We start from the raw sequence: 69943 nt of genomic DNA on the forward strand, positions 1-69943 counted from the left end.
CATTTATCTTTCTTTCACTTGTGATCAAAGTAGCACTTATTGAAAGATTAGTTTCTTTTTTTTTTTTTTTTCTCTCATCAGTTACAATGCTGTATTCATTTGAAGGGTATATAAAGGGTAGATGTTGTAAAGAATGAATATATAACGACTGATTGGGTACCACTACTTTTATAATCATATTTATATGGTTTCAACTTGGAATAGATGATGAATGTTTTTAATTTCTTGAGTAGGAATCTATATTGATAAACCTGTCACTTTTAACTTAATCATAAGTATTATCACTGTACATAAATCCTAACTCGAGCTACATAAACGCCGTTGTGAAAACATACATCAAGACGCTTAAACAGACATGTGAACGTGAATGTATGTTGAAGATAAATGAGTTTGTGTTCTTTTTCACCACTATAAAAAACAGTTTCATAATTGCAGAAATAAATTTCATTAACAGGTTGAAAAGAAGTGATATTTTGATCAGCTGAGAAAGTTTTATTTTTTTTAGTAAAGTAACTGGTTTATTAAATTTACCTTCAATAAAATCTCTATTAAAGATCAAGTGCAGAACTGTACAATAGAACTGCAGCAGCAACTAATTTGTGCAGTACATATAAAGACATTTGCTATTAAAAATATTAGCAACAGTTTTTTTTTTTTTTCTGCTTTAGCGTGTTATAAAGGTTAGTAATCTATATAACATGATATTATAAAGACAAATCTTGGACATCCACGAAGTGATGTATTTAAAATACACCCATGAGCAAGTTGATGAATTCTAATATTTTAAATCCGGGGTTTGTCCCCGTTAACGGGGGTGGCCAGTTCTACCTCACTCTTACACAATCTTGCCATCTCGGGCGTCCTCCCTCCTCAAGCCAACCCTCCCAATCTCCTCCTCCACCTGTCCACTCCACATTCTCCTTGTTCATGTTCGTTGTTAATTTCTATAGAGACCCAATTAATTGATTTGGACAACCCAAGAGCTGTCAAATGTTACGTTAAACTTACACCTTCCCTACATTTCAGTATTCCTGGAAGTTGCTTCACCCAACTGATCCTCATCAAAGTCCAAGCTGTCCACCTGAGGCTGAAGAATATGAAAGAGTAAGTCACTTCTTCCAGCCTCATCTTTTCAGTTTCATTTTGTGTATGTGTAAGGAATCGCAATCCATCCGTATCTGCATGAGGTACATTTGCATATTATCTGGCTATCAATTTTTATGTATGCAGATGTTTTATTTTTAAGGAGAAAGCTATACATGCAAGTTGAAATTCCTGTTCAAGCATATTAATCACAGAGTATGTATTGAAACGAAGATTGAGGTTTATATTATTTCTAATACTATAGTTAAAATTATTTCATTGCAAGACGTTTTTTTTTTTCCAAATATAGAAGCTATGGTTTAAATACACATTTTCCTTTTTTTCATTTAATTATTGACCTATCATCCACTAATACCTTCCAGTTACTGAAAGGTCCTTTCGATCTGGAATTGCATCTCACCAAAGCTCTCTCTACTTGTCCATGTCATCTTCTCTCAAACTACTTGAAATTTGAAAATTACTATTTGTAAATCTCACAACAAGAGATATTCAGCAACAGTACTTTGTAGTAAAGATTGTTTTCCAACATAACATGGCAGTCCTGGTTTAGGACTAATGTTGCTGTAATTTAGCCCCAGGAGACATCGTCTCCAGCTGGCTATACAACACGGTCTGTGTCCTTATATTTTCGAACAAGGGAATCTAGCACCCCCACTCAGCTAGATTCCCTTGTTCGAAAATATAAGGACACAGATCGTGTCGTATAGCCAGCTGGAGACAATGTCTCCTGGGGCTAAATTACAGCAACATTCGTCCCAAACCAGGACTGCCATATTATGTTGGCAAATAATTTTTACTACTTGAAATTCATTAATGGAAATTAATCCTTTCACAAACCACAATTGTCCACTTTGTCAGTGATTTAACTTAAGTTTCAGGTCACATTAAGTAACATCACTTTCTGCTGTGGCTGAAATTAAGCATCTTCCTTATAAATGCTACTTGATGTCTGTGATAGATTTTGCATGAGCTGGTACCCAGTTACTTTAACTAATTAAGCCTCTCTATATCTCAAATTTCAACCTCTAATAATTTAAATTGATCATCAATTACATTAAATTCAGCCAATCATTTGTTTATGGTACTAAGTTAAAATTTATGAAACAACCTACAAAAGTCCACAGCAATCCTGCCTTGTTCTGATTTTCAACCAGCATTATGCAAAATCACCTTTTCTTAAAGCAGGTATCTTTTCCAAAATTCGTCTCTCAGGGCAGACAAACATTTTTTACTCAAATTTTAGTATTTTGGTAGCACCAATCACCTCTAGAAACTGAGCTTCCTCCCTACTTACAATAGTTCAAGTTGACTAAACAAACCACCTTCGCCCCAAACACTAATACATTTTTCCTGCTTTTTTAAAATTTTGTACCATACTAATATTTCCAATATCATTTCTTCTGCTTCATCTCAACTCATCTTGCTGTGTTCCAGTCAACTCGGTATAACTACAGTAGCAATGAGAAGTTTGCCCTCATTGAAGTGATCGCTATGATAAAAGGTCTCCAGTTACTTATGTCTCGTATGGAGTCTGTCTTTATGGATGCCATCCGCAGACACATATTTGCCGAACTTCAAGATTTTGTGCAGCTTCGGCTGCGAGACATTCTCCGCAAGGCTGTTAAGAAAAAAAGTGATGTCATTAAGATGTGAGTATTTCAAACCCTCCTTCATTTATACAGTTAGTTGCAAGTCTGTTAATCCATTGGTGTATGTGCATGTACACAGGTGGTTGTAAGATATATATATATTTATATATATAGATATATGTATGTGTGTATGTCTGCATTTGCATGTGAAAAAAATGTGTGCATGTTTGTACATTTGAGAACTGAAAATGCCTGTGATCCTTATTTTGGTTCTTAGTCCATGACTGATGATTTCTCCCCCCCCCCCCCCTACTGTGTCTCAGTCAAATCGTAATAAAAGCTGGAATAAGACATAACCAAGATCAAATGCCAGAAATAGAAATTCTAACTAGATTGCTGGCCAAAGTATATGAAGCACTTTGCTCCATACCTCAATGCTCTTAAATGTGTATGTGAAAGAGAGTGTCTTGTTCTATATAAGACAGTATCTGTGATAAGTATTTGAACTTTGACCTATAAATTTCCAGTTTTTGTAAGCCGAAGTACTGCTGCTCTCTTTCTAGGATCATCATGTCTGTGAGAGACACATGTGCAGATTGGTTAAAGGGCAAGGAACCTCAGGATGACCCAGCGCTTCGGGGCAAAAAAGACCCTGAGAGTGGATTTGAAATAAAAATACCTCGTCGGAACGTGGCCCCATCAAGTACCCAGGTTTGTCAGGATGTTTCATTTTTCTCAATAGTATCTCAGGAATTACTTTTCCCACTTTACTAGAATGTTCACACCAAAACCGTTATCTTGAATTGTATCACTTCAGCAACCATTACAAATGTAAAATTATATGTCAGTGTTCCACTGTACATAACCAATGAGACCCAGCTGATGTGATTTTTACTTATTCTTCTTGGCTCCATGTCAGTCAACATTGATATTTATTGTTCAGAATTTCTGTGAGGATCTAACCAAAGGCCTTACTTGATGTCATGTGAAGATACAGAATGTAAACATTCACACACACATAAAAGTGTGTGTGTGAGAGAAGGGCTTTCATACAGTCTCTGTCTATCAATTTCTCTCGCAAGACATTATGTTGCTTGGCCCAAGGCTATAATATAAGACACTTGCTTAAGGTCCCAGGCAGTAAGATAGAGCCTCAGACTATTCAGTTATGAAACAATCTCCATCTGCAAAGCCATGCTTTGCTTGTTTCTGGCAAAAAAAGAAAGAGAAAATGGCCATAGTTTAGATATTGATCAGGGGCTTAATAATAACAGCACCAACTCTTTTTACATATATAAAAAATATCAGAATCTCTTGTATGCATATTCTGCATTACCATATCTTCACTGTATTTTACTCTGAAACAAACATGAAGCTAAAATCTTTGACATATCCTCTCATGTAGCATTTGTTTTTCCTCTTATTTCAGCTGTACATGGTACGCACCATGTTGGAGTCGTTGATTGCAGAAAAAAGTGGTGGTAAAAGAACATTGCGAAAAGATATAGATTACCACCATTTAATGAACATCGATAACTTCCACAAGGCCTCCTTCTTCTGGACTTACCAAATTAATTTCAATGGTAACCACTTACGTTTCTTGTCTTCCAACATTTGAAATCAACAAACATTGCACACCTCCTCTGTCTCTGCATACATGTATATGAACACACCTATATACACATGCACACACCACACACAGAGTTACCTGGTACCTTGAGGTTCCACCTGGACACATCATCCCTACAATTTATCTGTTTGGAGATGCTTCTGATTCGTTCTCTCTGCTAAATCTGAGTAGCCATGTTGCTCCTTTACAACAAGAACCTGCTTTGTGCAACCCCTTCAGTCTTGTACCTTAATCCTAACTCCCATTTACCATGAAGATGCCCCCACCTCACCCCCTCCTTAGGCCTCGTAGACTTGCGAGTTTCACAGTGACCTCAGTAGTGCCAGTAGCACAAAAAAAAGCACCCAGTGTACCCTGTAAAGTGGTTGGCATTAGGAAGGGTATCCAGCCATTGAAACCATGCCAAAGCTGATAGTGGGGCATAATGCAGTCCTTGCACTCATCAGATCCCGTCAAACCATCCGACACATGTTAGCATGGAACGACGATATCGTTGTTGTTGTTGTTTATCAGTGTACCCTGCCCTTCTGTTTGTAGAACTTTTACAGGTTTATTGCACTTCAAGTGTAAAGTGAACATTTAAAATCATCAATTGTAATTACAATAAATTCAGTGACAACGTTAATAAGAATAACACGGGAGAGAACTCCCAAAATTTATATATCGCATTCACACATTTGCTTGAATCTTCAGGCAGAGGCATACAACATATAAGCATATATGTACATGCATATGTTTGCACCATACACACACACACACACACTTATACCATGCATACACCTTTATATAGATTATTGATGGTAATGGTAGACACTAATTATTGAAATTTGTTTTCAATTTTTCAACAGAATCTTTGCAAAATTGCTGTGATTTGTCACAGATGTGGTATCGAGAATTCTTCCTTGAAATGACGATGGGAAAACGTATTCAGGTAAATAGAACCCTGTGCTGTTGCTGTTCTTTAACCCCAGATCAACTCTGATTGATCTGTAAAGATAATTGTTTTTGCTGCATTTCATGTGGAATTTTTGGTCTTCCTTTATAAGTCAACCGACCTTTTGGGGCTGAAAAATTCAACTCAAATGCCAGAAAATACCATAGATAAGTTTTTGATCAGCTTTAATGATATTTAGACGTTTGACATTATGACATTCTGTGAATTATACATATTTTATATTCAGTGAAGCAATCAAGTACATTTAATATATCCTCCACTAAGTTACATCTTTGATCTTATAGTTATCTTGTAATGAGAGTTCTTTAATATAAGCATTATAGTATTTAATTCTTCAAACCTTTCTGTAATGCAAACTTTGTTCTGTGAAGTCTCTTCTTCAATCAATTTATTGTTTTTTTGGGGTTTTTTTTCCAGTTTCCCATTGAGATGTCCATGCCATGGGTGCTTACAGATCATATTTTAGAGACAAAGGAAGCGTCCATGATGGAGTGAGTCATTCATTTTTGTCTGTAAAATACTTGTTTAAATTACTGTCCAACTCTGACAACCTGGTTATCAATATTTGTTTCTGGAAATTGTTGACAACAGCATTTTCTGTTGTCATATTTACTTAGTATCTTCAACAGCCACTACGCAGTACTGACTAAAGCTGTAAATCTAAATTATCCAAGCGGATAAAGTCTGTTGTTGCTGCTGTGACGGAGAAGATATACGACCGGGGTTTGCCAGTTCTAGTCATCCATGTTTTGAATGGCATCGAAGACTACATTATCCAGCCCAATCCTTTTTATATCGTTCATTGTATGAACTTTTCGTAACGTAGTACACCCTAATCAATATGGTATGCTTTAGGGTAAAAAAGTAAATGTTTTAGTTGCTAGTTTTTCTGAAAACTACTCCAAACTAATGGAAACGCACTAAAACAACGGCACATTTTAATAAAGTTACAAAAAAATATTAAAGAGATTTTTTTCAAAGACATTACAAAGCATTTGTGGAAAATATAAGTTTTCCAAGATTGCAAAATTTGTCAATGTTGCATCGCCAGCCCACTCAAAAGTACCTTGGATCTCATCTGTTGACTGTATATGTCATCATCATCATCATCATATATATTCCAATTCATCTCCTGAAATGTCTTTGTGTAATAGACACAGTAATCTATGCATTCAAGCGTTCAAATAATGCATTCTAATATAATACAAAATACAAACATTGATATTAAAATAAATATCAATTTTCTCTGTTTTATGTATTAAGATCGGTTATTTCACTTTTTATAGAATTTGTTTCGAATGTTTCTCTGCTAGCTTCCGTCCCATTTTGTATTCATTCCATCGCATTCATGTTTTCACAAGTTTTCCAACTCTCTTTACCATTACATTATTCTCTCTCTCTCTCTCTCTCAGATATGTTCTCTACCCTCTTGATCTCTACAATGATTGTGCACATTATGCACTCACCAAGTTCAGGAAGCAATTTCTCTATGATGAAATCGAAGCTGAGGTTAGTTCACTCCTGGTTTACTCTTATATGTATAAAACAGCTTCTTAGGTATTTTAGTTATCGTTAATCATATCAGCCTTTTTAGAAGTTGTTGCTGCTATTTCTAGCAGTTCAAATGACTATGTCATGGTTCCCTTGTTGTTTTGTTATTGATGATGTAGGTGTTGTTGTTCATTCAACAAACCTGTCTCAGACCGTTTCATATTTAAATTAAAACATTCCAGGTTAACGAGCTCAACATGCTAATTATTTTACTGAACACCTCTAACTTGTTGATTATTTTCATAATTAACTGAAAAGCATGGTGTTTTACATTAGAAATATTCCCACAGAAGGGTTAAAGAAAAATGTTTTGGGGTTTTAGGGATTAATCAGAGGTGAAGAGTAGGAAAGACAGCTCCCGTGACCTTCATAGGTCACTGCAGATAGTTGATGATTGATACAGTTAATGTTCAGTATGGCAGTTTCAGAGGGTGCTGTTGTTGAGGAAGAAGGATTGGTTAGTTTTAAGAGTAGGATTCGGGAATTGAGCTGCAGGAAGGATGAGAGGAGGACGTATTATGTAAGCAGTTTGTTGAGAGTAAGAGAGACCATTGCAGTAGATGAGGCAAAAAGGGAAACCGTACCTAATAGTTGTGACGTGGTGATTAGTGAAATAAAACTTGAAAGACTAAGCTAACTGCTAAACTAATTTTGTGTCTCGTTTCTTCCCCTTTCAGGTGAATTTATGTTTTGATCAATTTGTATACAAACTTACTGATCAAATATTCGCTTACTATAAGCATCTAGCTGGAAGGTGAGTTACTACTCTTTTACTGTCTTGCATTTTTAATTCTTTCTCCTCTTATTCAAATATACATCATATCATACACACCTTCTCGTTTGCATGTATTAACATATACGTGTATGCATGTATGTATGTGTGTGTGTCATCATCATCGTTTAATGTCTGTTTTCCATGCTAGCATGGGCTGGATGGTTCGACTGGGGTCTGGGAAGCCAGGAGGCTGGATGCCCTTCCTAACGCCAACCACTCCAAGAGTGTAGTGGGTGCTTTTTACGTGCCACCGGCACAGGGGCCGGCCAGTCAAGGCGACACTGGCATTGGCCACGTTCAGGTGGTGCTTCTTACGTGCCACCGGCACGGGAATCACAACTACAATTTCCATTGGAATGTGATTTAATTTGATTTTGATGTACTTGACTCAATAGGTCTCCTCAAGCACGGCATGTTGCCCTACAATCCATGGAACTTATATAATATGTGTGTGTGTGTGTGTGTGTATATATATAATGTATGTATATGTGTGTATGTATATATAGATATGCATTAAGAGACAGGGAAGAGCGAATGAAAATCATCCCTAAATCTCCTTGGAAGTGTGTAAGGGAAAACAAAGATGATAATGGTGATGAGTATTCTTGTCTTCATAATATTCTAGTCTCTTTGCATTTATCATTTTATTTCCAGTATTATGTTGGACAAACGTTTCCGAACAGAATGCGCTAGTGTGGGGGCAAAAATTTCTTTCCCTGTAGCCAATCGCTATACGACTCTACTAAAACAAAGACATGTACAGGTAAGTGGAGTTGGTTTCTTTTATCTACAAACAAGATTTTCACTTGAAAATCTGAAGGTGAAACCCTTTAGCATTCAGCTCACTCTCTCAAATGTAATGCTTATTTATTCATGTTGTTTTGAATTAATCCTGAAATATCTTGTAGCTTCTGGTAATGATGATGTTGTGATGTGGATTGTTTCTCATAAGTGTTAAGATTTGGTGTTTCTAAGGAGGAAAAGGAAAATGGGAATTGTCCATTTCACATGCGTTAATTAATTTTATGATCAATCAGACTAATCAATAGAGGCTGGTGATTTTATATCCTTAGACCACATGCAAAGCTGATTATATTTGTTGAGGCAGGCCACATGTTTGAAATATTTACAGACTAAGAGAAAGTTAGTTGGACTATTATAGTATAAGAAGGAATATCCTTATATCACCTTCAGAGACCACACTGCCATCTTCTTCTCCTAGTCCACCAAAGCAAATTAGGAACAGTCAGGAAGTACATTCTTAACATCATTACTTTTAAAATTCTAAGTATTCTGACATTTGAACAATAGAACTACAGTGCCATCCTTATCAAATGATTCCAAATTGAAATGTTTTTATTTCTTGTTCTTGAACAGATTCTTGGCAGATCAATAGATTTGAATCATCTTATTGGACAGAGGATCAATGCATCACTACAAAAGTCCCTTGATATAGCTATTTCTAGGTTTGAAGCTGGTGATCTTACTGGCTGTGTGGTAAGTTTTATTACTCCAACTTTGTTTATTACACTTGTCATTATCTATCTTTTATCATCTGTTCTCCTCCTCCTCCTCTCTCTTTCTTTCTCTTCTCTCCCTCTCCACTTAGATATATTTTTATGATGAACTGGAGAGAAAGATCTCAATACATGAAATAGAGTATAGTTATAAAATCTACTCAACTGAAACCTTTTGCATTGCTGCTTAATGTTTCCAAATTCTCTTCAAGTAACAAATTTTGTTTTCCATGGAAAAACAAAATATAATCCAAGGTAGCACCAGGAAGTATTCATTCCATTTCATCATCATCATCATCGTTTAATGTTCGTTGGCATGGGTTGGACGGCTTGACCGGCTTAGCACACTGGAAGGTTGCACCAGACTCCAGTCTGATTTGGCATGGTTTTCTATGGCTGGATGCCCTTCCTAATGCCAACCACTCTGAGGGTGTGATGGATGCTTTTATGTGCCACCAGCACGGGTGCCAATTGTGTGACATTGGAAGTCTGGTGCAGGCTTTTGCCTGGCCAGCTCTTGTGAAACCATCCCACCCATGCTAGCATGGAAGGTGGAGGTTAAACGATGATGAAGACGATTTTCTTGAGTTTCTCCATTTTCCATGAATTACACTTACCACCAACGACCATTGTAGAGTGTTGCCTTTGCTGTGATGACACATTTTATTGTGATGTTTCTTTCTCTGCTCTTTTATATTGATGTGTGTTATATTTTGATTGTGAACTGGAATTGCTCTTCTGAAACAAATGAGTATGATCCATATATCTCATATATACCTTTCTTGGCCTGTCTACTAAATTTTAAATCAACCCTATATACAAACTCTTTCAATGAGATTGTCTGATAAGAAAGCACTTTACAGTGACATTCAGGTTGGGTTGATGTGCTAGTATGAGAGGGTCTTCTCGTGACTGCTAAATCTTATTGATTTCAAACAACTTCGCAGTTTTCTTTTTGTCCATATCAATTCAGTGCAATGGCTTACTTCTTGCTTCTACCAGATAAATCTAATGAACCCGGTATTGCCCCAATATCAAATGGTTTTAATGCTTCTGTTGTTGAAATGTTAAATCCAGTCTAATTAATTTCCTTATTTCTCATCTTTTTTTTGCAGGAACTGGAAGGGTTGATTGAATGCAACAAGCTGGTTCATAAGCTTCTACGACAATATCTAACAATGAACGATTTTGATGCAATGTTCCGTGAGGCTAATCACAATGTTTCTGCACCTTACGGTCGTATCACGCTACATGTCTTTTGGGAACTCTACTATGATTTCTTGCCAAATTACTGCTATAACGCAGCCACCAACAGGTAATCACACACACACTCTCTCTCTCTCATCTATAATGTCACCTTTTTGCTCTCAGAAACTAATGTTACTTACTGCCTGTCTTTAACACACACATATTTTAGAGCAGGTACTCTTATTTAACCCTTTGAATTGTAACCCACCTGAGACTGATTCTGGTTCTCTTGTGCAAAGTTTCTTTTTTAAAGAATGCATCTTTATATTAAAACTGCCTGTCATAATTTTGTATTTTTGCTTTTTTTAATGTTCCAAACACCAGCTTCATCACCACCACCACATCACTCCTCATGATCATTTAACATCCATTTTCTATGCTGGCATAGGTTGGGCAGTTTCACATGAACTGGCAAGCTAGAGAGTTGCACCAGGCTCCATTATCTGTTTTGGCCTGGTTTCTACAGCCAGATGCCCTTTACAGAGTGTGCTGGGTGCTTTTTACATGACACCTGCATGGATGCTTTGAAAAAAATCAGTTAGCCAAATTCTTGATTATTTTCAAAATGAATTGAAACCCATAGGCAGTATATTTCATTTGAAATATGGTTGTGAAAGGGTTGAAATTTTTTTAATACAACTGTTCAACATATGGTACACCATAATACCTGCTGGTGGTCATCATATTGGTCTTGCATAAAATCTCTCACGGACAATTGCATGCCAGGACTTATCAATAGCTCTATGTCAGTGAGTTGAGCACACCGATGTGGTTATGTAACATGAGCCCATGTTGTCATGTGAGAGAGTAACATGGGATGAGACAGAAGGTGCTGGGCCAGAAGAAGTGAACTTGAAAGGACATGGTTGCGGCAGACATGAAAAATATGGACTTTACAACTAAGCTGATGCATTGCTGGATTATCCGATCCATGGCATCATAGACAAGCAGACATTAAGGATCACACAAACACATATACACTGTATCTCATGTAAGGTACCATCATTATCATCTTCATCTCTTAATGTCCACTTTTCCATGGATCAAACAAAGTTTATTGAAGCATATTTTCTACAGCCAGATGCTCTTCCTGTCACCAACCCTCACCTGTTTCCAAGCAAGGTAATATTTCCCTATGGCCAGATGTGTTTTTGCAGAATATTGCAAATGAATGACTAGTGTCAAGACAACGAGACACACACATACATACATCTATGTATATGTATATAAATGTACAAAACGGGCTTCTTTCAGTTTCCGCCCACCAAATCCACTCCCAAGGCTATGTAGTTTGTCATGTCTTAGCAATACTTTTTTTTCCCTTTTTTCCGCTAGATTTGTGAAAACCAGGTTACCATTTGTGAATCAGAACCCCAGAGATAAGAATCCAAACCCTTCTTACCATTATGTCTGGGGTACCAAGGTAAGTCGACGTCCAGTCTTCCATTCCTTTACTGCTTCCAGTCATTCCACTGCTCCTCTGCTCAGCTTCTGCCATCAAACGTTTATAGCAGTTGTATTGAGATCATATTTAGTGGTTAAATGTATCTCATCGGCGTCATCGTCATCATATCTAAACATTTGTCATTCACCCAGCTTTTCTGTCTTTCTGCAGGTTTCTTTTGTGTGGTTCCATCAATTTATACAACCTTTGTTTTTGTTCCTCAGGCTCTGAACACTTCGTACAGTGCCATATTCAATCTGTACAATGGTTTCATTGGTGCTGCTCACTTCCGTTCCATCTGCCGTCTACTTGGTTATCAAGGCATTGCTGTTGTAATAGAGGAGCTGTTGAAGATTGTTCGTAACTTGGTAAGTTGTTGTTCCAGTCTTCGTCTGTTTATCTACAGTGAGCCTAACTCTCATCCTGGCATTGTAAGACCTGTTGGGGCAAGCAAAAGCGAAATCGTGATGGCACGTGTAAAGACATTCGAGCGAGATCGTTGCCAGTGCCCCAGGACTGGCTCCCATGCAGGTGGCACGTAAAAGACACCATTTTGGGCGTGGCCGTCGCCAGTACCGCCTTAGTGGCCCTCGTGCCGGTGGCACGTAAAAGCACCCACTACACTCTCAGAGTGGTTGGCGTTAGGAAGGGCATCCAGCTGTAGAAACTCTGCCAGATCAGATTGAAGCTTGGTGTAACCTTCTGTCTCGCCAGTCCTCAGTCAAACCGTCCAACCCATGCCAGCAATGAAAGCAGACGTTAAACGACGATGATGATGATGCTCTCCCCATCTTAAATTGTTCAAAGAATTGGAAAAAACTCTAAATATAAGTAATTATAACTTGGCTCTTGAAATGACACACTGTCTCCACAACAGTTGTGGGTGTGCTGGATCTAGTCAAAACCATTAGAAACATGTAAACTGACATATTTCTCAAATTGCAAAATTATTTGACAGCATATATTTTCTCTCCAGCTGAAAGGTACTACGATGGATTACATCAAGACACTGATGAAAGTGATGCCAAACGTTTGCAAGCTCCTTCGGTACGACTATGGCTCTCCTGGTAAGTATCTTACTTTTGTCCATTGTATGTCTGTGTGTGATTATGCACTTGCTGATTGCAAAGCCGGGCCAAATGGTTTTAGAACCCCAAGAATCTTTACTTTAGGTTTCTATCTCCTTAACCTTCTCTGCAACTCATCTGCCATATATATATATATATATATATATATATATATATATATAATTGGTCTGACTTGTGTGTGTGTGTGTAGGTTGTTTAAAGTGGATGGAAATTGTGGAAGAGGGAGGCCCAGGAAGTCATGAGACAAAGCAGTGGAGGGGGGGGCTGAGCTTAATGGAGGAGGTATCAAAGAACTGAGATAACAGGTGACTCACTGTGCTCAAGATGACCCAGCCACTACTGCAGAAAGTAGACATTCTGCCCTGTCAGTCATTCCCTACATCTCATTCCCCTTAGCCCTCCACTCACTCCTCTATCTATAGCATTACTTGGCGGGGGGGGGGGTCTGTAATCCTTTAATCACTTGGTACTTATTCCTCCACCCTATTACCCTTCCTTCCCCACCCACACTATTTCACCAATCACCTCTTCTTTTTATGCCTATTTATCTCTCTCTCTCTTCGCCCATATTCCATTTTTAACACCTCACACATCTGCTTTTACTTTCCAACACCTTATGTATGCCATCTTGCTCCACTCGCTATAGCCACCCTTATGTGGCCCTACATCTCCCTCCTCCTCCTCACCACTCCTACACCTTTCACATCACCCCACCCCCACCCTCTGATCTATCCTTTCTGCACTACTTCTCTCTCTCTCTCATCTTCTCTCCATACTGATGCTCCCCATGAACCATACCTCTTCTACCCCCATCTCTGACCAAGGAGTTACTCTATAAAGTGGTTGGCATTAGAAAGAGCATCCAGCCATAGAAACCATGCTGAAACTTACAGTGGGGCTTGGCGCAGCCCCGTGGCTCACCAGATCCTGTGAAACCATCCAGCATGGAAGACAGGTGATGGGATGGCTATGTGGTTAAGAAGCTTCCTTTGTGACCGCATGATTCTGGGTTCGGTCCTACCTTACAGCATCTTTGAATAAGTGTCTTCTATAGCCCTGAGCCAACCAATGCTTTGGGAGTGAATTTGGTAGGTGGAGACTGTGTGGAAGCCCATTGCATAAACAATGGGGGGTACCTATGTACAAATAGTTGGTATCATTGAAGAACTGGGCCAATGTAAATGATTCTACTCTGCCAAGATTTGAAACCTTGTGCCTCTCTTAGAAATTGTTATTATTTTTGTTGTTGTTGTTCCTATTTTCATTAGGTGTCATGGCTTACTACCAAGCACAGCTAAACGACATGATTCAATACCCTGATCTGAAAACTGAAGTTTTCCAGAGCTTTCGTGAAGTGGGGAATGCAATTCTGTTCTGCATGTTGGTGGAGCAATCATTAGTAAGCGGCATATTTATTTATTTATTATTGTTATTATCAAGATGGCTTTTCTCAGAATTAGAATTCATCATTATAATTTAAAGGCAGGCAGAAGAAAGTTGGCAGAATCATTACTGCAAGACAAATGTGGGACTTTGGTTATTAGGCCCATAGCTTTCACATAGACCTATTTCAAGTAAAAAAAAAAAAAAAAGAGGATTGGAGGGAGAAAAGTATTTACAAACTTTATAAAGTTTTGCTGAAATTGTTAAGCTGATTAACTGCACTTCAACTGTCAATACTGACCACTAACATCTGTCCATGTTTTCTGTTTTATTTAGACCCAGGAAGAAGTGTGTGACTTAAAGCATGCAGCACCATTCCAGAATGTTATTCCAAAGCCATATATACCAATCAAAGGTAAAGAAACTGTGAAGTCTTTTAAGCCATCTTTATCATAAATTGCTTGATTTACAACTAAGGCGTTTTGTCTAATTTATATCTTGTTGGAATTTGTTTTCTGATTAATCTTCTCCAACGCATGTGCCTTACCGCCTTCCTTCTTAACCAGTTGTTCTTGTTTTTTTCTGCTTCTCTTGTAGAGGGAGACAGCCGCAAAGAAAAGGAACAGGAGCTGAAGCTTCTAATGAAACGTCTTGAAGCTAAATATTCCTCCCTGCAAGTGGTTAATGTTGTGATGAAACTTGGCAATCAAAAGGTTTTCTATGTTTACTCATTTTTATCAGGGCCATCTTTTTTCCAGCCATTGCAACATGTTACTAGGCAAAGTAATTAAAAAAACTTTAAAGATTTTAGCATCATCATTTAACGCCCATTTTCCATGCTGGCATGGGTTGGACAGTTTAACAGGAGCTGCACCATATTCCAATGTCTGTTTTGGCTCGGTTTCTACAGCTTGGAGGCCCTTCCTTTATGCCAAACACTTTACAGAGTGTTCTGGGTACTTTTTATGTGGCACTGGCATCAGTGCTCCTTACATGGCACCAGTGCCGGTGCATTTTTCGTGTATAGCTAATGGAAAGTAAATCTCTTCTGCTATACGTTACTTGTCTACAAGGAGTAATTTCCCTCAGACTGTCTAAGTATATATTACTCTGGCTGGAATAGAGCAAGCATTAATGGAGTTTAAAATAAAAGACTTGTCTTGTAGCATGAACTTAGAAACCTATGGCTGGTAGTTTCATACATCGTCCGTTAGTCAGTCATATTGACTCCAGTCTTTAGTAAATGGATGTAATGTTAACATCCGTGTTTTATTATTTGATCATCTGACTTGTCAAGTGGATCTTGTTTGTTTGGGGAATCTATCCATCTGTCTGACTATCCATCCATTTTTAGCTAATATTTGTCTATCAACAGACAGATAGGTAGATCGCTAGTGTGTGTATGTACAGGCATAGATACATTTGGTTGATTGATTTGTTTATTATAAATAATCTCTATGAGTGTAATGCTTATGAAACGTTCATGTATATATTTATTTGTTTGTTTGCAGCAAGTAGAAATTGCCACAGAAGGAGACCTGCTGACCAGGGAACGTCTCTGCTGTGGCTTGTCTATGTTTGAAATTGTCTTGTCTCGTATAAAGTCGTTTCTCGATGATGAGATCTGGCATGGGGCACCACCCTCCAATGGTGTCATGAATATTGATGAATGTACAGAGTTTCACCGACTTTGGAGCGCCATACAGTTTGTCTTCTGCATTCCTGTTGGCGAGAATGAATTTACTGTTGAGTAAGTAGCTGCTATTTCTCTTACCTTCAATAATAGGGACAATATGTTGTTGTCGTCAATATGATCCCTTGCAGAATCTTAGCAGAATCTTCTTTCCTTTCACTTGTCCTGCAAAGAAACTCCCACACTGACTGCACACTTTGCATCCAACTGCACACGCTATATAAATCTCTTTGAAAACTACCTCTTTCCACTTTATCAAGCTCAGCACATTGCACATAAACATAGTTGAAGGTATTCCAGCTGCAACCATCCAGCTTTTAATTTAAGATGAATTTAGGACTACATTATCCAGTGTGTATGATCTGAGGGAGATTTGGCTACTATTTCTAGCAAATTGCATGATCAATTAGCGGCTTTCATAATATCTCCCCCACCCCTTTTTTTTTTGTCCCCCACTCCCCTCATTCCTACCATTAACTTTCTTGAATATCCCTGTCTGCATTTTTAGAGCATTATTGTTAATGTCATTAAGAGTACACACACACATGCTCTCTCTCTCTCTCTCTCTCCTCTCTCTCTCTCTCTCTCTCTCTCCCCTCTCTCTCTCTCTCTCTCTCTCTCTCTCTCTCTGTTATTTCTACAGTCATTAAATTGTGTCTCTCTTTCGTTGACAGAGAGTTATATGGTGAAGGTCTGAACTGGGCCGGTTGTGCATTGATAGTTTTACTGGGACAGCAACGGCGTTTTGAAGCTCTTGACTTCTGCTACCATATACTCAAGGTGAATAGGGTCGATATGAAGGACGACAACGTTAAAGGAATCGTAAGTTGTTTGGTTTTTTTGTTTTGTTTTAATTTTTACTGAGGAGGGGCTGGGCAGAGGCAATCTCTATGAAACACATGTATCATATTTCCTATTAGTTCATCCATCCCTGTCAGTGATGACCAAGGGCTTCACATGGGAGAAGACAATGGGGCACAGTGTGTCTGGCTGTGGCCAATCAGTCCAAAATGTGTGCTTGGAAGGCTCTGCCACAGGTCAAACACTGGTGGTTTGCTGGGAACGAATGCAAGGAATTGGCTCTGGACTTGTGTAGTTTCTGTTTTCTTTGTGACCCTGTCTGTGTGATGGTGCGCAGCAATGAAACATTGGCATTGAGTGTGAAAGAACCAAAGAGACTGGAGACAACTGCCATTAGCCTTATCTCTGTTGGATACACCAACTTTGATGATGACAATGACAATGATAATGATAATGGCAGTTAATAATAATAATAATATTGATTTCAAAATCTGGTGTCGGCCAGTAATTTTGAGGAGAGGGACAAGTCACTCACTCAGATACCCCAGTATTTGCGTGGTATTTTGTTTTATCTACGAATGGCCTTGGTGGATGATAACTGTTCTAGTTTAGACAGTGGAACAGCAATTGCGAGGGGAGGGGCTAAGTCAGTCTCATTAATCTCTGAACTTGGTGCTTTATTTTCTCGATTCTGAAAAGATGAAAGACAAAGTTGATCTCAGCAAGATTCTAACGTAATGCTTGGCGGTGGGGGTTCTTCTATAATGCAGTAACAATTCTACCAGGAGCTGAAGATATATCTTTCATCTTTTACTTGTTTCAGTCATTGAACCGTGGCCATGTTAGGTGAGGTCAGTTTTGGCATTATTCCTTTACAGCTGGATGCCCTTCCAAATGCCAACCAGTTTACACAAAGTTCACTGGATGCTTTTCGATTTAAATTTTGTTTTTACAGATTTAGCTTCTCTTTGTTTTGTTTGTTTTTACCCCTAACATTTTGACTGTGTCTCTGTCTGCTCTTTTTGTAGATGTTAAAGAAAATGGTAGACCGTATCCGGAAGTTTCAGATCTTAAACAATCAGATATTCGCCGTGTTGAACAAATACCTGAAGTCAAGCGATGCTGACAACACACCCGTTGAACATGTCCGATGCTACCAACCTCCAATTCACCAATCATTAGCCACCACTATTTAAAGCGGCTTTCAGTGGTGGACCAATGCAGGCGAGTTTAGACATGGCCATCGCCTTCAGCAATCTCTTCAAACCTCTTAACACTTACAGCCAGTTTTCTTTTACTTTTTATTTCCCCTCTAAACTCTCTTCTTTCTTCTCTCTCTCTTTCCTCCTCATTTACCTTATTTCTATTGCTATAGCTGTTGCAGGAAGCTTCAGCGCCCTCCTCATGCGCATGTTTGCCATAGCCTGCAGCTTCCACCTCCACCTGGCGATGAGGTCCACTGCTTTACATTTGATGGTATCCAGTCGGGCGTCTGTCTGCATCTGTATGTTGTCTCTTGATGTCTCTGCTGTAAATGTTACATGTGTCTATATGCATGTGTCTATATGCATGTGTCTATATGCATGTGTCTATATGCATGTGTCAGTCCAGGGCACTCCAGCAGGATCTCGTGCACCAGCAGCTGGAGGTTACAAGGAGACAGCTAGAAATTTCATAATTTGCCACTGATTAAATGGTGGGAACGATTGTGATGATGATGGTGGTGGTGGCTATGGTGATAGAGGATCACCTTGATCGCTCGAAAGACAGCAGTCGTTTTCAATGACTTCTTCCATCAAGCCATCTTCCAATTGAGTCTTTAATTCTCTTTCTTCTAAATTATCTCTCTCTCTCTCTCTCTCTTCCTCTCTCTCTCTTCCTCTCTCTCTCTTCCTCTATCTCTATTTCTATTTATCTCTCCCCCACCCCTCTCGTGTTCTCACTGATGAAATCTGGCTCGTTAATAAGAGAAAAGTGAAAAGAAGTTAAACAAAGAAACCAAACTAACATTGGAGGAAATAAATGTTAGTAAAAGTATTTAAAAAAAGAAGCAAAACATTAAATGAAACAAGAGTAAAAAAAAAATGTAATGACAAGGGAATGTCTGCTCCTAGTCTTGTAGACAAGGATTCTGATAATTATTCTTTAATATTACCTGCCCTCTGCCACAGTCTCTCGATGTACACACACATATATACACTTAACTTCACCTTCTAATGCTAATTATTCTTCTAACTCTCAGAATAAACCACGAGTCTAGCAGTATTCCCCACTGAACATTGTCTGCTGAAATCTGGATATTAGACGAAAGAAAATGATCTCTCTTCTTATACCACCTGTGTGTGTGTGTGTGATCGTGTATGTTGGAGTGTGTGTGTTTTGGTGTGTGACGGTGTGTGTTCGTGCATGACTATCTTCAATTCATGAGCAGCATATATAGCCGTAGCTGCACATGATTTGTGTGTGTGTGTGTGTGTGTGTGTGTGTGTGTGTCTGTGCAGCTGTGCTCACTTATCTGTTTGGATGGACAAAGCTTCACTACTTCCCCACACACACAATGTGTGTTTATAGCTTCCCCACATTTACCCAACCCTATGTGCAGATGGGTAAATGCATGTGTGTGTGTGTGTGTGTGTGTATGCATCTGCTGCACATAAATCTCTGCATTTATATGTCCACACTTACATAGCTGTTTTGTGCGCCTGCTTGCACAGAGCCATGTTTGCTGCTGGGGCAATGACCCACACTCGTTAACCTGTAAATTAAAGCTGCTCTTAGATCTCCGTGGTTTCAGCTTACACTTTCCTGTATTTGTGGACTCAGCTACTCACACTTACCTGCCTGAGTTCTGTTGTCCACATTTTACCCGTGCAGGAACAGTAAACGATATGCCATTAATGGTGTGTAGTGCTCCCCTCTCCCAGTGGTGGTAGTGGTGGTCGTGGTTGGAAGTCAGGGTATTCTCGATCAATTAGTCTACCTTCGCAATACTACAATACCCTATATTATTATTATTATTCATTTACCCGTATTATACAATTAGTGTGCAGTTTTGTTTTGGGTTTGAAAACTAAATCTTTTTTTTTTCTTCGCCTCCTACACAACCTTCAACACTTGCTGAAACCTGGATTATGATTTTAACCAGTTCCTTCCTTGCAAACACAAAAAAACCTACCCTGTCTTACTGAATACCTTCATGCTTAGCAATTCTTTTGTCTGTGTCTGCAGATGTTGCTAGAGCAGTTGGAAGCCGGGTTAAGATTTATCCATCACTCCACTATTCTACTCTTCCTCCTCCGTCTCAGCTTGGCTCGCAAACCAAGTTATTTGCCCCCCCCCCCTCTTTTCGCCCATACTTGCACACACTGTAGTTGTTTGTGTTGTCGTAATACAGTGGTTGTATCCCTCTACATTTATAGACTTGTGCTATAGAAAATTGCACGAGAAAATATTTACAGGCTTCTAGGGAAAATAAAACAGATCGTGGTGTGCTGTCAAAGTAATAAGAGGGAGTGATAGACCACCAGGCATGTAATTCACAATCGAAAGCTAATGATTTAGTAAAAAGGAATGAATTTCTTTAAAAGACAATAGTTAAGTAGAAGTACCAAACATGACTTGGGAATGGTGTCATTGGGAAAAAATATGGAAAACCATTTGATAAAGTGATTGACGTAACATGAAAGATCTGACTTTTTTGCTTTGTTTCATGTGTATAAATATTTGACACTGGAATACTAAAGTCATTTCAGTTGACTAATTCAACCGTCAAAATATCTGGCCTTGAGTCCAGTGCTAGAAATCAGAGTTTAGCAGTGAAACTATGCAGAAATCTGTGTACATCATCTTCAAGAAAGAGAAGTTATTGTGATGGCGATTACTGGAGCATCTTGAGACGAAGGTTAATGATCACAATCATCACCATCATCATCATCATCTCTGTCTTCAGATTTTGCTACAGATCTTTCTGATGTTCTCACAGATGGAACATAGCTAAACTAACTGGTTCAAACATTGGATCGTGATTAGAATTAACCCTTTAGCATTCAGATGCCTATTCACATTGCTTTGAATTAATCTTGCATTATCTTGTAGCTTCAAGGTTTTCAATGATATGATTGTTTATGTCTAGAATGACATTGCTGGGTAGGTGTGAAAGGCCAGTTCTGGCCATTCTGAACTTCAAACAGGTGAAATATTCGGCCCAGTTTAAATGCTAAAGGGTTAAAAGGTTTGACTGCTGCTGCTTTGATTTTCATTTTGCAGCAGAAATTTTAAACAAACAAAAAAGAAAATCAATCAGAATTTATAGAGTACCTCTCCGAAAGCACTTCACAACAAAGTACATGGATCAAGTCCATGTGCATGCAGGAGGAGTCCTGCTGATGTAGTCATTATATTTTTGTCTTCACTATTTAAAGTGCTGTAAATGAATAACAATAACCAACACACAGCTAACCCTTTAATCTGTTGGTTGATTCCCATTCTGTGTGTCCGTGTGTCCCTCTTTCTCCTGTGCCATATTCTTGTTATAACCACACACAACCCTCAGCCATTCAATTCCTCTGTTTTTCACACTCAGAGACGATTCTTTGAATTTTCTTCCTATGGGTTCTTCAGGGTCGTGAAAAATGTAAGGTGGTCATTGTCGTTAAAACTGAGGAAACACCTTTGATAAGGTTTTTTTTTTATTTTTTCAACTTTTTGTCAAATTTTGTCTTTATTGTCTGTTCATGTATGTTCTGATAATAATAATAATAGGCACAAGACCGGAAATTTGGTGGTAGGGGGTTAGTTGATTGCATCAACCCCAGTGCTCAACCAGTACTTATTTCATCAACTCTGAAAGGTTGAAAGGCGAAGTTGACCTTGGTGGAATTTACTCAGAACATAAAAACGAACAAAATACCGCTGACCATTTTGCCCGGCATGCTAACGGTTCTGCCAGCTCACTGCCTTAAAATTATAACAACTATAATAGTGGTGTCCCTCCAATGTTCAATATCCCACCAGTGGAGCCGACACCCACACTATGAACTAATGATACATGTGTCGCCGTATGCAGTGCCCTTCTTTGCTGGCTGCAAGAATTTGCCATACCTATCCCCCTCCTCTCAAACCACTGATTTCTAAATAGTGAAATGTGTGTGGGGGTGGGAGTGGGAGTGGGAGTAAGGCCATTTGTGTATTGCAAACTGTGTCTTGTCTGTTGGAGACACCGTGGAGTCTTCTAGTTATGGGAGGAAACGGATCAACAGCTCTTCAGTTGGTAGTTGGTTGTCACCCTACGTTAAGGGTACATGTGTCTGTGGAGTGCTCAGCCACTTGCACGTTAATTTCACGAGCAGACTGTTCCGTTGAGTAGATCAACTGGGACCCTCGTCGTCGTAGCCGACGGAGTGCCACGATTATTATTAATAATAATTATTTAAGGGGATAAGTGTGGTAGAATCATAAGCCTGTCCTTAGCAATATTTCTGTCATCTCTACATTCTGAGTTCAAATCCCACCATGGTCCACGTTGCCTTTCATCTTTGCGGGGCTGATGAACACAGTGTTCGAGGCAATCGACTCCCTCCCTTCCCTGGATCTGCTGGCCTTGTGCCAAAATTTAGAATCATTATTATTATTATTATTATTATTACTTTTATTTTGTGACCTATTATATTTTCAATTTTTTTATTTTGCTGTTTTTTGTTTTGTTTTTTTCCTTTGCAGTTTTTTTTCTATAATTATTTATATATTCATTTACTATGAAAATGACAATTATGAACATTTCTTCAGCATTTATATTTGCGGTTTAGTCAGTATGTGACTGTTACCAAAACACAGTAAGCATAGCTAGCCTTTGACTGGATCACAGCTTTAGTTCACATGTCATATAGCCAGATATTGACTTGCCATAGATCTCCTTGATAGTGGCTGCCCAAGGGTTACACAACTATGTGTGCATGCACACACACACACACACACTCTCTCTCTCTCATGTAATATCTATTTTTAGACACATACATACATACACACACACACATTATATATAAAATATATGCTTAATATTATTTGCTTGAGGCCTTGTGTTTATCATATATAATCAGATATAAACTGGTGCAAATGGTCTTTTTTTTTTGTGTGTGTGTATGCTTCTTCTTCTTCCCTTCATGAAAAAGAGCCACATTGTATTCATGTCTTTACAAAGCCTCTTCTGTCAGCGTTGCATTTGACACCTGAAAAGAGCAGGTTTCAAAAATGATTACAGTGGTATAAAACCCATAGGATTTCATTCAGTATGCCAACCAGAGGCCTCTCTTTAGATCTTCCTCCAGGCATTTATGCAATTATTGCTGCAACTCAATACTCTTAAGCTGTGCTCTTTTTACATTAAAATATCATTTTCTTAGATTAATTGTCAGAGTGTAAATTATCCTTCAGCAGGATTTCACACATGAGGGTCCTGACCTCATGCCTAGGTATTTCATTAGAACCAAGAGTAGCTTGATGGCATCCAAAAGCTTTCTGCCACATGAATTGCATAGCTAATGAGAAACTAGCAGCTTTTACCAGCATATTACCATCACTTCAAGGATTTATAAGAGCAGTGATCTGAAAGTATTCATGCAGAACTTTCTTTGGCAGCAGAACATTTACTTTGTGTGTATGTGTGTGTGTGTGTGTAAGCTGAAAATGCACTTGGAGTTTTTAAGAAAATTTATTCAGTTTAACCAGTTTGACGATTTCATTATTTTCCAAAAATAGTAGAGAAGAGGGACATGGAGTTTTGCCAAATTTGTCTTGACTCTTGAGACTCTGAGAGTCAAGACTAATATAACAGAGCTCCAAGACCCTTATCTCTACCACTTTTGGAAAATAATGAAATTGTGAAACCAGTTAAGTAACTCTAAATAAATTTTCTTAAATACTCCAAGTGCATTTTCAACTTCTTTATATTTCTACTCACGTGAGAGAAAACAACTTATTTTCTTGTGTATGTGTGTGTATACACACCTGTATATGTGTGTGTGTATATATATATATATATATATATATATATATATATATATATATATATATGTAGATGTATGTGTACATGCACTCATATATACACACATACATACTATCTGTAATCTCTTGAATTTCTAGGAATCATTCTCGGTCATTATTATTATTATTTAGATTGACTGAGTCAGAGCATCAGATAATATCTTATGGTATTCGTTTCAGCTTTTTTTATGTTCTGAATTCAAATCCTGACACGATCAGCCTTTTTACCTTGTGGGGTTTGCTAAATCAACTAACTCCCACCCACCTCTGCCAAATTCCTGACCTTGTACCTATGCTGGACATAACTATTATTATTATTATTATTGTTATATTTTTAAATTATAAATTACTGCGTGGCTAAAATTCAACTTCCCTTATGTAAAAAAATCTGTATTGCCTCTCCCTTCACCCTCTTCCCCCCAGGGCCCTTATAACCAAATTTATAAGCTTCTGGGATTTTTATAAACTCTGGGTTTCAAGTTTTGTCTCCTAAAGCAGTTATTGCATTGAGCCCTTAAGCAAGACCCTTAACTCTAATCGCCCCTAAAAACTTTTATGCCTTTGTGAGAAATCCTTATATCCAGTTTCCTGGTATTTATTCCACTTTACAATATTTTCTGTATTTATTTGTTTTTTTTTTTCTTTATTGTAGACATTTTTTATACTTTTTTTATTTCTTAATTTTTATTTTCTCTCCTCCTCTACTCCACTTTGGAATGAATATTTTTACTTTTCCATATTTTTTTTTTGTTTCAAGCCAGAATGTCACTAAATCCTGTAAATATGAAAAAAAGATATGTATCTTTTTGTTGTTGTTGTTGTTGTTCTTGTTTTACTTATTTATTTATTATTATTTTATTGTTGCTGTTATTTATTTCCTCCAAAAGTTTTCGTGATGAGGACAACAGTAGAAATTTCTAAATATTCACCTGTGCACCCTCTAACCCAAACACATTTTTTAAAAATACCCATTTCTCCCATCCCCAGGAACCAAAGTTTGTATGTCCCTTTTTCTAGAAGGACCAAGCTGTGCGCCTACCTTTGGACCAATCTCTGTGTCCAAACTGAGCCTGCTGCTGATGTTTTCAGAATTAATTTCCATTAGGAAAAAGAAACGTCAACATCCGCATGCGTTCATCTATTTTTATCTTAACCCCCCCTTCTCTCCTAAACGCCTTCCCCTACTCCCCCCTATCATATTGTAATATTGACTGGCTGGTGTTTTTATTTCCTTATTCCTTACATAGAAAAATAGCAGTATTTTATCATTTTGTTTGGAACCATGCATGTATGCTTTTGAATTTAAGTTCTGTTCTTTCTTATTTTCTTTACCATAGGATTAATTGGAGAACCAAACCTTCATCCACTTTTCTTATCTCCCCCCCCCCTCTCTCTCTCTTCTTTGTCACCAAAGAATTTCTTTTAAAAGCAATGTCTAAAGTGTTCCGTTGTCCATTCCAAGACCACATAACGAATGCCTGCTGCTAACCAAACTGATCTCTTGAATCAGTTGTTGTTCTTCTCCAATTGCTTTCATTGGAAATGAAGAATGGAAAAAAAAAGAAAGCAAGTAGAAGGAATGACCTTGGGCCATTCTTCCGAGGAATAATGCAGAAGAAGGCTATGATATTTCTTTATTCTTCTTTGAACAACAAACACACAAGTTTGTTTGGTTCCGTATTTCTGCCATGCTTTAGCTGAGGGTCCTTATCTAAGATTTGCATTTTACAAACAAATAATTTACCTTTCTAGAATCCTAGAGAGGACAGTAACTAGAACGGTTCGGAATAGTGTGGTTTGCCAAGTTGTAGCAGGAATGGTTTTGTACAAAGAGAGAGCCCTGATTTGGGATGTTGGCTCTTGAAGTTTAAAAGAGAAGGAGAATAATGTGGAATGGTCTTTGGAATAACAGCAGAGTTGACCTTAAGAAATTGTTGATTAGGTGCAGACGTGATTGTGTAGTCAAGGAGCTTGCTTCCCAACCATGTGGTCTTGCATTCAGTCCCACTGCATGACACCTTGAACAAGTGTCTTCTGCTATAGCCCTGGGCCAACCAATGCCATATGAGTGCCTTTGGTTGACAGAAACTGAAAGAAGCCCTTTTGTGTGTCTACATTTGTCGAACCCATGCCAGCATTGAAAACGACCCTTAAACGATGATGATGATGATGTCTTTGTGTTTGTCCCCCACTTCCACCACCTCTTGACAACCAGTGTTCATTTTGTTTTTACATCCCCCTCACCTAGCAGTTCAACAAAAGAGACCAATAGAATAAGTACCAGGCTTAACATTTGTACTGGGGTCGATTTGTTCCATTAATACTTTTCAAGGTGGTGCCCCAGCATGGCAGCCTTCTCCTCACGGCTCCCCACCAACGCCTCACTGCTTTCTCTTTTATCATTGTCGACATAAGACTGCTTCTATGACCGTCTCAACTTCACTGATAACCTCTGTCAGAAGGAGATTCTTGTGTGTGTGTGTGTGCTAGTTGTAATAAGATAGGGATCAATAATCATCAAGACCCTCTCTCTTTCTCTCAGTGTGTGTGTGTGTGTATGTATCTATCAATTCACTATTGCACCGTTTACTGTATCCTTGGTCAAGGAACATAACTCTGACCTGCCTCAGCCCACCCTTTCTCCTTACATCACATCAGTGTTATCTCAGTTGTGTATTAAACAGTACTAAACGAGATACCTTTATACATATAAACAGACCAACTAACATACACACCACTCCAGCATTGTATGTAAATTTGTACACAAAATATTGTATTCATGGTGGCGGGGGTGGGGCGGGTCTGTAACCACACCCTCGCATCTTGGTTGAACTGATATCAGCAGTATTTGTTTCTCTGCTGTCTTTGTTTTATTGGTTGTTGTATTTGATGATTTGAAACACACAGGAGGAGAACCAATGTCTTTTAAAGACAACAAAGGAGGTTTTTTTTTTTTTTTTGTGGTTTGTGTTGTTATCTGGTTGTTTCATTCACCCCTACTCTGGAGGTGGTTTAATGCAGCACTGACGTGTGTGTGTGTGCAATTAATGTAGGCCCCTTATCCACTACTTTGAGAATGTTCAGCATACCAGATTCAGTGGGATGTCAGCATCTGACCTCTATCAATCCAGCTGTGACCATTCCGCTGAAACCAGGTGATCTCTGCTGGGAAATGTATGGAAGCAAACACGGTGTAGCGTCTCTTTTATACATTCACACCTGTGCATTTGTATGTGTATAAAATGTGTTGTACATTTGGTTCTGCAATCAAGAGAAGAAGAAAAATACTCAGCATATTGAGAAGAGAGTATTTGTCTGAGAGATCAATGATTCATTTCATTATTAGTCAAGAGTCTTTTACCATCTAATTAGCGCAGCGAGGAATCCTGTGTAAATTATCCATATTGAACATATATATATATATACACATGCAGACATGCATGCATAATCTCTCTCTCTCTCTCTCTCTAATCAAGATGTCATTCATACTCAATTGTTATACCAACAAATCTAATCTGATAATCCACAGAACTTTTAATCCGTAGAGATTATGTGCAGTGGTACTGGTGTATCTTTTGTATTCCCTTAATTTACTTAAACATAGCTTTCAAACTATCATCCATACAATTTATTTTAACTCACAAATGTGTGTAAATCAAGCCACTAATAGTTTCTTGCTGTGGAAACATGTGTCTAGGCAGATTTTTACAATATGCCTTGTGTCTCCAAGCACACAAGGCGTGTTATGAACCCTGCCGAGACCTACATCTCCATGCAAGAAACTATTAGTAACCCTTATTTTAACTATTGACATTAAATGATATTTATCTCTCATTGAAACAGTAAACTATAGAGAGAGAGTGAGTGTGTGTGTGTTCACAGTGAATTAAGGTAGAAACAGTGAAAACAAACAATAAAAAGAAATGAAATGACCAAGAACACAATGGAATTTCTTTATCAGCCATCAAATTAGATGTGGCTGAAATATCAACACCTTTGTATGTGTGTGTGTGTGACTTCTCTCACAAGACTTAAAGTCAGTCAAAGACAATAGTAGAAGGCATTCCTGATACTGTGCAGTGGGACTGAACCTGAAACCACATAGTTGGGAAGTGATAAATATATATGTATATGTGTGTGTATACACATGCAAATATGTATATTTCTATGTATGTGTTATATATATATATATATATATATATATATATGAGGCAGATATAGATAGCTGCTGCTCTGAAACAGAGACATACATACATACATACGTATATACACACATATATTATAATATAAAATAATGTGGGTTGGTGGTTGCAGTCACAGGTGCAAGACGATGGGTTTGCATCCCAGGCTGGGCAGCAATGCTTCATTTTACATTGCTCCAGTCCATTTAGCTGTAAATGGGTAAACCTGTCATGGAATATCCTTCCTATCAGGGGAATGTTGGCCTTCTTGCCTAGCCAGCAGGGTGGGGTCATTTGAAAGCTAAAACAATGTTAAGCGCATTGTGACTAGCGATGTATAACCTCCAATTGTCCGGTCGATGCCATGATATTTTCTTATATACATGTTTATACACAACATGCATTAGGAAACTTTAATTCTTAATGTAGTTAAACTACAGTTTTTATGCTTTTTCGCCATGGAACCATTAAGCAGATGTGAAGACATCTTGTAACTCTCTTCATACCAAGAAAAATAAGAGAGAGACACAGAATCTCATTTATTTTTCCCAGTATAAACAGGTAATGATGTATTTACATAAAATTCCTCTAGGTTACTTCAAATTCATTTTACACACTCAAACACAGGTGTTCACACACACATTTATGGTGATAGTGGGGTTAGCTAACCAATTGTTTGTTTTGTATTTTTTTTATTCTTGAAAGCCTCTAATTGATACTTTGATCCATGGCACTACTTGGAGCTGATGATGGCCAAATTTATAGGATATCGGACAATCAGCCATAGGTGGACCAGTGGCTGATTTGTGTCATATTACTAACTCTGCACAGTCCTTGACACTTTTAAACGGGGCAATCTAACAAGCCATAGGTGTGGGCCACATAATGGAGTTGGTCACCATTGAAAGTTGTAAACAGGGGTAACATTACTGTGGTACTTGACCATTGTTTTGTTGGGTCGCTGATGTGTTTAGTAGGATTGAGGTCCTCTTGTAGGGTGAGTGAGGGGCCACTATAGAAGCACCATTTCTGCCATCCTGCTTAAAATTCCACAAACACCACTCATTCTAGAATGGTGATCATGGAAGCAAATGGATGAACAGGGTGCACTATTTCGATAATGATTTTGGGGTGGAAAACAAAATATAACAAGTTAAAATGATAAAGAAAAGAGAAATAAAGTAAGCAAAAAGATATATATATATATATATATATATATGAATACAGTTTGTACATGTGTATGAATATATATATGTGTGAATGTGTGTGCATATATATATATATATGTTTGAACCGATTTTGAAATGAAGTCAAAAAATCAAAATTTCTGTAGAAATATTTCCTGTGACTCTCTCCCATCGCTTGGAATTTTCTACTTAAACCTTACTTTGGCACAAATTTTGGTGTTATTTATTTTATTTTTGTTAAGTTTCCAGAAAGTGATCATAACATTATATTTCCTTCTTCAAACATTCAGCACATAATTCCCTCTTGTGGCCAATGATGTTGTGTCTTTCTGGTCAGGAAGGTTAATGCCAGTCAAGAAAAATATAAATAAGACAAAGATTGCTCCCTCCCCACTCTTTTTTTTTTTTTTTTAATGGCATGGCAAATTTTGTGAATCTTGTCAGAATTTTGGTTTAGATACCTTTTATTTCTTTTAATTTAAAGATTAAAGAGAGAAAAATATATTTAAAAAAAAAAAGCAACCAAACGAGGAATAAATCAGTTGAACACTGGGATAGAATAAAAAAAGAAAATTGCAAAATATATTCTTTGCTCAGTTGCCAGGGAGAAAAAAATATATATAATTATGGAAAGTGAGATGGAAAAATGAAATTAAATATAAAGAAAAAACGTTTTGACCAGAGCAATGAAATAATAAAATAAAGATTATATTGATGGTAATAATTAAAATAAAAATACATTTAAAAAAGTAATTATCAGGAGAGAATAAATGAAAGAAAATTGAAAATGCGAAAGCAAAAGTTATTTAAAAAAGAAAAAGAAAAATAAGCCCAGTAAAAAAAAGAAAAGCAACAAAAACCCCAAAAAAGAAAATCGTAAAGAATGCTACATATAATGTCCAGCAAAAGTACGAGCTTATCTTGTAGGTTACCATTGTCCTAAATGGATGGCACCAAACAGGATAAAAGCTGATGCTGGCTACAACAGCTCTTCTATGTCTGACAGTCTTTAGCTTCATTCTACTGAAGCGCCCTCATTGCATTCCTGCATATTAAAATCCATTTAATCCAAGACCAATTTAAAGCTGTTATATTGTTTTCTTTCTTCATTCTTTTTGTTGTTGTTGTTGTTGTTGTTGTGTTCTGATGGACTCAATTAACCAGTTGACACCTCTCGCTTGCAATATCTTCACTTCACATTTCAGCAAGAAACAAAAAAACAATTGATTAAAAAAAATTTTTTGTCCCACATGGTGTAACAGCACTTAAGTAAAACCTTTAGAAGCAAAATTAGCAAATGTTATTGTCAGGAATGTGACTGAAGCAAATCCAAAGACACAGTTTTCAACAACACGACAGTGTTAATAATAAATTAATATTACAAATCAAACACTTATTATACTGTCTGTTTTTTTGCCCAAGGTGAGTCACTATAGGTGCTGCAGTGTGGTCGGGAAAACCTGGTAAGATGAGTCAGTGGCCTGTTTATGTATATCCCCAGCTGGAGGCCTTACGCTTCTTTTTGGACCCCCGGCAGCTGTGATATTTTGGAGACAGATAACTTGTTTCAGTAAAACACTGCAGAGACATGAAACTCCTGACAATGCAACGGAGGGAACCTGTGGAAAAGGAAGACCTAGGACAAAGTGATGATGATAAATGGCCCTTCAGATATTGCATATTATCAAGGAAATGACTGGTGTATTTGAGAAGACCCATTTATCTAAGCAAACATGAGAGAAGAGTTTAGAGCAGCCCTCTGGCTCACCAGTTCCTGTCAAACTGTCCAACCCTTGCAAGCATCATGGAAAACAAATTAAATGATGATGAATTCATACCAGGTGTAATTGTCAACTAAGAAACAATGTTATTGTCCAACCCTCACATTGGCCCTAATGAAGCAGACCTACAGCAAAATACATTTCAACCATGAGTCTTCCCTTCTCCCTTTGAGAGAGTATCTTTTGGCTATTTACGAGCAAACGTGAATACCACATTTAAGATAAGACACAACACTCACCCACCACAACTCATTCATTGCTAGACAAAGTGTGTGCTTTGTCTAGCAATATTTAAACAGGTCTGTCTAAATATTGATTGCAAACTCTTTTAGTTGACTGTCCAGTTTAACCCGGTAGCATTTAATCTGGCCATATCTGGCTCAAACCGACCATATCTGGTCTTTCACACCTACCACACAATGTCATTCAAAAAATGAACAATCACATAAAAATCTCAAAGCTACAAAATAATGAGTGATTAATTCAAAACCATTTCATCTTGCCCCAGTCCACTCAGCTGTAAAGGAGTGTCCCTTGCAATGGACTGGCATCCCATCCAAGGGGAATGCTATGTTGTGATCTCAGTCCCTTGTCTTGGGAAACCAGATCACTGACCCTATGAGTCCTGGGACTTGAGATAATGTCCAGAGGTTGAAAAAGAAGGAAAAACATTGGCATAAAGGAGGAGATTGTTATGACCATCATATGCTTGTTTCCTCAATGAGTTGACTAAAACAAATTACTTTTGACCCCTTGTTGTCTCATGAACCAGAACATGACAGTCTAATACATCAGCCATTTTCATCACAAAAAAAAAAAAAAAAAGCAAAAACAGAACATAAATCAAAACCAGTTTTTATTCTAAAATATGAACATCTCTTCTGCTGTAGTCATCAACAATTTGTGTTTTTTATCCAGATATCTGGATAAAATATCCAGCCCAAATATTCTCTCCGTTTTATGTTCAAACTGGCCAGATCCAGCCTCTCACACCTATCCTACAATGTCATTCTAAAAATAAGCAACATTAAAATTTCAGAACCATGAGATAATGAATGATTAATTCAAAACAATGTGAATAAATAAGCAGAACATTTGACAGAGTAATCTGAACGCTAACGAGTTAACAAATCTCAAGATCATAGGGATACAAACAACTCAGAAAACCATTAAATCAATTTGAAAGTGTATGATCATGGCCTCGATTTGTCACAAATGGCAACAAGATAACTAGATGTGGTCCTACACCTATACAAAGAGAGTCATGTTTACAATTCTCCTTAGAAATTGCTTTGTTCTGTTCATTCAAGTAAGTTTTTGTATGTGAAAGGGATAGTTACTCTGCAAAATATTCAGGAAAACAGCAACTCTTGGACACCACTGTTTCAACATTATCATTTTATGATTCCTAAAAATGCAGATGAATTTCTGCTCAAAGATACACATCAAACCAACACAGATTTTCAGTTTAAAAATATAATTTCATGAATTCAAACATGAAAGGATAAATGAAGGCACTCTACAGAAAAACATGATTCTATGAAAATATTTATTTAAAAGATTTTATTTTCTTTGTAGTACAAATAAGTTGGGGACTAAAGACCCAAGGTGATAACAGAACCCTCGCAAGCAACTGAGCAGTTATTAGTCTTGCAAATTACTTGGTAACCCTGTTGGTATTGGTGCCATGTAAAAAGCAGCCAATATACTCTGTAAAGTGGTTGGCATCCCGGTGCAGAAACCATGTCAAAACAACAAAATCTAGGGAAGCCCCCAGCTTTACCAGCTCCTATCAAACTGTCCAATCCATGCTGGTATGGAAAACGGACATTAAATGATGATCCTAATGAGCTTGTTGCAGCATAACTGGGTTATATTTGCTAAACGGTCTCACAGAACTGGTTTGTAATTCCCACTTTCATGGTGCTAAGCAGAACAAAGATGTATGTCTCTCTCTCTCTCAATATGAATCTGGTCTATTACAGCCAACAATATCACTTGGAACCTATTTCTTGACACAGCTAAGTAAACTAAGGCACAAAAAACTGACTCCACTTCAAATGAAGTATCTGTTGCATTTTGAAGTGCTGTCATTGGAAAAATTACACTCCAAGAATAGTCCATGTTCTCAATGAAGATGATCTGAACTAAAGAGTGGAGTTTTTTGAGTGGTTCTTGGTCAGATGTGCAGATGATACACACTTTCCAAAAAGATCGTTTGGAGAGATGAAGCTACATTTAAATTAACCCTTTGGCATTTAAACCAGTCTTATCAGATCGAAATATTTTATTGTATTGTTTAAACTGGCCAGATCTGGTTTATCATACCTACTCTACAATGTCATCATAAAAATAAGCACATCATTGAAATATCTCAAAGCTCAGAGATTATGCAGGATTAATTCAAAACTGTGAATAAATATTACATTTGACAGAGTAATCGGCTAAATGATTCAATTAACTTCCTTAAATGGGGAACTTAGAATTTGCATGCTATGGAGGAATATCATGTTAATTTACCAGGAGTTACAGTATTGTGAGGAATATCGGATTATTCTTCTCTGGTGCTACTTTGACTGGTCCCTTTTACTTGAACCTTTTGCAACAATCTGTCATGCTAAACATTCAAGAAGAATGTGTGTGTGTGACTTTACTTTGACATCACACAAATTGTAAACAAAAGCCCTGTTATTATTTACATTTGACGGATATTTGTCCTCATCTTGTTTGTTGTTAACATAACATTTCAGCTGGTATACCCTCCAGCCTTCATCAGGTGTCCTGGGGAAATTTCGAACCTGGGTTCTCATTCCTAAAGTATTTTTCAATGTTATTATTATTACTATTATTATTATTATGCATACGCACGGGCATATGGCGTAGTGGTTAAGAGTGCGGGCTACTAACCCCCAAGATTCTGAGTTCGATTCCAGGCAGTGACCTGAATAATAATAATAATAATAATAATAACAACAACAACAACCACCACCACCACCACAACAAAAAATACCTTCGGAATGAGAACCCAGGTTCGAAATTTCCCCAAGACACCTGATAAAGGCTGGAGGGTATATCAGCCAAAACATTGTGTTAACAACAAACAAAATGAGGACAAATATCTGTCAAATGTAAATAATTCCTCATCTTTTAAATATAGAACTGTAAAAGCCCTGTCAGTGGATTTGATAGAGAAACATTCATTGTGTGTGTGTGTGTTGACATCACATGATAGTTGCAAACAAAAGTCGCCCTCATTACAAGCAGTGACATTCATTTGCACTCTCCTATGAGAACATGTCCAGCCATGGGGGGAAATATTACCTGACAGGAAAGGCATCTAGCCATAAGAAATCTGCTTGAATATATTTTTTTTTGACCCACGCAAGCATGGAAAAGTAGATGTTAAAGTGATAATAATGTTGATTAATATATATATATGTATGTATGTATACACACGACTTCCAAACAATGAGCAATATCAAAAACATTTAATTCCCCCTCGCATTTCGAACCTCCCCCCCCTTTCACACACACACACACACACACATTTACACTTGTCTCTTTATCAAAACAATAACAAACACTTTTTGCCTTTTCATCATTAAGTGTCTGGTTTCTTATCTTCACTCTTTTCACAAGTATTTTTTTCAGTATCAGCTTTCATATCCTTAGCCTCAGAATTCTTATCATCACCACCATCATTATCATCATCACCACCTGCATCATCATCATCATCATCAATATCAACATCATCATCACTAATGTCATCTTCATCGCTGTCTGAAATCTCTATAGACTCTTCATCTGTCTCCCTGGCTCTTCTCTTTTTGCTCTGCTCATTTTCACTGCCAGCATTCTCAATGTCGCTCATATCAGTGAAACTCTCTGATTCACTGTCGCTGTCAGGATTCACAGAAGTATTAACAGAAAGTTCATTCCCAAAATCCGCAAAGAAGTTGTCTTCTTTATTCAAGGGATTCATACGACTCGATTTCTTGGCTTTCTCCTGGATATTCACCTCAACATCCGACAGAATGTCCAGGTTCCAAAACTTAACAGTCTGGTCATGAGAACAACTAGCCAGGAACTTTTTGTCTCGAGACAAACTCAAGTTCTCCACTGGAAAGTCAGCATGTCGCCCAAGCACTCCAAGAAATCGGTTTGGTAAAATATGTACAGCTCTGCAATGGAGAAAAAAAAAAGAAAAGTCATTTATTAAGAAACAGATTTCGAGATTTTACGAACAACCAGAAAGAAAGAAAGAGAGAGAGAGAGGGGGAGAGATAATGAGATCCTTTATGATACACAGGTTTGTAAGGGGAGAGTGGTTGTTATTGTATCCCTAGCTCAGCCCTGAGCAAAGAGACCCACAGCATACAGATGCCCAGGTGATTGTAAAGCCAGGTAGGCCATATCTCCATCTGTTTGACGACCATTCAACACACTTTATTACAGAACTGGCGGAATTGTTAGCAGATCAGGCAAAATGTTTAGCAGCATTCTGTCCATCTTTAAGTTCTGGGTTCAAATTCCACTGAGATTGCCTTTGCCTTTCATCCTTCCAGGGTTGATAGAATAAGTAGCAGCTGAATACTGAGGATGAAGATGGAGAAGGAATTTAAACCTCACCAATATATTTTAGAAGCAAGAGGGCTGATACGTGTCAGTCTTGAGAACTCCAGCCCTACATATTATCCAAATGTGTCCTTCTTAAAACATAAGGGTGTGATTTAAGAGAGATTTGGTACATAGAAAACCCTGGTGCTGTGTTGCAGTCTCAGCATGTTGTATAGACTCTCCAAGTTCTGTCTGCTTCTAGAAGTCAGAAGAATTTGGCAATGGTTACAATGGCATTTCAGTCATGATTATCTTTTATTCAAACATATTTTAAAGATGGCGCTGTATTATTTGAGGATGACTGTTATGATGTGGTGTTTTCCACACTTATAATGTGCAGCCACTGTTGTGACTGTAGCTGTTGTATCTACTCTAGTAGCCACGATATTCTCTTAGAATCGGATACAGTGTATCTCTTCTGTACCAAAATGGTAATACACTGCTTCGTCTATCATGCTGTCATTGATAGCTCTGCAAGACAGCGAATTTGAACCGTCTACTTTGACTGTGACTCGAATGCGACTCTAACACGTAACTGAAACTTAACTCCAACTGAGAATTCATACAACTCTACAACGACTGACACACAACTCCCCGAACTGGTTGACGTCATCTCAATTTATAGTGGCTGTGTCATACCACTTGTCCCATGGGAAGGGTGTACCATTTCCATTACAACAATGACTTAGCTGCTACTTCTGTTAACTCAAGAGATTGCATAAGAGCTATATTTAGACCAACTTACCTGACAGCTCCATCCAGAGAACCAGTACAAATGATGTCTTCAGAAATGGGACAAATACAATCAATGGACATCGGATGACCTGGGAATCGGTCACAGAGATTTCCAAATTCACTCCAGTTGAAAAGATTCAAGACTCCTTCTCCAGTGCCACAAACAACTTTACGCCCATTCTACATTAATAATAATGATAATAAAAAAAAAAAAACAATTAACTTTCAGAATCACAGACAAGGAAGATGATAGATTCAATTCCACTGCAACTACCCCACCTTTGTATTTCTGAGCGAGAAACTAAAATCTGCGTTTGCATCAGCTTCTCGCAGCTGTAAGGGAGGTAAGTATCAAAGTTTCTGGGATAAAATATTTCCTGAGGAAGTTACCATCATCAAACTGGCACCTATTCAGGCATTAGTCTACATGAAGCAACAGAAACCAGAATAGAAGGCCAGCACTATAAATCCTCACAATTCCTGAAATGCCAGAGTTATTAAACACAGCTCCGACGGAGGTAGGAAACCACAGTGGGTAAAATACTAATCTTTTAATACACAGGAGTAGTGAGTTCATATGCTGACACTGTACAAGAGCCACAAGACTGTGACATCCTCCTCCCTCTCTGAAACTACTTGGCCTGATTCCAGAGACAGACACAGAGAAGGAGAGAGGTGGGGGAGAGAAATGCACTTGGAGCTTAAGCACAGAATTAAAAATCTAAATTAATCACTTTAGATTGGGGAACCTCTCCAAGGTGAGTTGCTACTTCTCCAGATTGAGAGGTTTCAGTTCCTGTATAAGAACACATGATTAGAATGTTGCAGAAAAGATTCACAGGATGGAATCTTCACACCAAGCCAACTGGCAGGAAACCTAAGGTTGGATCATAGGTGAGATGGTTGGATAACATCCATAGTCTTAGTTGATCATGTTTGGGAATCCAGTAGGAAAGTGTGTAATGACAGTTGCTTCTGATTGGATACTATGAAGGAGACACCTGAGGATTCTGCCCCCACGATTCTCCCAGGAATAATGAGCAGAGAAGATGGATGGATTAACCAGCAGGTTGGTAGGTTTCGTTATGACAAGATGAAGTCTGTTCATAGAAAAATGAGAATTTCAGTCTTATTGATGTCCTAATGTAATGACCTCTACTATATCACGTCTTCACCTCCTACACATACACATACACAGTGAATACTTGTTAATTCTGATTTCTTTATTTCTGGTAAATTATGTGCTGATATCAAATCTAAACCTCTACAAAAACTCACAACATAAAAAAAAACAACTGTTGTGTCTTCATCCAATGAAATCAAACTTACCTTAATTATAGCAACCGATAGCAGTTCAGAATCAAAAAGTTCAGACTGAAGTTCCAGTCGTTTGCGACGCACATTCAGAGCAGTAAGAGTTCCTTCACCTGAAGCAGCCAACAGGATTTTATGGGCATCGTCAATGGACATGCCACTTATGAATTCTTCACAGCATTTTAATTCCATGGATGCTTCTTTGGCTCTTAGATCCCACACCTACATGGAAGGAAGAGATAAGACAGAAAAAAAGAAAATATAACTATTACATTATCATCATCATCATCATTAAACGTCCATTTCCCATGCTGGCATGGGTTAGACAGAAGCTGACAAGCCAGAAAGCTGTAAGAGGTTCCAGTTATATGGTTTGGCACTTACTTTTTTGTTTCTACAGCTGGTTCAGTCCCACTACATGGCACCTTGGGCAAGTGTCTTCTACTATAGCCTCAGGTCGACCAAAGCCTTGTGAATGGATTTGGTAGATGGAAACTGAAAGAATCCCGTCGTGTATATATTTATATGTACGTGTGTGTATATGTTTGTGCCTGTGATTGTCCCCACAACATTGCTTGACAATCGATGCCAGTGTGTTTACGTCCCCATAACTTAGTGGTTCGGCAAAAGAGGCCAAAAGAATGAGTACTAGGCTTAGAAAGAATAAGTCCTAAGGTCGATTTGCTCGATTAAAGGCAGTGCTCCAGCATGACCGCAGTTAAATGACTGAAACAAGTAAAAAAATAAACAGAACGCATTCCGTACTACTCGAACATAGGTAAGATACTCAGCATTCACTGTTCAACTACCGACTGTTAAACCAACACACGGTCAAACTAACACCTTCAACTACTCCCACTGACAATTTACCTTAAACAAGTCAGTCATCTCACCAGTGTCTCAGATGGATGGTCATGTATCCAGAACAGCCCTTAATTATTCTAATATCCTATAAATAATGAATCTCAAATATTTCAACAGATTTGTCATTACTTACCTGAGTAATATAGGTGTGGCTATCTACACCTGTTGTAAGACTTGCGAATTAAAGATAGTTTTAGACAAAATTAAACAACTTTCCTAAAATACCTTTACTTTCTTATCTCATCAGTAAGAGAGAAGGCCAGGCTAAAACATCAAAACAGTCACTTAATTAAGAGATTAGTAGCAGGCAATAAGTTACCTTAACAGTTCCGTCATCGTCTCCAGAAGCCAGAAAATGGTCACCCAACAGAAGTAAGCTGTAAATTGCTGACCTGGAAAGGAATGAAAAGTTGCTCTTTTTAGAAACATCATATTAAATAAAAGAAGAAAGTATTGTGAGTTAGAGATGGAGTACAGGCAAGTCTGGTTGGGGTGGGTTTGTTTTCAACCCTAACCACAACAAGTAATGAACTTGTGTCTTAATTAAAAAGCACTATCAAAATTTCTTGAATGTAATTTTTGCAAAGCAATAGAATTACTTATCAAATATGAATTTAGCATTAAAAAAACATATTTTGGTTAAATTAATACCATATTTTCCAGCATCAATGTAGTATATAGTGTAAACAATCGAACATCATCATTATCTTTGCAAATCTTATGCATTTCACATGGAATCTTTAATCCTCCAAAGTTGCCTTGGTTTATGAGTCAACCCATATTTTTTAGCTGTAAATTTATTTTGAAAAATTTGATTTGTATGAAGGAAAATGTGGTAATTATTATATTCTATCCAGCATTTTTTTTAAAACTGTTCATGCACTGCACAAGAATATATATACAACAGGATTTCACACAGTTTCCATCTACCAAATCTACTTACAAGGCTTTGGTTAGTCTCAGGCCATAGTAAAAGACACTTGCTGAAGGTGCCACACAATAGGGCCAAACCCAAAACCATGATTGGAAAGCAAGCCTCTGCATTGCTCCTGTATCATTGATCCCCTTTTAAACAAAGTAAAACAACTGAATTATGAACCCTAGAGATTAATCATGGGAAAAACTGTAATCTGTGTGATTTTGTGAATGACATGCCAATGGAAAAAATTACCTCTAATTCTATTAGTAGTGTAGGTCACCTGATGACGAACCATGTCTCAAAAAAGGTTGCCCATGCCTGCTACAGACAATCACAGACAACTAATATCAAAAATTTAAAGTGACTGAAAGGCAATGAGCTGGCAGAATCTTTAGCATGTCAGGCAAGAGGCTTTGTCGCATCTCCTTCATCGTTACATTCTGAGTTCAAATTCCACCGAGGTCAACTTTGCCTTTCATCCTTTCAGGGATGATAAAATAAGTACAAGATAAACACTGGGGTCAATGAACACAACTAATCCCCTCCACAGAAACTGCTGGCCTTGTGCCAAAATTTGAAACCAATGATTTGAAATGACTGAAATCTAAATGGTTAGCAATGATAAAAGTAAGTAATGTGGTGGATTAAGCTGTTCTAAATTAGCACCAGTTCATAATGAAATTAGCAACATTACATGTGATGACCATAATTACTTACTCATGGGCTGTTTTCTTGTGCCAGGTGACAGCACCAGTATTCATATCTACAGCTGCAACTGACTTGTCTTTGGAACCGCTGTACAAGATGTTGCCATCAGACGAGAACTGTATGCATCGACATGACTTCTTGTGGTGCTCCAGCAGCAGAAGATCTTGGTTGTCGCCTTCAACTGAATAGGAATGCCTGGGGATAGAACAAAAGACATTTTCTGAGGTGAGATCAAGAGATGGAGTACATGCAAATAGCTATTGGGGAAAACTGGGGTACTATAGCCTAGTGATGACCCTTTTGATATCAACCCACCTGAGACTGCCCTTGCTTTTATGACAGAGACTTCCTATTTTAAGGCATTCTAAATTAAAACCTGCCATCAAAATTCCCTGTTAATTTATGTTCCAAACACCACTGTCATCATATAATGTTGCTATGGCGAAGATAGGATTAATGTGAAGACAAGCAAAGACAAACACATACACACATACGCATGCATGACTGGATTCTATACAGTTTCTGTCAACAAACTTTCAATCCCAAGACACAAATCAACTCAAAGACATCTGTTCAAAGTGCAATGCAGCGAACTTCTTAATACTTATGTGTCTGTTATTAAATCAACAGCAGTAAATAAATGGTCATTGTAATGCAGTGTATCAATAAAGAGGCAGCAGTGAGCAGGCAGAATCGGTAACACAGCGGACAAAATGCTTAGCAGCATTTCATGTCTTTACATTCTGAGATCAGATTCTGCTGAGCTCAACTTTGCCTTTCAGGATCAATAAGTAACAGTTGAGCACTGGAGTTAATGTAATCAACTTAACATACCACCTAGCCCGAAATTGCTGGCCTTGTGCCAAAATTTGAAACCAATATGGTAGAAGATAAATATGACTAATATGTGTATGTGTGAATGTTTGTACAGAGAAGATATTTGTTATTTACAGAGAGACATCTCCTCCTATGTGAGCTGCTGCAATAACATCTTTCACTGGGTTGAAGCAAACATCAACCACAACATCACTCAATGAGATGGCCTTGGGTTTCAGATCTCCCTAAATAAAGAAAATATAAAACAGAATTTATCATTAAAAAAATCATTGACATTTATGACAATAACATCATTATGTTGATACATGAAACAAAGCATTTACGACAAAAGCTGAAGTGAAAATGGAAACCGGTCAGACAAACATAGAGACAGCCTGAGTTATGTACCTTGCTAAGTTATACAGAAAAGAGTAACATTGCCGAGTTAGACTAGAAGACACACTATTAGTATATTTTTATCTAATTAAACAATGTAAATGCTTTCGCGTATAACTGTGAATGAGCAGTCATGGATACTATAGCCTAGTGATGACCCTTTATTCTGATTGGATGATTTATCCAGTCAGAAAGAATAATTTCCCCCATTAGCCATTCATTTGCCTATATCTACCACAGAACATTTATATAAAAGATGGTTCTAGCAACTGATACAAATGGCATGTTTGTATTTGGAAATAAAATACAATGCTTAATTCTGATCAAAGTTTTTATCTCCAGATGTTGACAGATGAGAAGACAAATCTCCCACAGAAGTTTAGAATGACTAAACTACTGGGGTTTTATAAGAACAGTATAATCAAGTTGAAACTAACTCTGCAAGGCACAATACTAAACACTGTTGTGCTGCAATATTTCATTGGAATTGTCAATTTCTGCAACAAGTGTTTTAAAAATAGTCGGACTGTGAATAAAACAAACACAAAATAAAACATCAAAAAGAGTGTGTGCGTGTGTGAATTAAATGCTGAGTTCCTAATCTGATTTTAATTTCCACTGAGGATATTTGTTTGATCCTTTGATTTAAAATTTATAATCTCAAATCTGGTAACAAATTATAAATACCCATCATACTGTATATGTTAAACAGAGGCACCACCAAAATACTTTGTTCAGAGTAAGCCAGCCTAATGGGCTCTGACTTTTCTCAATAAATACCCACTGGAGACGTTAAATTCTGCATTGGTACTCAAGCCTTTCCCATTACCTGTGCGATTTTCAAAATAATCAAGAATTGGTAGTAATCTAGTGAAATAACTTTTTCAGAATGCAGAAAATTTTTTTTAAAACCTTTATATTTTGAGTGCAAACGCCCATCTTCAGAAGAATGCAGCCAAGGAAATGTATATATACATAGATCCTGTTATTTTTTTTTTATCTAGTAGACAAAAAGTTCTAACATAAAATTCTGATAGAAGGTTTAAACAAGATTTTGTATGATAGAACCAGAGGTGATTTCAGATACTGGCCTTCGTGCCATTGGCATGTAAAAGCACCCACTACACTCCCGGAGTGGTCGGCGTTAGGAAAGGCATCCAGCTGTAGAAACTCTGCCAAATCAGATTGGAGCCTGGTGTAGCCATCTGGTTCACCAGTCCTCAGTCAAATCGTCCAACCCATGCTAGGATGGAAAGCGGACGTTAAACGATGATCATCATCAGCAGCAACAACAACAAAAAAGTTTAATCAAAGACGAGGCTATTTTACAGTGAATCATTTCTACATTGCAGTACATATACACAGCTGAGTGAAGTGAGGCAGTTCAGGCTTAGGTGTGATGGTCATATGATGCAGTACTAAGAGATATAACCAGCTGGAACTCCGAGTTTCTTGTCTTGTACCCTTTACACCTCTTGCTGTTACCTTACAGATGAGTAAACAGTATGTTAAGTAGGTCTTTATTAACTGTGAAGTACTAATTACAACAAAACCTGCCAATTCTAAAACGTACAGAAGCATGCAACCAATACTTGTATGTGAGGAATCCTATTCATATGTGAACATGTTTCTGCGTCTAAAGGCACAAATGTGTGTGTGAGAGAATAAACACATAGCTGAATGTAATTATCCTTAACAGCAGTTAATAGGATTATCAGATTTTGCAAAAAAAGATTAATATCACAATGGCTATTTGCACATCCTATCTATAACACATACGTAATCGAATTTTAAATATTCTAGTGCTTTAACTAACCAAATAAATTGCATCATTACAGTGTAAAAAATACTTGTTTAAATACGATATTGCTTGCTTATACAAATCTAAAACCTGAACATTCTTTTTTTCTTTTTGGTCATGAGAAACAGAGAGATATGATGCCCGTGATAGAATATTAATAGAATATTTTGGTTAGTTTAGAGTGAGCCTACGTATCTGACAAAGTAGTGAGAACATTTTAAAATATTTTTTTCGTTAAAAATGAAGAAAGTAAAGAAAGAATGATCTAAATTTTTATTTTCGGTTATTACTCCATAACTACGGAGTCCTCTTTTCTCTTCTAATTTCGATCCTTTTTAACGGATGACGGATTTTCCCTTTTAAAATGTTGAGGTTTTGGGGGTTTTTTCTTGCCAAGCACTGAGATTTAATATTTCAATAGAGATTTATACGATTTATGATTTTCTCAATCAAGTTGAAGACTAAAACGAAGTAGATTGTTCCAATCAAGAATTGAAACATCAGTTTACGAGTTCAATCCACCTATCTTTAGACAAAGCATCGTTTATAATAGATACAACTTCAACACTGAAGGCAGTGGGAGCCATGTGAAACTAACATGCAATGTTGATTTCAAGCTGATTTCCTATGGTGGACTGATCAACACAAAGAAACTTCTCCACTTCATTTTCCCAAATATATACAAGAACTTGTAGGATCACAGACAGTTCGATCTAAAGACAACACCAAAGATATAAAGCCACATCTAATCATATTAGAATGACAACAGCAAAACAAAAGTTCGGAGATGATCGCACCTGGCGATGTTTACATTTTCATATTCATCTCGTCCGACCACGTTGGGGTTCATGTGTTCAGCAAGAAACACTGGCGATCTCAGACGAGACACAATAACTAAATGGCAGTGTGACATTTGAAACACAAGTGTTATTTCTCTAAATAAAATAACTAATTAAGTTTTATGAGAATCACTTCACGACGGATCTTCGTTGCCCTCAACACGTGGACCAAGACGAGGGACGATCACACATGCATATATACATATATATACATAGATCAACGTGTATTGCATACATTCACGTCTTATAAATTATGTAGACTAATATTGTTACATATGTTACACACGTAATATGTATATGAAGATTACTGTTAAAGAAAGAAGTATAGATATATATTGTGAACGTACCTGAGACGTTGATGGATCGGCCATCGTTGGTAGAAAGAAAACAAGTGATTCTTTCACCAGCGAGTAAGTTAACAGTAAAATACGGAACAGGCACTAACTAGGCGAAACGAAATCAAAGCTATATTTATTTATTTCACTTTTATGTTATTTTTACTTCTCAAAAATTTACGATTCCTTGCATTAAAATGTATAAAAATTCGAATTTATCGGGAAACAAAAACAAAAGTGAGTATGTGATGAGACTGCATTTTGTTTTTGACTTCACTTAATAAAACAAATTTAAGTAGATTCCAGTTGGAAACAGATTCAGAGAAAATATTACCAGCCAACATGAGAGTCTCTCCAAGGACCATCTTAACAGCATTATAGCCTCCCACCAGTGGCAGCTCGTAGATAAAATTAGTCGGGTTGCTGCTTCCGAAAATTTTTAGCCGTTGTCTTAATATTGTGTAAAAGGAAACAAACATACAAAATAAAGTGGGGTAAATGTGCCCTATTTTTTCAAATCCTGACTGCAACACTGAAGCTGGAAGCAGGATAATAATCTAATTCTACACTTTATCACATTCAAGAATATAAACATGTTTTTAAACACAACATACACAGAGTTGAACAGAAACACTACCTTTCACCAGCACAGCAAGGTCAGCATTGCGTGAACCACAGTGCTCCCTCTCCTTAGCGTGCAGCTTCCTCTCTCAGATATGTGCTGAAACTGTGAAGCACATAGTTCTATACAAGGGTTTTTGTATTTTTTCATAATCTAGGGGATGGCTACTGACCTTAAGCTTAAGGATTATATAGTGTAGTGCTTTGAATTTTACGATTCAGGGGACGTCAATACTGTTTTTCAAAATATCCTCACTGCAATCTGGGCTGCATGTGAAGCATCAGTACTGTGCAAATACTCTAGAAATAAAAACAATGCAATTTGGAAGACTGCAGCAGTTCGACTAGCCAGGAAAGATCGTCGTGATGCTGAACAGAAATACAGACAGCATAAAACAGATGAGAACAGATGAAGATGCAACAGATCATCCAACCGTCTCAAGCAAGTGACAAAAAAAGGCAGTGCTTGAGTTTCAACGAAGTATATCAGCTAGCCCTGACAGTAAAGTGTTCTGGAAATATGTGCGTTCAAAACAGAGACCTCACTCCCCAGTTGGCCCTCTTCACAATCCTCACACAGGTCGGATCACTGATGACCCCCAAGGAATGCACTGAGCTTATTGCTGAATACTATGCTGGAAATCCCAATGTACCTTCTTCCCCAACTCTGATATCAAATGACAATGGTACATCCACACTTGGAATTTGCATCAATATCCTGGAACCCCTATCTTGCTCAGCAAGAAATGTGCAACAGAATGAATACCCACCATCAGACGTCTACCATACTCTGAACGTCTTGCTTCCCTGGGCATGCACACATTAAAGCTCAGACGTCTGGCAACTGACTTGGTTGACACCCACAAGATTATCCACCATCTTTCCAACAACAACCTGTGGCACCTTTTTGGATTCCATATAACAAACATTCACGGACACGCTTATAGAATCAAAAAACAACACAGCACCCATGACTTTCAGTTCCATTCAAGCAGTATCTGTAGTCTACACTGTGAAATGACCTGAATTCGGTTAGGATTTAGAGTAAGGGTTAAAGTGTAGAGTTACAGTTAGGGTTTAAAGTTATGGTTGGGGTTAAGGTTTAGGATTTGAGTTAGGGTTAGACGGCACACTAGGTAGACCAGATGCTAAAGTGGCACCAAAAGGTTTTATCTCCCATATATGTACACACCCACACATCTCACGCTCTCTCCACCTTATCCTTACTCTCTCTCTCTCTTCGTTCCACATTTACATAGATAACAAAAAAGTAATGGTCGGCATTTGCACTCGAGTGCTGAGGTGCAGGACGATTATAGACCAATCCAAGGGACACAACTCTAACGGGCTTTAGAGCTAGCTTTTTTGCTTCTTTCTTTTTGTGCTTTCCCATCTCAGGGTTTTTTTCTATGTCTTTTTACGTCACCTCTGAAATTTGTTGACAGACTGGTGTTTTGAGACATCCAGTAAAAACGATCCCAAGCTATACACTTCCATTCAACCTTAGAAGGTTTTTTTCAATGCGAAAACATTTGGGAATATGAAATGATTGTTATGAAACTAAATTTATAAAGCTATACAAATAAGTCTACATAATAAGTATAAATAATATATATAAAATAATGTGTGTGTGTGTGTGGAGTCAGCTTTCTCTGTCATGGTCAATGCGACGATCACACGCTACACACCTACCTTCCAAGCACAGCTGTAAACAGCAGAAGTGAGCTAAAATGTTAAAACTTAGTGTGCATGCACAGCAGAGTTTACGGTAAATCTGTGCCAAGTGGCTTTACTCTGTATGCCTTAGCTTTGTTGCTATGGCAACAGTTCGGATACTTATTGATCAGACGACGTATAGATAGCAATTTCTGCTTTTCTTTTTTCGTTAGTTTGAATTATTTGAGCATCAAGTTTCATTTCTGAATTGTTTGAATTCGCCGAAGTGTCTTCCATTTTAAGCTATATTTCCAGGTTGTTTCTTTCAAAGGCCAGATTTCACTGCTGGGTTTATTGTGAGGAGTCCTTCACTGCTCCTCATATTACACATGTGATTAGGTTACTGAATCTAAAATTTTCTCTTGGTCATATCAGTGACACATGCTTTGGTACTGCATAATCTAACCTGACAGTGTGTTGTTAGTTGAGGTCTGAACGTCCAACTTGTGCATGTCAGATGACAGCTTTGTGTTGCCGGATCTGTCATAAGTTGTTTTAGATTAACTTTATGGAGCATCTGTTAAAAAAGCTTGTATAGGCACAGGAATGGCTGTGTGGGAAGAAGTGTGCTTCCCAAACCACATGGTTCCATGTTCACTTCCACTGCATGGCACCTTGGGCAAGTGTCTTTTACTATAGCCTCTGGCTGACCAAAACCATGTGAGTGGATTTGGTAGACGGAAACTGAAAGAAGCCCATCATGTGTGTGTGTGTGTGTGTGTTTGTCCCTCACAACCACTTGACAACCAGTGTTAGTGTGTTTATGTCCCCATAACTTAGTGGTTCAGCAAAAGCAACTGATAGAATAAGTACCAGGCTTAGAAAATACTGGGGTCAATTCATTCAACTGAAATTCTTCAAGGTGGTGCTCCAGCATGGCCGCAGTCTAATGACTGAAAAGATTTAATGAATAAAAGAAAACCTGTGGTTGGCTGGAAATTGTTTATCTCCTAAGTTAAAAATAAACTTTAACAAAGCCGATCCCTACATTCAATAAAAAAAAAAAGGGAATGAACCAGGATGACCTTACGTCTTTTCTTTCTAGGGAGCCTTATGCATATGACTACATTGCTTGAGGCATAAAACATTTTATCCTCAAAGCCATTGGTATTTAAAATGTAAAAAGGGTTGCTTTATCAAAAAAGTATTTACTGGTTCTATAATCTCTGTCAACACCCTTGGCTAGGTTTTTGAATTCAATGGATGGTTAGCAAGATGCTGTGTTTATGTAGGTGAGCTTTTCATCAGATTTCTTGTTGGTATTTAGGTTGAAGGTGGTGCCTAAGAGGTTTCTTGTATTAATGTTTGTCACTTTGGTAATTTTAGTCCTAAGTCCTTAAGAATTTCCTCTTACCTAGGCTGTACCTGATGGCATTATTAGTGATAAGCTAAGACAGTGGAGAGCAAGAATTGTAAGAGATAAACAAAATGCTTTACAGGATTTCTACTGGCGTTTGAAACTTTTCAAGGTTCAAACCCGTAGGATTTCTACTTTGTCTCTCATCCTTCTGGGGTCAATAAAATAAGTAGCAGTCAAATACTGGGGTTGATTTAATCGATTGACCCCTTCGCCCTTCTCTCAAATTTCAGGCCTTGTGCCTATGTTAGAAGTAATTCTTAGAGATGGCTACCCCTTCATTGTGATATAGACTGAAATTTATTGGGGAGATTTTTCCTAGGTAGGTCTAAGATATCTTGGCTGAGAAGGTCACCAATTTATATGCTGTCAAAAGAACCCATCCACATATCGAAGGAAGGGTAATAAAGTGTGCTTCCCATCCCATGCATTCTTTTTTTACTTGTGCTGAGTTGCTGGTAATGAGAAATATTTCTTTGTCTTTTGCATCATTAAATCAATACCAGTTATCGATACCATTATATGATTTAGCAAAATCTATTGCAGTGAGAAGTATGGATTTGATGACAAACGCATAGAAGCCTACAATGTGAATCTGTGTAAATCTGTTTTTATGTTTTCAAATAAATACTTTGATATTCCTAAACCAGCTAATAATGGTATTACTACTGTTCCATTGCTGGAGGTTTGTAGCCACCCTAATGTTATCATTCATCTTGCAGAGCAATTTTTAACTGATTAATGTTATTTCAGGCTTAACTAGATTGATCAACCTGCATTTCAAGTTGAGTCCAAATCATATTTATTGTCTGTGAAGGTGATAGACAACCAGCATTTAGCTAAAACTTCTCGTCCATTGTAAATTTTAAACCACTTTGCTACTGCCTAAAACTGTCATTCGTATAAGTCTGTAGCTTGGTCTTCATAATTTTTAGTTATAGAATTGGCAAGCAGTCATTTCTGCAACCTCTCATCTACTTCATATATGATTATTGTTTTGCCTCAAGATACAAATACGTTTTTTAGAAACAATTTTTAATGTCTATGGAAGTTTCTGTTGGCAAGGGTTAGAAAACTTATGGAATTTAAAGTTGTGCACTGCCTGGAAGCCTGGTTCAAAGCTTTCCAGGCTCTTGGTGCAGTCATTTTATCATATTTATAATTTTATTTGAATTTTGTGTTATATGTCCCCACATGTGCTTGTATTGTCCCCTTTCCATTGGCCCCTTATGGGCAATAAAGAAATCTGTTGGTGCTTGGTGTGCAGTTTCACACAAGAGTAAGATATTTGTCAGCATTAAGTTCAATAACTTGAATAAATAAATAAATAATGATATTTAATTCTTTCTTTTACTTGTTTCAGTTATTTGACTGTGACCATGCTGGAGCACCGCTTTTAGTCAAACAAATCACCCCCAAGGACTTATTCTTTGTAAGCCTAGTACTTATTCTATCAATCTCTTTTGCTGAATCGCTAAGTTACATGGACATAAACACAGCAAAATTGGTTGTCAAGCGATGGGGGTGGGGAGGATAAACACAGACAGACACACAAATATACATACACACACACACACATATATATATACAACAGGCTTCTTTCAGTTTCCATCTACCAAATCCACCACTCACAAGACTTTGACTGGCCTGAGGCTACAGTAGAAGACACTATCCCGAGGTGCCACTCAGTGGAACCTGGAACCATGGGGTTGGGAAGCAAGCTTCTTACCATACAGCCACACTGCACCTTTATAAGTATTTTCCATTTCCTGCACATGATGAGGCCTTTCATTTTCTCCATATTTGCTGGTGTGTTTACATCCCCGTAACCTAGCGGTTCGGCATAAGAGACTGATAGAATAAGTACTAGGCTTACAAAGAATAAGTCCTGGGGTCGACTTGCTTGACTAAAGGCAGTGCTCCAGCATGGCTGCAGTCAAAATGACTGAAACGAATAAAAGAATAAAAGAAAAGAAATATATATATATATATATATATATATATATATATATATATACATATACACATATCATCATCGTTTAACATCTGTCTTATCATCATCATCATCATTTAACGTCCATTGTCCATGCTGGCATGGGTTGGACAATTTGGTAAGCTGGAAGGCTGCATCAGACCGCAGTCTGATTTGGCAGTCTGATTTCTATAGTTGGATGTCCTTCATAACACTAACCACTCAAAGAGTGTATGGAGTGCTGTCACATGCTACCAGCACGGGTGCCAGTTGTGTGAAACCAGTATGATATATATATATATATATATATATATATGTATGTATGTACGTATAGAGTCTCTTGAATTCCATTTTCTTTCTCTCATATATTGTGTGTGTGTGTGTGTGTGTATGTGTGCGTGTGCAGGTGTGTGTGCGTGGTTGCATGTATCTATACCAACATTTATGGCTGTAGGTAATGTCTGATTTGAAGGAAAATGAGCTGAAAGAAATGACTGAGAATGGTCAGTGGCATGGATCTGAAGAAGCCAGGCAGATACTGGTCCATCAAATACCATACAACATAAATTTTTGATTCATTGAAATTATCTCCTTGGAGTCCATAAATGTATTCCATTTTTTTCTCTCTTGTAAATTGTTGTCATTTGGCTGCTGGAGTTTGGATAAATGTGATGCCAATGATGGCAACTGAGCCAGAAATAAATGTCCATGACTGACCTCTTCTCTCCAGACAATAAACCTGTCCTTTTTCTGAATGGCATGTCAGTTTTGGAGAATTATTGAGTCTTGAGATTGTGTCTCCTGTTTAAGTGGAGCCTCAATTGTCTATTCAGTGATTATGATATATCCTCTAGAGACAGGGATGATTTTAAGGAATCAAGAATTTGATATATGGTATTTTGTACACCTGTATTTGTCTGTGTTCTTCAAATGTATGCCATTAACCCATCTGAGTTATTCCTCTTGGTTCATTTTTGTTTATATAATTGTTTTTGATTAAGTGTCATATATGAAACTCATGGCCCTTGAGTCACTTTGTAACTTCTGCTGATTTAAACACACATACACACACACATATATAATGAATGTATGTAATGTATTTATAAACATGAGGATGTGTGTATATATATATATATATATATATATATATATATATATATATATATATATATATATATATATATATATATATATATATATATATATATATATATATATGTATGTATGTATGTATGTATATCTGTAAGTATGAATGTATGTGTATTTATACATTACAAAACATAATCAGTAATTTAGTACTGAAATAATATATACCTACACGTGTGTGTGTTCACGGAAAGAGAGAGAGTGAGTGAGTGTGTGTGTGTGTGTGTGTTATGGAAACAAAAATGCCGTTTATCGTATGCTCGTGTCGTTGTTAAGAGTGTCTGTGTAAAATGAGCGCTTTGTACATCAAAGTCTGCCAGTCTGTACATTCGGCACGAAGTCTGTGAGCTTGAATAGGAGCATGCGCAGTTGGCAGTCGGTGCCCGTCTCCCCGCCCTGTTGTCACCAAAGCCAGCAGCCGACTGGAATGTGAACCAATATTGCAAACCGTAGGAAAACAGCTTTATCACATAGCTTCATTCACACATTTAGCAATCTAAACATCATCACACATACATATAACAAGTCAAGTGTCGATCTGTTTTGTTCTCCAACATCTAATAACAACAATAATGACAGAAGCATTAGAAACGGCAGCAAAAGAGAGATTATTGAAGACGGGTTTTCGGTTGTGGGTTCTTGGAAACATTACCAATTCCTTAGCTGATTTGGCTATTATGAGGGAGTAGAAAATCGTAAGAAATTGGAGCTTATTCTAAATTTATTATATTCATCTTAATTTAGACGTATTTTCTTTTTTTTCATATATGGGGAATATCGAATAACTCCAATCTTTGAGTACCATTATTACTCGTTGGGTTATTTCTTATTTCTAAAGACTGCTAAGAAGAGAGAGACCGAGATAGATAAATAGAAAGACCAACTGATATATACATAGATATATTTATATAGATTTAGATTTAGATATAAATTTGTTTCTATTTTTCCTTTCTTTTCCCTTTTACACTGCCAAACTCAAAACACTGACGTATAAACATCCACACGTCTGACAATGATTTCGTAATAGTCTTTAATACATTTTCGTAAGATTTGTGAAGAAATCCACTGGTTTTATGTAGCCTCAACCAGCAACCATCACGGACACACGGCAACAGCATTCATCATCATCACAATCATAAGTATTATTACAACCATCATCAACGCTGTAAATGCCAGTAGCTCCATCATCATCGCCGCCACCAATACGTAACTACATGCATACACGGTCCCTATGTTAACAACAACAACAACGATTCCATGTCGAACACTTCCAGCATAATAACAACAGCAATCACGGCCAGAAGCATCATAATCATCACCAGCAACACCATCACAACTCCTCCTCTCTACCTTTGTCGCTAGTTTCACGTCTGACATTTTTGTGTCAGGAGGGAAGAAAAGAAACAGTCAAGAGGAGTGGATGAGGCCTGTAAGTGGGGGCGCATGGGCTCAATCACCACCCCCACTTATTGCCACCACCACCACCATCGCCATCGCCGCCGCCACCACTTCCCACAGCTGTTCGGGCAAAGAGTCGTCGTCGAAAGTGGGAAGGCAGAACAAACTTCCTCCGGTCCATTTATCATCGGAAACCAGTTCCACATTCTCCATACATAACTGTTAGGATATTACAGTTTGGAGACGACACTCGACGACCTGTGTGTGTATGTATGAGTGATTGAGTGAGTGTTTATACTTGTATATATATACACACGTAACATACCAAACAGACGGATATCTTACCCATCTTAAACCCTACCTGCTTTTGTTGGCTAGCACTTGCTCCACTCAACAGGCGTCCACTTTACACCAGACCAAAAGCTTGGTCACACAAGCTTAGTCAAAACCCATCTTAAAAATATAAAGGCATATATATATATATATATATATATATATATATATATATTCTACACACATATATATATTACGAAATAACCATGAAGAATGAGCGAACGGCCGAGGACTGCGCCCTAATCCGAATTTCCTTTGCTCGTTTTGCAGTCACAACTGTGTGTTTACCGTCAATTTCACTTCTGTTATGCTTTTTTTCTGGCGTGCTATTCCAGTTCTATGATGTCAACGAGACTGTGTGTAATGTGAGTTGATACTTTATATATATATATATATATACATTGATATTGATAATATATATTAACCCCTTCCTGTTGGGGATACAAAAAAAAAAAAGAAAGAATATCTTGTTAATGTTGATTTATAGCTATGTCTATATGTAATTCTTGCTTTCATCTTACACACCTGTTCTCCTTTTATTATTTCTTTGTCAATTTGCATTGTCTCAAATAATAACTGTTCTGTATTGTAATGTTCTACAAATTTTACCCTCGTGGTAAATCCAGAGATATTTATTATAAAATTTGTGGCCTTCTGCCATTATAATTTTATATTTTACAATAACTTCTATAATTTCTAAATCGATTTTTTTAATTTTGTATTATGATGGAGATTTAAGGATGGGTTAAAGTTCATGAAGTAAAGGGTTTCACATTTTGTGCTGGTTGTATATTTCAAAGAACCTAAGCAGTTACCCCATTCTAAATACTATTAATCCTGACTCTCTTTTACCTGTACTTGCGGCTGTTAACCTTAATTCATATACATTTTTCATTAAATGAATCAAACCCCAAACTCGCCACTATAGTGGACTCCCGTTTTTAGTCCCAGCTCATCGAGAGCTTTTATGGTCAAAAATATCTTAACTATTCATTTTGTTTTTATTTCAGACACAATGCATCTAGGAATTCAGTTATTGTTTTGGTGGTAGGGGTCGGGTGGAACGATGAAAAGACACTTTAAGATGTAGTTTAAAAGAGATTTAGCTGTTGTTTCTAGCATGTCTAACGACTATGTAGAGGCACCCTCGTCGAATGGACTCAGTGCCATGTCTAAGTTTTTCTGCTGCCATATCTCCCATTTGGAACCTTTTCCTTTCTATCATTTAATAACCTTTTTATAGATAGGTATCAGTATCATAACTTCCTAGACATTGTCACCAAAGATAAGTTCTTTCGGAACTTCTGTTAAAGAAAATTCAAAAGAATTTATTCTAATTGTAATTATGCTATACCATTTTACTTTCCGGCCGTATTTAACTCGTCAGAATATTTGAGCATATATATATATATATAGTGTAGGTCCTGATAGATTAAAAAATCGGTTATTTCCAATGCAGCACTAGATGTGCTAAATTCATTTTTCGTTTTCTTAATTTATAAATATATATATATAATTATTGGTTTTCTCTTCGTCGGACATTGTCCATGCTGGAGCTCCGTCTTCTAGGGTCTTATTGTCATGTTGACCCTAGGAATTTATTTCACGCGGGAGCGAATCGTAAAGTACACACACACACACACACACACATATAAAGTGGGAGTGAGTGAAATTGACATCCTTTTTTGTTTTACCACTAACTGTTAAATTGAACACATTATTATGTATAATGTCTTATCGTTAAATTTGATAAATTGTCAGAAAGTTTGAAGTGAAATTACGGCACAAGGGAAGTGAAATATACATACACATATATATATATATATATATAAATTAAAAGCTACCACATGGTTTCTATTAACAGACTACTTTACAAATTATATAAAGTTATACACTTATATGAATAATGTGTAACATACACATCTGTCTACTGTTGACTGTCGAAAGAAAGAGCATTTAATACCATAGCAGAGATTAATAATACATATTTTATTTTGGTCAAGTTGCCAGTGGGTGATATGTACAAAGGATCTTCTCGCAAGTTATGATTAAACTAGCTATGTAGCAAGAGACCGATTCGACCAAAATGATATATATATATAAATGATATATATATTTACACACACACACACACACACATACATACAATTGTCTATTAAATTGTTGAGTAGCACTTCTTTGATTGTAAACTGATGTATATATATTAACACACTTTCGTTCCGAGTTTGATTCACTCCGTCGCTGCTCTGAGTTGCTTATTTCGTTGTTTTTGTTCCTGCGAACTAACTCATTTATTCATATTTAACATTTACTTATATAAATACATTTTATATATAAAAAAAAGTGGGTAAATGTCAGTGATGTGTTAGTGAGTGTAATGTTAACTATAGACACGCTTCCATGCACTTGTCATCCTCTCTCCTTTGTGTTTGAACGAGTTTCGAGATGGGTGTTTGGATACGAGATTCTAAAATTTCTCTCTCAATCGTATCCGGCTTTCTCTACTAAGCAAAAGATCGATATTTTTTTTTTTAAGCCCCACAGTTCTTTCAGGCCTTCCAAAACAAGCAGTTGGCTCTGAAACCAAAGTTACTCTTGCAACTTTAGCAGGATATATGTCTAAATGCCACTATTTTTTGGTAACTGGCTGCTTTCTTTATTCCCCGGCCCTCCATACTCCATTTGTATGCAAAATTGTTGTTATACATGACTAGGTATGGATCACGAAATCTTCAAAGGATGCCACTAAAATCATAGAGAAGTCACTGTTGTAGATTGTGCTTTTCCATCTCAGGTTAGACTTGTAGTCAAAGACATTACAAACTGTTCCTTATTCTTCCGGACACAGTCTTATTAAGACTACAATCAGATGTACCTCTTTTTTTTTTTTTTTTTAATTTATATATATATATGTATAATGCTAGGGTATAGTTTGAGAGATATTTTGCTTGCGTATTGATCGGGTCTAATTCTCTATGAGGATAAATACACACGTACTCGCGCGCGCTGTTGCCTGCCACATCACTTATCAAAGATCCATCATTGAGAGACTTTGTCTCCGTCCCATTTAACCCGGGGACATTTACACAGTTTAAGAACTCATTGAATGAAGTAGGGACGAGAAAATGTAGTAAGTGTTCCATAATTTCGCAAGAGCTCAACAAGTGCAATTGACATAAGTGTAGAATAGCGTCGGCAAAAGTGAAAGTATTTGCAAAACTTAGAGTATCTGATTAAAGTTAAATCGGTGCGATAGACTGGGAAAAACGATAAATTAATATTTGTCTTACTTTCTTAAAATAGAAACTGTGGATATTGGTCTTGGAATCCTGAACAGTATTCATGGAGATCGAATGAAGACAGCATAAAACTACTTTGACTTCATCTGTGTTTATTTGTTGATAGTCATCGGAGCCGATAAAGTTGTGCTTTTACTTTACAGTCTGTATCCACCCCACCCCCCACTATAACGTGTGTGCATGTTATCGAAATTAATAATCTAATTTTCAAGTATAATTTTTCGATTCATTTTTCCATCTTTATAATCATTGAGTTTATTTGTTTACGTTTTTTTTTTTTATTTAAAAATCAGAAAAGCCCTTCATTTCGTATTTTTTAAAAATATTTCTTAAGATTGCTGTTGCTGCTACTACTACTACTACTACTAATAATAATAATCTGGTAATCTTCCAGTTTCGAGAGGTTAAAAAAGTAAATAAAATACAAGGGAAATAACTGAACGTCTTACCAGTATTATCCGTACTACTTTGTTTATAGATAAATCACGTGATTTGATTGACGTTAACTGTTTGTATATAAATCACGTGATTGAATATCATAGTTTCTTATGAGAAATCGAAAATTCCTCGTGGAAGACCGGCTGCACAATATCTAACCCCTAACCCTAACCCTAAACTTTAAAAAAAAAAAATTCCGTCGCATGCTGTTTTAGAGAAAAAGTAGTACGGATAATACTGGTAAATCGTTCAGTCATTTCCCTTGAATATTTTTATTTATTTCTTTTACCTCTCGAAACTGGAAAATTACCAATAACCTTATAAAAAGAACACAATTCTTGTATATTCCGATGTTTTTTTTTTGGTGGTGGTGGGGGGGGTCTAGAGTCAACACTTTAAAATCTTGCTCCTCCAAAGCCCACCATGTTCTCTATACATTTTACTTTACAAGACTCGCATACAAACACGTTATACATACATGCAGATAGTTAGATAAATAGATATAGCTGTGCTGTGTGTGTGATAATCGAGGTAGAAAGATCAATAGATAAAACAGAAATGTGTCTGCTATGCAACGTCAGGTGTCGATTTGACACTGACTTGTGTTTGATAGCCTAAGTCTGTCAATGATTAAAAACAAAAGAGAAAGGAAGAACTATTCTGGCTCAGTGTACATGTATAATAAGCACAGCCTTTCACATATAGATACCTGTGTGTATGTAAGACCCGGGGACGATTCCTTCGACTAAAGGTAGTACTCCAGCATGACCGCAGCCAAATGACTGCATAAAGTCGTCTAAAAATCCATAAGTCGGGGAAAATATGCACTTGTCTGTCAATAGGGTGGGTGCTATCCTCTGAAGGGTTTGTGTACCCCCTTGCTATCTAATGTCAGGTTATCTAATACCCAGTGCGAAAATTATTGATAACATCAGCTGAAATGGATCTCCAATACTATATCAAATATAATATCATGCACTCCTGAGCTATTAAAATTATCTTTGCCTCTGGCAAAATGTATCATTATCACCAAATGGTAATTGAGACTATCTCCACTTGGGAAGGGGAGATAATCTCGAAAATCAAGAATATTTTTGAAATTGACATTCTATTAAAGTAAAAGACAGTCTTAATGTCTGCAGATAAGAGGACAGTCGTGGACAGGTTTTCTGACTCAATAGGCATTGTGTCGATGACGCCTATATACCTACACACACACACACACACACACACACACACCTGCTGCAAGAGATGCCTATCAATGCCATATTTGTATAAAAGGGTGTTGGTCTCTTGTGAGACTGAAAAGCCACATACCTGTTGTTCAGGTTCAAGAGAACAATCAGGTAAAAGGTTTTGCTCGAAACAGCTCTGCAGTTATTGGGGGGGAGCAGGGTGTGTGTGTGCTTTGGAGTAGATTTTTCCAATCTCTTGAAAACCATTCAGCAACTGCATTGCTCCACCTGTTTATGAGTCTTGCAACATGTCTAGCCCAGCAGAATTCTGTGGTCATCTCATTCGGTTTGCTCTGTTCTCAAATTACCTCATTTCAGATATACTCCCACAATGATATTCCTAGCATGGGTCTTTCTATGGGCTTGGCGTTAGGAAGGGCATCGGACTGTAGAAACATTGCCAGATCAGACTGGGGCCTGGTGCAGCCGCTGGCTCTCCAGACCTGTCAAACTGTCCAACCCATGCCAGCATGGAAAACGGATGTTAAACGATGATGATGATATATATGTGTGTGTGTGTGTGTGTGTGGAGGTGTAATGGCCCAGTGGTTAAGGCAGCGGACTCATGGTCATAGGATTGCTGTTTCGATTCCCAGACTGGGTGTTGTGTTTATTGAGCGAAAACACTTAAAGCTCCACGAGGCTCTGGCAGGGGGTGGTGGCGAACCCTGCAGTACTCTTTCACCACAACTTTCTCTCAAGCTTTCTTCCTGTTTCTGTTGTACCTGTATTTCAAAGGGCCAGCTTTGTCATACTCTGTGTCACGCTGAATATCCCCGAGAACTACGTTGAGGGTACACGTGTCTGTGGAGTGCTCAGCCACTTGCACGTTAATTTCACGAGCAGGCTGTTCCGTTGATCGGATCAACTGGAACCCTCGTCATTGTAACTGATGGAGTGCCATAATGTATTTGTATGCATATGTGTACATGCGTATGTATATATATATATGTATTTTATTCTTTTACTTGTTTCAGTTATTTGACTGGCCATGCTAGAGCACCACCTTAAAGGGTATGGTCATGTGATGCATATGAATGAGGTTAACTGTAAAGAAGTGCCAATCTCTGTGGAGGGAACTTGTAGTAGAGGTAGGTCGAAGAAGACATGAGATGAAGTAGTGAAGCATGATCTTCGAACTTTGAGCCTCAGAGGCATTGACTTGTGATTGAGATCTCATCCATACACATCACATGACCAGACCAGCACAGTTGTCTCTCTCGCACACCACATCTGATGCCTCTCATGCTTAACTTTTCTCTTAAGATGTTTACACTCTGTTGAACACGCACACTGACATTGCACACCCAGCGGAGTATGCTGGCTTCATTTCTTTCAAGCCTACACATGTCCTCAGGTAGTCACAACCCATGTTTCACTGCCATGTAGCATAGCTGTATGCACATAGGCATCATACAATCTGCCTTTCACTCTGGGAGAGAGGCCCTTTGTTGCTAGCAGCGGTAGGAGCTTTCTGAACTTTGCCCAACCTAATCTTACTCTCACACTTCCACTATTAACTTGGTCACCTAGAAAACGAAAGCTATCTACTACCTCTAGCTTACCCCACTGACAGTTGATGGAGTCTATTTTCTGTACATTTTCAACATTTATTGTACCTGTGCATCTTCCGCATACGAAAGCTGTTTTCCCTGTTAGCCTTCCTCTGATGTTGCTGCACCTTTTATGTGTCCAAAGCTTATACTGGGTGCATCTTATGGACTTTCTACCTATGCCTTTTCTACATATTGAGCCAGGTCCTCTACCTGAAGGCATTTGTGATTTGTCTGCCTTTCTTCTTAGTATGAGTTTGGCTTTTGCTAGGTTAACTCTAAGGCCCTTTGATTCTAGACCTTGCTTCCATACCTGGTACTTCTTCTGTAGTTCTGGTAGTGATTCAGCTATAAGAGCAAGGTCATCAGCAGAGAGGAGCTCCCAAAGGCAGCCTGTCTTAAATTCCTCTATTATTGCCTGGAGGACTATGATGAACAAGAGGGGGCTAAGGACAGATCCTTGGTGAGCCCCTACTTCTGCCCTGAATTCTGCACTGTACTCATTGCCAACCTTCACCTTACTATATATATATATATCTGTGTGGTGGTCTTTGTGTCTGTTTGTCCCCCCCCCCCACAACCACTTGACAACTGGTGTTGGTATGTTTACATCCTCATAACTTAGCTGTTCGGCAAGAGAAACCGTTTGTCAGGTACGGTGGTCTTGAGTCACTATGTTACTCTCTATCTATCTCACTATTTGTCTATCTATTTGCCTCCCTATTTCTCTCTCTCTCTCTCTCTCTCTCTCTCTCTCTCTTCACTACCACTATCATCATCTACACGTCCCCCATCAATACTAGTATTAGTGCAACTACTGCCATCACCAACAATAACAACATCAATAATTTTGTACCAAAAAAGCAACTCCATCTAAAATTAAAGACAATCACAAGATATTTTGGTTCCCCAGTGTATTTTAAAAGTTGAATGAAATGTTTTAAATCTTGGTCATATGAACTTTAATCTTATTTTATAAATTATTTTCATTTAAGGGAGGTGGGTTTAGGGTTGAGTTTTTGCCAGTGCGGACATTAATGCTTCTTTGAATTCTCTCTGATTCATGCAGACACTGGAAAAGTGGACATTAGTATGATGACTTTCAGAAACATTTTTTCCTGCTCAGAATTGCTGAAGCATGGAATAAACTACTTGCATTAGTTGTTAGCTGTCTGGACCCTACATCCCTTAAAATAGCAGTTTAAGCGGGGGCTGATGTAAGCAACGGTTGTTTCTAATAAACTCTGTGTGGCTTTGTGCCTAAGTTGGCTATTGTAATAATAATAATAATAAGTATATTTTATTTGCTACAAAGGCAACCGACGAAAAGGGGATTTCAAGGATGAATAATGAAAATGGTGGCAGTTTACATAAAATCAGTTATGTGAGAAGGTAGGTCCTGGAAAATACAAGTGTACAAAAGGGCTGAAGTAAGATATCCCAACAGAGGGACAGTCTCTTCAAGAAAAACTCCACACAACATAGGTGCAGGAGTGGCTGTGTGGTAAGTAGCTTGCTTACCAACCACATGGTCCCGGGTTCAGTCCCACTGCGTGGCACCTTGGGCAAGTGTCTTCTACTATAGCCTCGGGCTGACAAAAGCCTTGTGAGTGGATTTGGTGGACGGAAACTGAAAGAAGCCCTTCGTATATATATATATATATATATATATATATATATATGTATATATATATGTATGTATGTGTGTATATATGTTTGTTTGTCTGTGTTTGTTCCCCCAACATCACTTGACAACCGATGCTGGTGTGTTTACGTCCCCGTAACTTAGCAGTTGGGCAAAAGACACTGATAGAATAAGTACTAGGCTTCCAAAGAATAAGTCCTGGGGTCGATTTGCTCGACTAAAAGCAGTGCACCAGCATGGCCACAGTCAAATGACTGAAACAAGTAAAGGAGTAAAGAGAGAGTACAACTATGATTACTCTGACTAGCCCTGTCCAAAATGTTTTCTCTGACATCCGGATTGTATGCTGAGAATAGATCCGTCCATGGAGGCCGTTGTTGCAGATTCACTGGAGAACAGAACTTCACCTTCCTCTCCGCAACTTGAAGTTTCTTAAAGTGCTTTGTTTAAAGTAGAACATTTCTCTTCTCAGGCGTTTCAATCTTGTTCACCATAGAATATATTTTGGTTACGACCACTTAGAAGAAGAGATCTGCATACCTTTCCTGTCAGGTAGACTTGTTCTAATTTCTGAAATAGTTGACCATCAAAGCAAATGAGGTTCATTATTATATTTTCAACTCTCTATATTTTGTGTTTGAATTCTTCAGGCTTCCTTTGGCATTTCACCATTTTGTGTGCCAAAAATACGTGTGCCATTGAGCATTTTCAGGCTTGAATCAATCAACACTACATCATCTTTCTTCCTCACAAAAGCCACTTCTGTAGTTGTGAATTGGCAAAACTGCTAAGGTTTCGGCCAAAATGCCTGCCTTGTTTATTTCTGATCCCTTCAATCCCTGAAAATCATTTCAATGTAAAGTGCTGATTTAAAGTACCAGTGATAAACTGACTCTATTTAATATTGCTATAGAGTACCCATGATGAAGATATGTCAAGTTTATGAAGGCAATATGGCTTGCTGAAAATGCTAGTACCGTTTTTTGGTAGATATTGATGAACATCATCATCATTTAACATCTGTTTTCTATACTGGCATGGGTTGAGCAGTTTAGCAGGAGCTGGCAATTGGAGAGCTCCACCAAGCTCCAGTTGTCTGTTTTGACTTAGTTTATATGGCTGGATGCCCTTCCTAAAGCCAACCACTCTACAGAGTGTACTGGGTGCTTTATACATGGCACCAGCACACATGCTTTCAATGTGGTATCATCATGAGAATAACCATGAAATTTAATTTCAACCCCCAGTCCACTCAGCTGGCAAAAGTGAGTAACGCTGCGATGGACTGGCGTCCCGTCCAGGAGGGGAATATGTATGCCATTGAAACTGGGAAACCGGCCCTTGTGAATTGGTACAACTCGAGAAGGAATGCTTTTACACGCATATATGTGTGTATTTCTATTTTCCTTTACTCTCTTCTTTCTCTCTCTCTCCCTCCTCCTCTGCCCCACTTACCAATTATGTCTTGCTTTCTAACCAGCCTCTTGACTTTCTTAGCTTCAGTCTTTCCAAGGAGAATGGATGCTGGGTTTATTCTTTTGGCTTTGGAATAAAAGGAAATAACAAAAATATCCTACCATCAACTGAAGCATACCTAAACACACACACACACACACACATATATATGGAGTGTGTGTGTGTGTATGTATAATGTTTTGTATGCATACATATCTATCTTAGTATGAACCATCAGTACCTTACCTTAACCGATATTGATTACCTTTCATAGGGTTTTTTTCTCACCTCACCTGTAGGTGTTGATGAGCCACTGATCACTTTACCTGTCGAGGAAATTTACTTTGGATGGTATTCAATTAAGTGCTAATCAGACTTAACGAATATTGCTAAAGATGTCAGTTAAAGACACGCTCTGTAAAAATTAATCAATTATCAACATACATCAGTTGGTTCCGACAAGAGGGAGAGGAAGAAGAGGAAGCAGGTAATAAGCTACATTCACGGAACATCCTTCGTTCTTTCTTTCTTTCTTTCACCGTCATTCTTACTCTCTCTCTCCTCTCATTCTTTCTCCCTGCTGTCTCTTTCTTATTCTATTCCCCCCTCTCTCTCTCTTTCTCTTCTACTTACTGTCATGCATGTATCTAATCACACACCCCACACACACACACCTTTGCATTAAAATTGATTTTTATTCAATTTTTCTGTTTGTTCAGTTGGCTGTGAACCCAGGATGAAAATGTTTTAGTTGGCTGGCTGGATTTGAAATTACTTTGTTCTTTGACACTTTCATTAACCCTTGGCAGGAACGAAATAACTACAAACCATTCATCACCTTATTCCAGCCTCTCACAGCTATTACAATGTTTCATTAAACAGCTTAGCAGCTGCTAAGTGATGTTTAGTCTCACATCAACCTTGATTGAACAAACCTATCATTGCAGATATTTCAACTTTAATCATCTCAATTTCTTTTCTCCAAACCTAGTGTGTCTAACATTGCATCCAGTGTGGCCATCCTTTTTTCAAACTGATATAGTGTCATTCTGGAATGATTTTGCTATTCTTTCCAACAGGTTGAGTATAGAATCTCCTACATAGAGTTTTTTCAGACCTGCTCTAACTATTGAACATATAACAATTTTGATAGGGGTTTCTGCATATGAATGTGGTTGTGTGTGATCTTTATTGTTGAAGGACAGTAGATTTAAGTGTTAGAGCAATGGATTCAACGATGGATCAGGGGATTACCCTTTAGCATTTAAACTGGTCATATCTGGCTCAAATATTTCACCTGTTTTATGTTCAAACTGACCAGATCTGGCTTCTCACACCATACCCTACAATATCATAAACATAAACAGTCTCATCATCAAAATCTCGAATGCATAATTAATTCAAGACAATGGGAATAAACAAACATTACACTTGACAGACTAATCCGAATACTAAAAGGTTAAATGATCAGCAGATTAAATCACAGATCAGTGGGTTAAATAGCAGATTTTAATTGACTCTACTCATTGATTTGCTATAAAAGCTGGAATGGAACTTAAAAAAAAAAACTAGAAAACGTTCAGGTTTTATGATGAGTTGCTACGTGAAGAATGGGAATGTGTTACGGAACCTGCTTTTGTAGCATATATTGAATCACGACAATTATGCCGTTCCAGTAACAATGGTCTTTTGTTGTTCTACCCCAGTTGTTTTGCATGTCAGCGAAAGAGTCATTCGGTGTAGTGGAACAAGTGGATGGGGGTCGAAGCTTTGTGCCATAGACAAAAAGAAAAAAAAAATACCTCATTCTCGTTTAAATCAACTTGAATTTTGGTTTGGGATTTTTACTCCTTTTTTTAATTGTTTTTTATCTTTTTGAAATCAAGACAACATGAATATTTCAAACTTCCTTCCATTAAACTCCACCTTTGATAAACAATAATTAGCAGAAATAAGTTCCCAGCCCTATTCAAAGAGATATACAAGCACCAATAATTTTCCTATGCATAAGAAATTAATCATTATTACATTAGGGAAGTTGCCAACAAATTGTGATTAATCACATGACATACAACCGTATCTGTCACTAATGGCTATATACCCACACCTACCCTTTTTATTTGTCTCTGTTTTTCTGTTTTTTTTTTTTATCTTGCTCTTCACGACTGTTACTTTTCTGTTGTTCAGAACAACTAAAGCTCACAGAAAGCTAATCTTCCTAATTACAGGAAACCACAGGCCTAGGGCTTATCTCTCACTTTTGTAGTGTTATAGGTGCAAGTATGGTTATGTGGTTAAGAAGCATGCTTTGCAACCGTGTGGTTTTGAGTTCAGGCACACTGCATGGCACTTTGAGCAAGTGTTTTCTACTAGAATCCCTGACTGACCATTGCCTTGTGAGTGAATGTGGTAAAAGGAGAATCTTTGGAAACCTATTGCGTGTGTGTGTGTGTGTGCACGCCTGCCCTACCCCCATTGTTGCTTGACGACCAGTGTTTGTTTGTTTATGTCCCCATAACTTAGCAGTTCAGCCAAAGAGACTGATGCAATAAGTATCAAACTTAAAAGGCAAATACTTGAGTCAGTCTAAATTCTTTAAGGTGGTGCTGCAACATGGCCACAGTCTAAAATGACATGAAATTTCTTCCTGGCTAAAAGACTGGTCTCCTGCAAGTAGTCTTGTGCTTGGAATTGAGTCCTGAACTGGATACCAATGTGTCTGCCATTAATTCTACTATACAGCCATTTTATCACACCAGGCAAATTACATTACCCACAATAGCTATTTAGACTTAGGTGGATTTGGCCATTTAGAATTTAGTGCCTTATCCATAGATACAAGGCAGTAACGCCGACAGGAATCAAATCACTGAATTCTTGAACAGCTGCAGTTGTTTAGCATCAGATTGTCTCTGATTCAATTGGTATACAATCAAACATATCCTCACCATGTCTCATCTTTATTCTAGAAATTGTGTATCTAACTCATATTGTGCATGTCCAACATATGTCATTTAAGAAGATACAGATCAATTTGAGAATGATTTTTCTGCTATTTCTAGGAGGTAGGACAATCATGGGAGACCTCTTTGTTGTCTCTTGAATGGTTGTGCCACATCATATTGGTTCTGCCATTTGAATTCATAGAGAAGAGAGAGAGATTTACTGTAAGGAAAGAAATGGAAATCGTTTTGAAATTACAAGTCAGCTAACTTGTGTTTTAGTTCAACAAGTTTATATTCTGTCCCCCACCCCAGCTCTCTAATGCGTGTCTTGGTACTGATATTTGACTAAAGAGCTACGTTGTGGGTATGTGTGTCTGCATGTTAATTTCACAAGCAGGCCAGATCAACTGGAACCCTCATTGTTGTAACCGATGAAGTGCTAGTTAATAACTAGATAGATAGATAGATAGATAGAGAGAGAGAGAGAGAGAGAGAGAGAGAGAGAGAGAGAGAGAGAGATTTTCCTGACTTAGGGACTCTTAGACGACTTACACACACATGCTTCCATATTCTGTGGAGTATATTGCAATAGATTGTCTGCATCTTGTGCCATATGGCTGCAATTCTTGGCAGTGTGCTCTACATAATCACCAAAGACTCACCATGGGTATTATACATCTATTACAATGGGACTGGAATTGTATGACCTAAAATATTCAACAAAGAATATCCCAACTCCATTGAACGAGCTCTGTATAAGGCTGCTGCTACTGCTGTTGGAGATTTCATAATGGCTACCTCTGATGAGTGCAGGATTATATAATTGGACTTTTATCCAACTGAAGGGCTGCTGCAATAAGTGTGTGAATCTGAGAGGGGGAATATATTCAATAAAATCCTAATTAACTGATCCTCCTGTATTTTCTTTTACCCAAAGCCAGGAACATTTTACCATCTTCTCGTAGATTACAATAGCTTATTTTGATAGGGGTGAATGTCTTTCCCCAAAAGCTTAATTTAATCAGGGAGCAAAGGGAAAGATTTCATCAGGATATAAGAACAATAGAAGATAGGATGATCTCTTGATGGCAGATTATTAGGGAAGAACATTTAGTGGGGCAGTTTTGGTAAATCTTAATCTTGAATGGATTTTGAAAGAATCTTATCTACTGAATAACTGATAATCTTGTTTTATTCGTTGGCTCCAATTATTACAGATTCTCTTATTGTGTATTCTGAGTTTTTGTGTTGAAATAAATTGATCAGGTGTTTATGTGTGTATTATATAACTGTTTAGATATAAATAATCTCCTGGATTCTTAGCCTTGAAGTCTTGTATAATAAATTGTTTTGTCCTCATCCAAGTCAAGTCTGATTAAGAAATCTACATACACCACACAAAATAGAACATCCATTTACACACACACACACACACACACACACACGCATACATAATTTCAATTTGTTTTACACAAACTAGTCTGTTTGATTCATATCAGAATTTTGTTGTAAATAGATAAAAAAAAAAACCCCAAAAATCTACTGCAAAAAAAAATGAAAATAAAATTGGAATAAAGAGAGCAAAATCCCATTGAAGACAGCATCATTGCACCATTGTTGGAATAAGGAGCCTGTCTGCTCTTACTGTTGTCATCAGCTGTGATAATTCTCTTGCTAATTGCCTACAAACCTAATTAAAGCCTCAACACTTGCTAAGCAGCATAGATTCTACTGTTAATGCCAAAATTGTTTTTTTTTTTAATCTTTTTTTTTCCCTAGTTTCTGCTATTCAGTTATCTTTTATGCTTTCTCAGAAGATCATTACTTGATTTGTTGTTCTACTACTACTACTATTATTATTATTATTATTATTATTGATTTTAATTCTTTGTAAAGGTTTTAGTTCTTTTTAGTGGCTGTTGTTGTTGTTAGTATATTCTTCACTTTCATCTTGTTTCTGTCTCATCATTTAATTTTATCCAGCTTTTCATTCTCCTTGACTTTCTCTCTATATTATTTTGGGTTATTTTTGTTTTACTTCTAGTTTTTTTTGGTTGTTTTTCTTTTTTTTTTGTATTTTTTAAGGTGTATTTTCTTTTATTTACTACTTTCTCTGGAAATCAATAAATTTTCTTTGTGGAAAATTAAAATGACAAAAAGATTTTTTATTTTTGCAGTTTTTTAAGAAATATTTATTTTTTATCATTTTTCTTTTCTTCTTTTTATTGAAAAATGTAATAATAATTAAACTTTTTTTTAAATTTAAATATATTTTTCTAGATCCCCACCATCTCCCAGTTAAAAAAAATACATATATATATATAAATGGTTGGAGTTATGTTAGAAAGTTTTTTCTTTTTTTTAATATGCTCATCTATTGTCCAGTAAATTTCCATAGTTTTTTTTTTCTTTCTTCTTTTTAGTTTTTTCAAATTTTTAAATGTAATTTGTCTTTACACAATTCTTGAAAATATTGTCTCCATATTTTCAAGAGGTAATTATATTTATGCAAAACACAGTCTTTTCGTTCATATATTTTAAACATTTCTTTATTTTCATAAATAGATAACTGACTGGACAAATAAAATATTGAATTACTAATTCCTAAGACGTGTGTTTATGGCAGTAAATTGGCCAAATCATTAGCATCATCATCATCATCATCATCATCACCATCATTATTTTAACATCCACTTTTCCATGGCACAATTTCTTACAAGTTAATATCTTATGAAAAATACTCAAAAGGAAGGCATTGGGTAACCACTCTTTCTATTTTCCCCTCAAGGAATCCCCAGTGGTCATTTGTCAGCTTGATGGTACAAGGAATGAAGGAAACATGTTCATATCTAAAGGGAAGCTTTTTTTGTTGTTTTTTAATGTCTTAGCAAAGAAAGGACAGTGTCTTAGCTCTGTGACTTTTAGGAGGAAGACCAGACATTATTCTCAGCCTGGAGGCCTAACTCAAACGCTTGCAATGGAGTGGTGTCTTATGACACCCAGGGGCAAGTGTTGATGCTAAACTGGGTGAGAGGTTAAGTCTACCATTTCCACTTAACTCTTTGGAGGTTTCATTTTACCTTGTTGTTTGACACCAGTCAGTCCTGACAGGGTCCACAGGTATATGACCATAGTCCTGATAGTCCACAGCCATGACGATAGTGTGTTTTCTTCTGGAATAGCATACCTCAAACAACATTAGACAATGTGTCCTTTCATTAGATTATAAGTTATTGTTTGAGGGAAATTTGGCTGCTGTTTTTAGCAGTTTGAGTGACTACAGTTTTACTGTAAAGAATTAGTACCAAATAATGATCAGTTTATTAGTAAGCAATACTAAAAACCGTCATTTGATGCAAAAAAAAAACCAAAAAAAAAAACCCAAGCTAAATTCTAAGTATATAATGAAGCATTTTTCTTTCTACTGTAGGCAGGAGGGGGATAGTCAAATATGTCAGCCCTGATGCTAAACTGGTACTTATTTTGTCAATTGTGAAAGGACGAAATGTCTGATTTAGGCCAAATTCCTATCTACAGTCTAAGATATCACTTCATGCTCCTGAAATTGTTGATTTGTGTCACCCGCGGAAAATATTACTTCCAGTGGGAGCAGGTTTAGATGTGCAGGCAAGAATTTTGCTTCACAACAACACTGTTCTGAGTTCTGTGTGGAACCTTGAGCCTGTCTTTTGTCATAGTTCTGAGTTGACTAGAACCTTATGAGTGGAATTTGATGGAGCAGACAGATTATGTAGCAGCCTCTCATGTACATATGTGAGTGTGTGTGTGTCTTTTTATATACATGTTTATGCATGTTTAAATGTCTTTTGTTGTAAGCACTGAGAAGAAAATGGTGCTCTTTGAATGGAATCTCCTGCATATTTGTTCTGTAATGAGTTGCTGGAACTTCCTTGTCATTCTCACCGTCAGAAATACAGTGAAAAAGCGACTGGCCCTTTGAAAACCTGTAGCTAATGATGCTATTGTTCACACTATCTGATTATAATCCATATTCCATATTCAATTTGAAATTTCTCTTTTTAAAGGCAACAAAAATAAAAAATAAAAGTAGGCAACAAAACAAAAACAAAAACCTTTCTCCTCATTTCCCTTTTCATCTTTTCCTTTGTCTTCTTATCTTTTGTTTGTTTTATCTTCCTCATCTTCTCATCGTATTGTTTCCCCTCTCCTCTTCATTTTTTCTTTCTTTTTTCTTCCTTTTGTATTTTCGATGTGGTAGAGGGTGTGTGTGGTGTAATCAGTCAGCTGATCAATATCGATATATATTACATTAACAATATCTTGTTTTACTGATTGGTTAACGAGTGAGATTATAAAAAATCAATTAGTTTTTGCCTCACTTTGAACTCAATAACTCAAGCCTGAATTCTACAGAGTCACTGAGCTTTTGACCTACATTACATTAAGTAAGTGGGGCATCTATACCGGAACACAACGCCCTCTGTCTGTACCATTTCATGGGTGTGAACCACGAAAGTGCTACTAAACATTAATTTAACA

General features: G+C 37.4%; 2 protein-coding genes across 8 annotated transcripts in view; one reads left to right on the top strand and one right to left on the bottom strand.

The window, feature by feature from the left end:
- Window positions 1-21073, top strand: part of LOC106884276 (cytoplasmic FMR1-interacting protein) — a 45896-nt gene extending 24823 nt beyond the window's left edge. For all 3 annotated transcript variants that reach the window (XM_014935580.3, XM_014935570.3, XM_014935588.3), the window contains exons 10-29: window positions 1027-1104; window positions 2539-2753; window positions 3257-3404; window positions 4123-4276; window positions 5172-5254; window positions 5696-5769; window positions 6691-6787; window positions 7507-7583; window positions 8259-8367; window positions 8982-9101; window positions 10237-10436; window positions 11705-11792; window positions 12038-12181; window positions 12790-12880; window positions 14170-14300; window positions 14621-14699; window positions 14882-14997; window positions 15796-16034; window positions 16652-16799; window positions 17807-21073. In XM_014935580.3, coding sequence (XP_014791066.1) covers window positions 1027-1104; window positions 2539-2753; window positions 3257-3404; window positions 4123-4276; window positions 5172-5254; window positions 5696-5769; window positions 6691-6787; window positions 7507-7583; window positions 8259-8367; window positions 8982-9101; window positions 10237-10436; window positions 11705-11792; window positions 12038-12181; window positions 12790-12880; window positions 14170-14300; window positions 14621-14699; window positions 14882-14997; window positions 15796-16034; window positions 16652-16799; window positions 17807-17974 — 2559 coding nt within the window. In that variant the 3' untranslated portion in view covers window positions 17975-21073. The remainder of the gene's footprint in view (window positions 1-1026; window positions 1105-2538; window positions 2754-3256; window positions 3405-4122; window positions 4277-5171; window positions 5255-5695; window positions 5770-6690; window positions 6788-7506; window positions 7584-8258; window positions 8368-8981; window positions 9102-10236; window positions 10437-11704; window positions 11793-12037; window positions 12182-12789; window positions 12881-14169; window positions 14301-14620; window positions 14700-14881; window positions 14998-15795; window positions 16035-16651; window positions 16800-17806) is intronic.
- Window positions 21074-32513: 11440 nt separating this feature from the next.
- On the bottom strand, window positions 32514-56299 carry LOC106884265 (WD repeat-containing protein 55). Of its 5 annotated transcripts, none has more exons than XR_016244075.1 (8): window positions 56143-56299; window positions 41074-41183; window positions 40132-40317; window positions 38815-38887; window positions 37647-37853; window positions 36328-36497; window positions 34044-35146; window positions 32514-33732 (listed from the first exon to the last, which is right to left on the bottom strand). XR_016244075.1 is itself a non-coding variant. In XM_014935551.3 (7 exons), the coding sequence occupies exons 1-7, from the start codon at window positions 56194-56196 to the stop codon at window positions 34567-34569; spliced, it is 1380 nt and encodes a 459-aa protein (XP_014791037.1). In that variant the 5' UTR covers window positions 56197-56299; the 3' UTR covers window positions 32514-34566. The 5 variants fall into 5 exon arrangements, 2 of the variants coding, with proteins under 2 accessions (XP_014791037.1, XP_014791044.1); XR_016244077.1 differs by lacking the exon at window positions 56143-56299 and adding an exon at window positions 44322-44782; XR_016244076.1 differs by lacking the exon at window positions 56143-56299 and adding an exon at window positions 44322-44477 and having other exon boundaries at window positions 32514-33763; window positions 34017-35146.
- Between the last annotated feature and the right edge of the window lie 13644 nt (window positions 56300-69943).

The sequence above is a fragment of the Octopus bimaculoides genome, chromosome 13 (genome assembly GCF_046866305.1).
Source record: "Octopus bimaculoides isolate indiv1 chromosome 13, ASM4686630v1, whole genome shotgun sequence".
NCBI classification, from domain to species: domain Eukaryota; kingdom Metazoa; phylum Mollusca; class Cephalopoda; order Octopoda; family Octopodidae; genus Octopus; species Octopus bimaculoides.

Bases quoted from the DNA above. Each gene is read 5' to 3' on its own strand.
- LOC106884265 (XM_014935551.3), bottom strand. From the start codon at position 56,196: ATGAATACTGTTCAGGATTCCAAGACCAATATCCACAGTTTCTATTTT. The intron at 41,184-56,142 runs GTAAGACAAATA...TTCTTTATTTAG, and splicing joins ACAGTTTCTATTTTAAGAAA to GGAGATCTGAAACCCAAGGC. The intron at 38,888-40,131 runs GTAAGTAATTAT...ATTCCTTTCCAG, and splicing joins CACAAGAAAACAGCCCATGA to GTCAGCAATTTACAGCTTAC.